We start from the raw sequence: 66,158 nt of genomic DNA on the forward strand, positions 1-66,158 counted from the left end.
CCTGTCAGTCACCAGCGGTGCTTGTTAGAAATGAATCTGGGCCCTGCCCACATCTTTTCCATGAGCTTTGGCAGTGGGACCCAGAGATTTGGCCTCCGAACCCCAAAGCAGGCAAATGCGGAAACCACCGTCTCAGTCTGCAAAGATAATACTCTGTTTTCCTTTACTTCAACTTCTATTTTGGGTCTTCATTCTACTGCTTGCAGACAACATTCCCTTATCCATTTCCAGGTGAACTCCGTCATCCCACGATCCCCTTCTCTTGACTCCACCATTGATCTAAACGGGGAGTCCCTTAGCACCGTGACTTAAGGGGGTTGGCAGGGAGGGTCCTCCCTCTGATATATCCTCCCAGGTCTCCACGTCCATGGATCAGACATGGCCTCATTTCTACCCTCCTGCTGCTTCCTCCAGGACCCAAGAGCCCTTGCCAGCTTTCCAAGTCACACTCCGTGGCCTTGACTCCCCAGGTGTATTCTGGGTTCTGTCCCTCCCATGTTCTCTGGACTTGGCCATTGGGGAAAATGAAGCTCACTCCGAAAACAAGCTCAAACATCTTGGCTGGTCCTCCACTAGCTTCTCTCCAGCTAGTGCGGGGTAGCACGGCCTGTGGGGGTGGGACCTCTGCCTGTTTGTAACTCCTTCCCCATCTTAGACCCAGATACCCAGGTTCAGCTTTTGAACCTAAAAGCGTAGAATTTGGCATCTTTGTTCTCTGGCTAGAAAACAGAGTAGCCTCAGGGCCAAAAAACAAAAGCTATCACCCCACAGTGCCCACATTTGGGCCCCCAGGCAAGCCGCTCTTTTTTCCCTTGTCACAGAGGCTGAGCCAGTGCACAAGGACCCGAGAAGTGGCTCCTCCTTGGAGGCGGGAGGGAGCTGAGACTCTATCTTAGATCTGCTGAGTCCCCGCACCCAACACAAGCTCCGTGTTCACTCACCTCCCCCAGACAGCTGGGAAATGACACCTCTGGTGACAGAACCAGTCCCCCAGGCTTCTGCCAGGAGGGGGTGGGGCGCTGCATAGGGCAGGCTCTCACACCAGAGGCCCTGGGAAGCCTGGGTGGGGGAGGGAAGAAGCTGGCTCTTCTTTGTCTCAGACACCAAGGCCACCCCTCTTCCTCTGCTCCCCTCCCAGGGATGCACTGAGCACCCCTGGCCTGGGACCATGATGCCTCCCCTAAGACACGCCCTCCTTCCCTTTTGAGATCCATCCTGACCCACCCCACAAGATAGGCAGCTCATCTGGCCCCATCTTCTCTCTGAAGGGCCAGGCCTGCTGGGGACGTGTGTGTGCAGCTGCTGTTTAGAGGATCTAAAGAGAGACCAGAGGGGATGAAGGGGGCAAGTATAATCACCTCCTACCATGTTCCAGATCAAGCCACTTAACATATAGGTAGCGCCTACAAATATAACACAGGTGGGGTCCAGAGATAGGACAGGAACTGGCCAAGGTCACACCTAGGAGGCTAATCCACATGTACAGTAGTACCTTGCACCTGGGTACTGCAGGGGCAGCCCTTGCCTACCGTCTCCCCCCTAAAGAAAAACAGAACAAACAGAAAACCCCCAAAGCCCCTTATTGTCCCAGCCTGGGATCAGAGGCTGAGCCCTCCTTCTGTTGCCCGGCAGGGGACGCAGCTCTAGGGCAGAGCTGGGATTTGACCGGTCTGTGGCCACCATGGGAAGCATCCCCATGGGACAGCCTCGTGTCCTCGTCCCTCGGCCTTAACCTTGCCCTATCTCAGTCAAGCACCCCGGGTCTGAGCCCCAGTTGTGAGCAGCGAGCGGCAGCTTGCACGCTTTGCGGTGACTTGCTTGGGGTGGGGGTGGGGTAGACCTGCCTCTTCTTCCACACCCCGCTTCTCAGCGGCCGGGAGCCCCAGACCTCCGCTGAGCCGTGCACCCGGGGGGGCGGGCCGAGGGCACCAGCTCCCGCCGCTCCGTCCACCTCAACAGCAGGGTCCCAGCTACCCGCATTGCCCCGGCGACCTGCACTTGCCCCTTCCCACGCCCCCCCACCCTCCCGCAGCCCATTGCAGACGCTGAAACAAGTCGCCGGCCTTGGGGCCCATGCGGAGGACGAGGCCTTGCGGGGGATGTGGGGTGCGGGCTGGTTTACGGGTTTCGCGGGTGCGGGAGGACGTGGCCTGGGGCTCAGGGGCGCCGTCCGGGCCAGGGGGGCAGAAGTGCGCCTGTGAGTCTGCGGCCCGCCAGGGCAGGTCGGCTGAGGGTGCGGGGAGCCGCAGTGCCGGGGCTCAGGGCTCACGGAGCTGCTGCAGGCGCGGGGCCCCAGCGGTCCGCCGCGCTGCCGGCCGCCCCCCGCCCCCACCGCTCAGCTCCCGACGCACCGCCCGCCGCGCCCCGCCCCCGCCCGCAGTGCCCGGATGTGGGTGACGTGCGGCCGCCATCTTCCCGTCCCGGGTAGCCAGCGCCAGTCGGAGCTAACGCGAGCCGCCGCCGCCGTTGCTGCCGCCGCCGCCGCCGCAGCTGCCGAGTCGCCCGCCCGCCGCCCCCGCCATGTGAGTCGGCCGCCCGCGCCCGCACCGGCTTGCCTGCACCGGCTGCCGCCCTCGGGAGCCGGTCCGGGGAGCGGCGGGGGTTCGGCCGGCGCCCCGAGGCCAGGCCGGCGCCCGTGACTGCGCGCGGGCAGCTGGAGAGAGCCGCGTCCCCGGGCTGGCCGCGCGGGCGGTGGCCGCGGGAGGGAGCGAGCCCCGCGTCCGCCCGCCCCTGGCCCCGCCGCCGCCTATCATTTCGGGTCGACCCCGGACCTTGTCTTTGAGGTCGCCCTTATTTGACAGGCGGGGAAACTGAGGCCCGGGGGGGAGGGGGCCTGACTCAAGGTCACGCAGCGAAGCGGCGGCGGGGCCGGACGGAGTCCAGGGCTCCCATCGGGTGGCTTTCCTCGGGCGAAGGAGAAAGGGAGGGACGGATGGATGGACAGGAGGATGGGCGGAGCCCTGACCGCGGGGTCGGTGGCTCCAGGCCTTGGGTCTTAATCCGTCCCTGCCCCTCAGGTCGGCTACCGCTGCCACCGCCCCCCCTGCCGCCCCGGCTGGGGAGGGGGGCCCCCCTGCGCCCCCTCCAAACCTCACCAGTAACAGGAGACTGCAGCAGACCCAGGCCCAGGTGGATGAGGTGAGTGCGTGGTGGGGGGGGTTGTCCGAGGAAGTGGGAAGGACCCTGAGGGTTGGCAAACCGGTGGGGGGCCCCACCGTGGGTTGGAGGTGATGAGTTTATGAGTTTGGGGACAAAGACATACCCTGCCCCTTCCCTGTTAAGCTTGCATTCGGAGCGGCTCTGGGGTGTTCGTCAGCCTTGATTGCCTGGGGCGGTTCAGTCCCGGCAGGTGTGGTCTGGTGATGGACAGGCTGCTTGAGGCTCAGTACATAGAGGGTGCTGCTCTGACATCCGAGATGCTTGGCTATCAGCATGCCCCTGATGTGTGCTCCTTGCATGTCCCCAGGTGTGCTAGGCATGTTCTCTGTGTGTCCTTGGCATGTTAGCCTGGCAGCATCGGGGTGCATGTTCCGTCTGTGGGTGCATGGTTGAGGAGTGCCCTCATTGCGGCGGCCTTGGCACACCCCCTGCCTCGTGGGCCCCTCCTCCAGGTGGTGGACATCATGAGGGTGAACGTGGACAAGGTCCTGGAGCGGGACCAGAAGCTGTCAGAGCTGGACGACCGTGCAGATGCACTCCAGGCAGGGGCCTCCCAGTTTGAAACCAGTGCAGCCAAGCTCAAGCGCAAATACTGGTGGAAAAACCTCAAGGTAAGGGTGGGGGCGCGTAGGAGGGCTGGTGTGAAAACTGAGGGGTGACTGGGAGTGTCGCCGTCTGGGTCACTGACCCCCTCCCCCTCTCGCCCCCAGATGATGATCATCTTGGGAGTGATTTGCGCCATCATCCTCATCATCATCATCGGTGAGTAGGGCAGGAGTGGCTAGGACCCTTCCTCTGGAGAGGTTTCCCCTTCTAGGTTTTGAAGGTCATTAACCTAGTTTTTACTACTCAGCAAAAAGCATATAGAGCTGCCAGTGCAGCTCTGATTCATCTAGAGCCCCAAATCTTGCTGCTGTTTAGCTTGCACTTTGCCTGGTTCTAGGCAATTTCTGTTAAGGTTTTTGGAAACAGCAAAGCTGGTGGATCCCTACTGCTCCCTTGAGGATCCTTTTTGGGCCTAAACCTAGTCTGGGAACCCTGGAATTGGGGAGTGGGAGAGCAGGCAAGGGCCAGGGGCTTGAGACATGGTTAGGAAGCCAACACCCTACTGTTTGAGAACTTGTGGGCCCGGAGAGCCTAGAGGATGAGAAGTCTGTGGCTCCAAGGCCATACCGTGGAGTTGTAGAGACCGTGGAACCTACCAGTCCAGCCCCTTTGCTTTCCAGATGGAGAACCTAAGGCTGAGAGGGCTGGGGGGTGGGGAGGCTGGGAGCAGGGCCAGCCTGACACACTGCTTTCTCTCTCTTTCTCCCCCCACCCACCTTCTTCCTTCTCTTTCCCTCTCTACAGTTTACTTCAGCTCTTAAACCCCTGAGGAGCCCGCCCTGCCCAGAGAAGGGCCTCTCCCACCTCCCCCCCCATCCCCAGCCGCTCCTCCACCTCTCAGCCATATCTTCCAGCCCCCCTCCCCTGGATCCATGTGTGTGTGTCCCTGTGTGTGTGCCCCCCCCCTGTAAATAGCCAGCTGTTATTTATACATATATAATATTATATATATTTGGTCTGTTTGTAGTTTTATTACTAGAAGATTTTTCCGGTTGTCCTTAACTCCCCGCCCTGAGGTTCCCATCTCTTCTCCTCTTTCCCCTTCCCTCTCTTCCTGACCAGCTCTGAATCCCTCCATTTGCATCTGCTATGCAATAGTTCCTCTTCCTCTCCTTCTTCCCCTGGATTTAGCTGATCCCTTCCTCTCCCCCTGGCCTTCCCTGTACCTCCGCTCCCTACAAAACAAAAAAAAAACAAAACAAAACAAAAAACAAAAAGCAACTGTCCAGGACTCCCCGGGGTGCATCTTCTTTGCGTCTTTGGGAGGCCCTGAGACTGGCCCCACTTGGTCCTAAGAATCCCAAGGTCTTCTGGGAGCTTCCAGCATGTTAATTAGCATTCATTTACATACTGACCTCCCTTTTGGTTGCTCCTCTTTCGTTCCATCGTCCTTTATTCTTTCCACCCATGTTTCTTCTTTTTTACTGAGGAGTTAGTCCCCATGGTCCTTGTATCAGTCTTTCATTTGCATGACATTACTTGCAGGTGGTGGGAGCCTGGGATTTTGGAGAGCCAGGCCCTTCTGGCCCCCAGAATCACCCCCTCCTAGCCCCTCTAGTCTGGTTTGCCTCCCTACTCCCATTTTCCAGACCTTTTGTCCCCTCCTCCCCCTCCCCCCAGCTGGTGTGTAAGTGTCTTGGAGTTCAGTGTGTCATGATGGACCAATAGTTTGCCACTTGGAGTCTCTCCCCACATTCCTGCTCCCCAGTTTTCGTGTGGGGCACTCAACCGACATTCCCATGGGGTCTCCCTCCCTCCCATCCACCTGATCTGCCTCCTCCTCCTCCCACCAGGAGAGTTTGGGGGTGGGCCACAATCTGACTCTTTTGGGAGAGCTGGCTGCCAGTGTGTGGGGGGTCATCACTGCCTTGGGGAGGAGTGGGGCAGGGCAGAGAATCCCCCCAATTCCTGCCTGAAATCTGGCCCTACCCTTGCTGGGGTTTGGATCGAAACTCCCCTCCCCAGTTTGGGGGGGGGGGTGTCGCTCCCATCACTGCCCAGCTCTGCTGACTGCCCCCCTGAATTCAGGGTGGGGTACTAGTCACTGCCAATGTGTGTATGGGACTTGCTGGAAGATGGGGATTCTTGCCCCTCTCCAGGGCAGTTGAGCCCAGGGAGTTGTCTCCTCCTTAGGTGAAGTGATAGAGGAAGGGTCTAATGTCTTTTTCAATGGCACAATTTTAGGGGTCTGAGGGTCCAGTCCCTTAACCTGCTGGAGGGGACCCCCCCAAACTCACTCTTCCCCCCACACTCAAGGTTTCTGTGTGGAGGGGGAGCAGGGAGATCTAAGCTGTGGTGTGAAAGGGTAGGGAGAGATGCTGGGGGTGGGGGTGCTGTGTTCTAGACCCCCCATATTATCCCAGTGTCCCCTGCCCCCCCTTCCCTCCCCCCATGCCCCCAATTCTGTGACGCATCCAGATTGTGAAAATGTACAATAAATGTGTAATGAGTAACCAGCCTGTGTGTGTTCTAAGACCTTTTCTTAACCGGTGGGAAGGGTGTAGGCTCTGCAGGTGAACCAGGAAAGTTGAGAAGATAATTTGGAATTGACTGAGCTTTGCTGGAGGGCCTGACCTTGGGCAGAGCAAAATGTGATTCCCAAAGTGGCCACGCGTGGGCGCCAGGCGCTGATGCGAGGAACCATTCTTGATCCCTGTGTCAGCCTGGTGAACCCTGGGGCTTGGGCCGGGAGGCAAGCTCCTGTCTTTGTTGGATCCCTCTCCAGTCCTTGATTTAATTCCCAGATTCTCTGCAATCGCTCCCATGGTCTTTTACTCCTAGACTGAAGTAGATGGCCGACTTCCTAGAGACGTCTTTTCCCCAAGGTTCCTCTCACAGTGCCAGCATCCCGAAGGGGTTAATAAATAGAGCAAATGGGTTCAGGGACAGCCGGCCGGCCATAGGCTGGCCTGCTAGCCCTGCACCCTGTTGTGGGACTGGTGACTCTAGACCCCGCGCTGAACTCCCGTAGCCCCCTAGCACCCCGACCCCAGTGGCTGCAGCGGCGGGCGGAGTGCTGGATGACTCTGGAACCCCGACTTCCCGGGCTGCGGCGTGAGGGCAGCCTACTTGGTGTTTCCCAACGGCCGGGGATGATTCTACAAAAGGGGCCCAGGTGATTCTCGCAGTTAGGCACGCCATCCTCATAATAACGCCCCCATTTACCGAGGGCTCGCTCCGCTGCTCGCGGGGCTCCTTCATCTACCGAGGGTTCGCCAACGCCCTCGGGCCCGCCCTTTATCGTGTCAGGGGCCTGGGTTTAAATCTTGGCCCCACACGGACTGGAGTGTTAATCCAGACAGATTATGTAACCTCTGGAGCCCAGAGTCCTCTGTGGGGCGGAGCTGTAGTGAGACGGCCTCCGGGCTTGGTCCAGAGAAGGACCCGAGATCGCCATCATCATCATCATCGCGCGGCGCTGAGATCGGAAGGCCGCTCCACCGTTGGGCCGGCCCCTTCCAGCTTCGCGGGGCTTTAGGGACCAAGGGCCGGAGACTCAGCGCGGGCGGGGTGGGGGCGCTCTGGTCACGCCCAGGACAGTTCACCCGGGTCTCGGCACAAAGCTCCCCGGACCAACGCCACCGCCGCTCACAACTGCGCCTGCGTGCGGGTCACACTCGCTGCGCCTGCGTAGACTCCGCAGTCTCTGGTAAAAGAGTGTCGTCAAGGAAAATCCCCAGCTTCCAGGTAAACAAGCTGCCGCGTGAGGCCGCCGGCACGTGTCCTCTACAGCTCCGAGACCTACCAGCCTATGAGGAACTTTGGAGGGCTGGCTGGCATTTACGTCCCGGATCCGGGCAGGTCGGAGGCCGGTGCCACAGCCAATAAGAATCTCCAAAAGTGGATGGAGGCGTGACTTTCGCCCAGACTCCCAATCAACGCGCCGGGGCGGTCCCTCTCGCACGTGGAGCTGTCACTGCGGGTAGACAGACTGACCAATGAGAAGAAGACGGCGGTCTCCGGCGCCAATGGCGGCGGGGCGGGGGCGGGGCGGCCGCACGAGGCGCAGGGCATGGGTCGGGGCCCCCGGGCCAATAAGCTTGAGGGGCGTGGCCGCGCGGCGGGTGGGCGGGCCAGGAGGAGCTGGTCCCGGAGCTGCTGTCCCGCTGGGAAGAAGCTGTGGCCTGTGCGTGCGCGCGGGGGTGAGTGCTCGTGGGTGGGCGGAGACCATCGGAGACCCGTGTGCTCTTCTCCCGAGTGGTGTGTCCTGTCCCGGGCGGTGTTAATGGAGTGGGGCGGGGGGATCATGCGAATACAAGATCGCCGCGGTGGGAGCTCGGAGGGTCGTGGGGAATGGAACCAGGAGGGACGAGGGCGGGAGTCTGCGACATCTGACAGATTCCTTGCTGCCCTAGGTGCCTGGACTCCCACCCCCTGACTGGCCCAGGGGGTCCTGGGAGGGTGGGGCTCGGAAGCTGAGACCCCTGTTCCCGGGGCGGTGTGGGGACGGGGTCCCTGAGAGTGGGTGGGGGACGTTCCAGTGCTGGCTCTCCAATAAATGTGTAGGTTCCTTACACACTTAGAAGTGTGTAGGTTGGGTAGGCTCCTTAAACACTTAGAAGATTCAGGCGTTCTGAGGCTGGGAGGAGGCCCTGACAGGGCAGGTGGGAGGGTACAAAGGGTTGACCTGGCGATTCCAGAAAGCGTGGTGATATGATGTGTGTGACCCTGAGCCAGTGGCATCACGGCTCTGGATGTCTTTTTCGGGTGTAAAGGGAAGGGGTTGAGCCTCGGACCCATCCTTGGGAGTAAAGGTGGAGTAGACTCTGTTCTGAGAGAGACCAGAGGGTTGTGTGGACTCTCTGTGCTCGTGTCTTCCTGAGCCCCTGGACGCCAGGAGGCACCAACCTCTTGGTAGAGCTCTGGTCTTTGTGCAAACACCCTGCCCTGTGGCAAAGTAACCTGGGTGTGGTGGGAGAATGAGCAGGTGGGACCCCTAGGAAATCCCTGGGGCTGGTGCTGCTGGGTTGATCTCAAGGACTTTGTGAGCGTGTACGGACTGAGATGACTGGGGTAGATGTGGGGAGTGCAGACTGGGTGTCTGAGACCAGGCCCAGGGAGAGGATGGATCTGTGTTCCTGGCACCAAACTTAGAATTGGTTGTTTATTTGGCGATCCCCAGTGCTGGGAATCACGGCACAGGTGCCCAAAGGGTAAGATGCCAGAATGACAAGCCACGATGAGATCTCAGATCTGAGCCCTGGGCTCCACTCTTTAAGAGCCGAGAACACCTTGTGAAGCAAATTTAGTAACTTCTGAGCCTTGGTTCTGCGGAACAGGGGTAATACCATCTCCCAGACCTGTTCTGGGGATTAAATAATATATATGTGGTGCTTATCGCAATACCTGGGTCATAGTTTAATATTTTTTGTTTTGCTTTTAGCTTAAAAAAAATAAGTGGCTATAGGATCTCAAAACAACAGTGACAGAAATGCTGTGGCTGGGAACTATTTTCACATTCTCAAGCTTTTCTGCAAGTTTCGGTGACTCTCTCTTTTCCCTCTTCCCGGGCCTTCTGGTTGTGAGGCACCAGTCCAAACCCTCATTCCACCCTTTCATCCGGCTCCCAGGATCCAGGCCCCCGGCAGGGCCGCCTGCTCTGTCCCAGTTCGATTTCCTCATCCCACACCCATTCTTCTCCCTGCCCCTCCTCCCTCTCTGTGCTGCCATAGGAACAAGAGATTCCAGCTCCGAGGGGGCCTCTGGGAAGGAGCAAAGGTGCGTGTTCTCTCGCAGAACCTGGGCCTCCAGCGTCCCCGCCCCCAGCTCTTTGGGACTGGGCCAGCAGATGTGTATAGTTTCGGAGACGGGGGAAGCCAGTGCCAGGAGCAGGAACAAACCGAGGGGAGGGAGGATGTGAGTCTGGAGAAGAGAGCCTGGCTCAGGGGCGGAGGCGGGGGACCCCTTCCTCCTAATCCTCTCTCCAGGAATCCCTGGCTTTGGGACAGGACGGCTGTCTTTGGCTGGGGGAGGCGCCCAGGCTGGGTGCATGTCCTGGGCCACCAGCCAAGAGTACACGATGTTCCCAAGTGCGCTGGCCGCCGCCCTCTCGGGCTGGCCGCCTCCCAAACCGCTGCCTCTCCAGCCTCCCTGTCCCACATTCCCCGGCTGCCTTGCTCCGCCCTCTTCCTCCGCTTTGACGTCACCGCTCCCTCCCGCCCCCTCGCCTCCATTGACGGCAGCAGGGCCTGGTTACTGTGGGGACTGTGAGGCAGGACAGCCGGGGGCCTTGAGCGCAGGTGGGGGCCGCAGGAGCGCTCGACCCCTTTGCCTGTGCAAAACACAGACCTGGGTGGGAGTGGGAGAGCACGGACTGCCCTTGTCAGCGGAGATCGCACCTAGACCCCAGAGGAGAACTGGGGGAGGAAGAAAAGCCCCGTTTCTGGAGGAGAGTGGTCTGAAAATTGAGACAAGGGACCGGGCCACCGTCTATTGAGTTGGGGGGACATTTCCAAAGAGACGAGACTGAGAATCCAGGCTCCTGAATCCTTTGTTTCCTGTGTTTTCTTGCTTTGTTGTTTGTTTGTTTGTTTTTTTCCGGGTTATTTTATGACATCCCTGTGCCCCAGCTTTTTTCCACAGAGCCCCCCCCCCCCCCCCGCCCCTCCGCGGGGAACACCGTTGTTTAGGAAAGCTTAGGCCACGTGACAGGGAGGGAGTGTACGCACAGCTGATTATGTCAGCTTGGGGGCCTCTGCGCTGGCCACGTTAACGGGGAGCCCTGAGAGGAACTACTCACAGCGGTCTTGGATGGAGGGGTCTGTGTCGCTGCAGTCCCCCACCCCCCAGCTCAGCCTGGCACCGGATTTCCCCAAATTAGGACTCAGTGTTCTGCTCCCCTCCCCTTTATAAAAAGCATAGTTTCCAGCACCTTCTCCATTGCTGAGGCTCCTTCCCCTCCCTGATCTCTCCTTAACTACAATCACCGTACGTATTGATCTCCCACGGTGTGTCAGGCTCTGTCCTGGGGACTGGGGAATGCAGTGAGGTGACAGACGAGGTCCTCCGCTCTCTCTCATCCCAGGGCTGGGGATATGACGCTCTTGCCACCGGATCTGTGTCTCGCCAGGGTCCCAGTCGATCTCTTCCCTCAGCCACCCCCTTTGTTCCCCCTGTAGCCCTGGCTTCCGGGCCCCCACTTTTGGGGCGCCCCTAACTGTGGGCGGCTGCATCTTCAGGAGCGCAGCAGCGCTAGTCACCACGTAGGCTTCCCGGAGACCTTTTCTCTGATTGGGTACAGAAGCACCTGGCATTGTTTCCCTTTACAGCCCTTTCTGGCCCTGGCTGCCGCTTCTGTTGTTTGTTTCCTCCCCTGCACTCCTCCCCCTGTCACGCGGGGACCCTCAGTTGCCATCCTCCTGGCTGTCCACAGGGTTTGAAGTGTCAGAGGAAGGGGCTGGATAAAATGGCGTTATTGTAATGACAGGGCTGGGAAGAGGATCCCAGGAGAAGCCAGGCTGGGTTTCTGTGTGCCCCCTTCCTCCCAGGGACCAGCCATCTCATCCAGCCTGGCCCACCCCCCAAGGGTCTGCATTCTTCTCCCCCACCTCCGGCAAGGCCAAGGTGTCCTGTTCTGTAGGGCCGGACGGTCCAGGAAGTAGACCTCTCTTAAGCACCAACCGTGGCCATACATTTTCCCCGAAGAATGGCAGCTTATCGCCCCTCCCCGCCCTCCCATTATCCACTGTGCAACTGTCCTGCGCCCGCTGGCTGCGTGGTGGTGTCTGGGGCCCTTCAGCCCAGCGCCAGCACCCAGGTCCACGTGCGCCCGTGTGTGTGACACAGCCCTGACCTCAGTAGGGGCCAGTAGCCAATCAGGCGCCAGGACGGGATCCCCAGCCAATCGGGGGCGGGGCCTGCGGCTCCGCCGGCAGGAGGCCAATGAGGGGCAGTGTCTGGCATTATGCAACCCGCCTCCTGGCCCCGCGAAGCTTCCACTCTGCTGAGCGTTGCAACCGCGGCGGGCAGGCGACCGGAGGGCGCTCGCGCGACCAGGTAGGCATCTCCAGGGCCACCCGGGGACCGGTCTCCCGCTCCAAGTCGGACTTCCAGCCCGAGGCGCTGCTTTCGGCCCTGGCGCTCGGACGGCACACGGGTAATCCGCCTCCTTTGCCGCTGTCCACCCCCTCTCGGCCGTAGAGAACAGAGATGTTGCTCGAAGCCCTGCAGCGGCTGTCCGCACTCCTGATCCGCTTACCTTACCTCCGGCCCGGACCTCTCCTCGCAGCTACCCCGGCCCCACGCCCGACCCTCGGCAGACATGTCCCCGCCTCCTTTCGTGTCCCTCGGGGGTCCCTGGTTTTGCCCCGACCCCAGGACCCCTCCGTGCTTTCCGCGCTCCCCGCACTCCCCCCTCTAATCCCTGGCCCCGCGCCGGCCGTGATGTAAGCCTGGTTCAGACTGGAACATCCCGTTCCCGGCGCTAGTTCCTGCTGTTGGCCACAGCCTTCCTTTTTCTACTGGCGCTCAGAAAATGCTCCGGGGGTTGGGGGTGTGGTTGGACGAGGAGCAGGGGAAGAACTCTGCGCCGCCGGTCGTGTGTCCCTTGCTCGCAGCTGAGTGTGTCCGCTTCGGATGGGGGCGGGGTGGGATTGAGAAAAGTAGAGGACGGAGGAGAGAGGATTCCCGAGTCCCTGACAATGGCAGGTGCCGGCTTGGCACTTGGGAGTCGGGAGAGGGTGCCGGGGCCGGAGAAGGACAGGCTGTGTCGTCTTGACCAGAATGACTGGGATCCAGGCGACCGCCAGGTTGGGGAGCTTTTGCGCGGAGGGCGGTGGCGGTTGTGTTACACCCTGGGGAGCAAGGCCAGCCCCTGGAAACCCGATGGGCGGCCCTTCTTCATGTGGTCTCCGGGCCCTCCGGGGCCTGAGAGTGTATTAGAGGTGGGCGACCCGCGGCCGCGCCCGCCCGTGTGGGAGTGGGTCGATTCCCGGCTCCGTCGGGAAATGGGGGAGGGGTCGCCCCTCCCGGCCTCCTGTGGTCCCTCCAGCAACCGCTGAGCTCAGCTGCTGACGTCGGTTTCCCTGGCGACCGCGGCGGCGGCGGAAGCGCGTGGTGGGGCCGCGCATGTCCGCGCGCATGTGCAGCGGGGGTGGCACCGCCCCCGGATAAAATTAGCCCGACGGCCTAAATATAGGCGGCGACAGGCATGCCCCCCGCTCCGAGGCCTTGCAACCCGCAGTCCCCGGCGGAGAGGGGGCCCGATGGGAATTTGGGGACGGGAAGCGTCCGGACTTGGGTTCTGGTCGACTACTCAGTCCAGTTTTCCCCGGCCACGCTGGCAGGGGACATGGAGGAAGGCCCGGGAGAGGCCCCTTCCTGCCCGCAGTCCCTCTACCGGGATAGGAGACAGAACTTGCCCAGGCTCCCCGTCCGAAGCCTGGGTCTGAGGGGTGTGGGGTCAGACAGGGGAGGTCTGAGTGAAGGCGGCAGGTGCTGTGAAGTTAACAGCGCATCTTTCTCCAAGTCCTCCTCCTCTGATCTGCCTGTCCAGGTGCTGCTCGTGATCGAACTTCTCAATCCGCAGAGGCTTGGATCTCCCTCACTCCCGCAGCCAGGCCGGCGGGCCCCCTCGTGCGCTCGTGGTGGCCTCTCCACCTTCCGTGTTTTTCTCCTGCCCTCCCCATGGCCCAGACATGAGTGGCCCCCTAGAAGGGGCTGATGGGGGAGGGGACCCCGGGCCGGGGGAATCCTTTTGCCCGGGCGGGGCCCCATCCCCTGGGCCTCCGCAGCACCGGTCTTGCCCTGGTCCCAGCTTGGCCGATGACACAGATGCCAACAGCAATGGCTCCAGCGGTAATGAATCCAATGGGCCCGAGTCCCGGGGGGCATCTCAGCGGAGCTCACACAGCTCCTCGTCTGGCAACGGCAAGGACTCGGCCCTGCTGGAGACCACTGAGAGCAGCAAGAGGTGTGTATGGGTGTGTGTTGCCGGGTCCCGGAGTCATCTTAGGAGCGGGCTGAGCTAGACGACAGGCCCGTGCTTTCGGCCACTTTCTCACCTTGGGCCTGTTGCTTCTTCCCCAGCACGAACTCTCAGAGTCCGTCCCCGCCCAGCAGTTCCATTGCCTACAGCCTCCTGAGTGCCAGCTCCGAGCAGGACAACCCGTCTACCAGTGGCTGCAGGTTCGTGGGGTTGAGGGTCAGAGGAGAAGCCTGGCCATGGTGGTGGGGGGGTGCCTAGGCCACCATCTGGGGCTCATGGCTCTCTCCGCTCCCTCCCCGTGGACCCTGCAGCAGCGAACAGTCAGCCCGGGCGAGGACCCAGAAGGAACTCATGACGGCTCTGCGGGAGCTCAAGCTTCGGCTGCCCCCCGAGCGCCGGGGCAAGGGCCGCTCTGGGACGCTGGCCACGCTCCAGTACGCTCTGGCCTGTGTGAAGCAGGTGCAGGGTGAGTGGCGCTTCTGGGGACGGCGCGGCAGGCCCTGGGCTGCGGCTGGGAGCGGGCGGTCCGCTCATGAACTCCCGCACGGCCTTCACCCTGCAGCCAACCAGGAGTACTACCGGCAGTGGGGCCTGGAGGAGGGCGAGCCCTGTGCCCTGGACATGTCCACCTACACGCTGGAGGAGCTGGAGCACATCACATCCGAGTACACGCTGCGCAATCAGGTCCGCTGCCGCCGCGCCTCCCCAGCCTGGGCACCCCCACCCCCCATGAGCGCGGCTCCTAAATCGACTTTTGTCTCCGCTTCCCTGCCTAGGACACCTTCTCCGTGGCGGTCTCCTTCCTGACAGGCCGCATCGTCTACATTTCGGAGCAGGCGGGGGTCTTGCTGCGCTGTAAACGGGACGTGTTCCGGGGGGCCCGCTTCTCGGAGCTGCTGGCTCCCCAGGATGTAGGCGTCTTCTATGGCTCCACGGCCCCGTCTCGCCTGCCCACCTGGGGTGCTGGGACCTCGGCAGGTGAGGTCCCGGAGTGCTGGCCGGGGAGGGACAAGGGACCCGAGCTTCTCCTCGCTGCGTTCTTCTTGGCCCCGGGTGAGGTGGGGGAGCTCTTCTTAGTGCTTTTCTGGTCTGTTCCAGGTTCAGGCGCCAAAGACTTCACCCAAGAGAAGTCTGTCTTCTGCCGCATCAGGTGGGTGGGGGAGGTGGGAGCCGCCCCCCTCCCACCTTCTGCTTTGGTGTGTGGGTCGTGACCTTGAAGTGAAGGGTGGGGGGCTCTCTACTGAGTCACTAATGCTTCTTTCTGTCTCTTGCTAGAGGAGGTCCTGACCGGGACTCAGGGCCTCGGTACCAGCCATTCCGCCTCACGCCCTATGTGACCAAGATCCGGGTGTCCGATGGGGCCCCAGCACAGCCGTGCTGCCTGCTCATCGCAGAGCGCATCCACTCCGGTTACGAAGGTGTGTACGCCACGGGCCTGGCCTGGTAGGAGGGAAGGAGGAAGGATGACTTCTCTAGGCTCTGGGAGAGGCAGGACGTGAGTCTGGGAGGCGTATCTCAGCTTTGGGAATTTTGGAACTGAGAGGGCAGGTGAGGATGAAGGTTTGAGGGGCACCTGCGTGGCTCAGTCCATTAAGCGTCTGCCTTCGGCTCAGGTCATGATCCCAGGGTCCTGGGATGGAGCCCACATGGGGCTCCTTGCTCACAGGGAGCCTGCTTCCCCTCTCCTGCGCCCACTATTTGTGCTTTCTGCCCTACAAGTAAATAAAATCCTCAAAAGAAAAAAAGGATGAGGGTTTGACCCTGTTTTTAGAGGGAGCATTGGATAAGCACCCTGAGCTAGGATTGGGATAAGGAAACTGCTTCAGTTCTCAGACTAGATGGCCCTGGGCAGAGCCGTGGGGAGGATTACCAGCCAGCTTGGGCTCGAGGCAGCCCAGAGCCCAGAGAAGCTGGACCATTCTGGGGAAAACCCAATGGCCACTCTCCTTGTGCCTCAGCTCCCCGGATCCCCCCAGACAAGAGGATCTTCACCACTCGGCACACACCCAGCTGCCTCTTCCAGGATGTGGACGAAAGGTGAGCTCAGGACCTGGAGGAAAGTGGGATGGCCGGGGCCAAGGCCACGGCCTCTCTGATGCCCCTCCCCCTTTCAGGGCCGCCCCGCTGCTGGGCTACCTCCCCCAGGACCTCCTGGGGGCCCCCGTGCTCCTGTTCTTACATCCTGAGGACCGACCCCTCATGCTGGCCATCCACAAGAAGAGTGAGTCTCTTTTTTCCCACTCTGCCTTCTCGGCCGTCTGCAGGCTTCTCGTGGTTCTATCTCTCGGGGCCTCAGTCCCTCGGATCTCCAGGGAGTGGCCCTCTGCTTTGCCCTTATCTCCCTCCTGCTGACCCTCCCCTCATTGCCCACACTCCTTCAGTCTTGCAGTTGGCCGGCCAGCCCTTTGACCACTCCCCGATCCGCTTCTGCGCCCGGAATGGAGAGTATGTCACCATGGACACCAGCTGGGCGGGCTTCGTGCATCCCTGGAGCCGCAAGGTGGCCTTTGTTTTGGGCCGCCACAAAGTACGCACGTAAGTGGGCCCTGGCCCAGAGCTGGCTTTGTGGGTGGGGTCTGTGCGGGCCGGGGGCAGGTCTCAGCTTCCCATCACCCACCCTGCAGGGCACCCCTGAATGAGGACGTGTTCACGCCGCCGGCCCCCAGCCCGGCTCTGTCTCTGGACTCAGACATCCAGGAGCTCTCGGACCAGATCCACCGGCTGCTGTTACAGGTGACTGTGGAGGGGAGGGGCGTGGCGGTGAGGCCGGGGTGGGGAGCAGGGCTGAGACCTCTAACCCTTCCTCCTCCCGCCTCAGCCCGTGCACAGCCCCAGTCCCACGGGGCTCTGTGGAGTGGGCCCCGTCGCTTCCCCGGGCCCTCTCCTCAGCCCTGGCTCCTCCAGTGACAGCAACGGGGGTGACGCCGAGGGACCTGGGCCTCCTGCGCCAGTGAGTGTCCGTGTTCCACTCCCCCCCACCCTGCCGGGTGTCCCCCGGGTGCTGCCAGAGTTAGGGTGGGCAGGTCCGGAGGGGCTGAGCCCCATTCCTCTGCCTTTTCCTTCCCCTCCCGCTCTTACCGGGCATCCACACCTGCCCGCTGGTACCTCTCGGTGCTCTGTGCTCTGCCCCGACACTGGCCGCACGCCCCCAGCGCTGGCCTGCTTTGTCCCGCAGGTGACGTTCCAGCAGATCTGTAAGGACGTGCACCTGGTGAAGCACCAGGGACAGCAGCTTTTCATTGAGTCCCGCGCTCGGCCTCCTGCCCGGCCCCGCCTCCCTGGTCAGTGGGTGAGGGTGTGGGTGAGGACTGAGACCTGGGGGTCCCCTGACTTTCGCCCCAACCCAGGGGAGCTCGTCTCTCCCTTTTCTCTCTTTGGTCCAGCTACAGGCACATTCAAGGCCAAGACCCTTTCCTGCCAGTCGCCAGACCCGGAGCTGGAAATGGTCCCTGCTCCCCTCCAGGCCCCACTCGCCTTGACCCCTGAGGAGGCCGAGAGGAAAGATGCGTCCACTTGTTCCTACCAGCAGATCAACTGCCTGGACAGCATCCTCCGGTAAGGCCGCCTGGGACCTGCTCCCGCTTGGGCCCTGCCCCCCACCCACCCTCCCTCGCCCCCCCCCCCAGCCCAGGCTTTGCCCTCATGTGGTCTGGTCCCCTGCCAGGTACCTGGAGAGCTGCAACATCCCCAGCACGACCAAGCGGAAGTGTGCCTCCTCGTCGTCCTGCACCGCCTCCTCAGCCTCCGACGACGACAAGCAGAGGACGGGGCCAGTCCCTCTGGGGGCCAAGAAAGGTGGAGACCTGGCACGCGTCCTGCCCCGGCTGCCCCGTCCAGGCCCGCTGGCCCCGTGTCTCTGCACTTCTGCCTTCGGGGGCCCCCGCCTTACTCTGCCCTGGCCCCCTCCCAGCCTTCAGATTTGCAGCTTCCCCCTCCTGTCAGTCCCCCGGCCCCATTTCCTCCAAGGGCCTCCTGGTCGTAACCGGCACCGTCTCTCTGCGCAGATCCAACTCCGACTGTGCTGTCCCGGGAGGGGGCCGGCCCGCAGAAGGAGCCCGTGGTAGGAGGCGCCCTGAGCCCGCTCGCCCTGGCCAATAAGGCGGAGAGCGTGGTGTCTGTCACCAGCCAGTGTAGCTTCAGCTCCACCATCGTCCATGTGGGAGACAAGAAGCCCCCGGAGTCGGGTATGGGCGTGGAGACAGGGTTCCACTTGGGGGCTCGGCCGGAGCGCCCTCCTACCTGCCTGTTCCTTCCCCATCTGGTCCCTCACGGAGAGAAGGAGGCCCCCAGCCTAGCTCGGGGCTGCTGCCTCTTTCTGTCTGTCGCTGCCAGCCTTCGCTGCCTTGTTCTTTCCCAGTCTCGTGTCGGTTTGCCGAGGGTGTGGGGCTCAAGCCCGAGGCACCGACCCCAGAGTGTCTGAGGGCTAGGACTGTTGAAAACCCCCGAAAGGGCTTTGGGCTTCATCCTGGAGCATGCATGAGGGGAGAGTGAGGGGTGAGGTTCTCTTCCGAGGAGAGTCCTAGGGCGTCATCCTAGGGTGCTGTCACTGGAGGGGACTCAGTGTCCTTTCTCACCCGGGGGACTGCTTTGCACGGAGAAGAGGGTCCAGAACCGGTGCTCAGCGGGGAGGTCAGGAATGCACCCCGGGCCCGGGCTTGGCCGTGGGGCAGAGGCCAGGGGTTGGCTGGGCTGCTGGAGGGGGAGGGTGCAGGGTGGCTGTGGGGATCCCCGAGGTGATTCCAATGACCTTTTCCCCCTGTGTCTCCTTTCTCAGACATCATCATGATGGAGGACCTGCCTGGCCTGGCTCCATGCCCAGCCCCCAGCCCAGCCCCCAGCCCCACGGTAGCCCCCGACCCCGCCCCAGACGCCTACCGCCCGGTGGGCCTGACCAAGGCCGTACTGTCCCTGCACACACAGAAGGAGGAGCAGGCCTTCCTCAGCCGCTTCCGAGACCTCAGCCGACTGCGGACGCTCGATGGCTCCTCCCCGGCCCCCCTGGCCCCTGGCGAGCGAGGTAGCCACCCGGGACGTCCCTAAGCCTTGTCGTCTGCCCAGTCCAGGACCAGACTGTCGGGGTGGGGGGTGGTGGCGCAGAGGGGTCTTGAGGGAAAGGTTCCTGCTCCAGGGACCCAGACTGGGGTGGTCTCCCCGACCAGGGACGTGTGTAGGGACAGGCCCCTGGCTAGCCTCCTCACACTGGGTGGGGGTTCCGGGCGGCAGCCAGAGGAGGGCAGCCTGGGGACTGGCACTGAGACAGGCAGGCGGAGGCGCTCTGCTCCAGGGAAGCTGCTTGGAGCCCAGCTTGGGGCAGGGGCACAAGTTCGGCCGCTTCCAACCGAGGTGTCGCCGTTTAAGAGACCCGTGTAGACTCCTGGCCAGACAGGGGCCTGGTGAGCCGGGCCAGGTCCTGCCGGGGCCGGGGGGGCTTCGGGGGCAGGGTGTCAGCCCTCCAGGTGCCTGAGAGAGGCTCCCTGCAGGCGGACGCAGGACTCAGGACTGGGCTCTCCCACCCACCTCATCGCTCGAGCTAGGCCGAGCGCGGCCTCGACTGGCAGGAGGAGCGCCCAGGCTGGCGTTGCTGTGGGAGTTTGGCGGAGGGACCGGAGCCGCCTGCCCCCGCGTCCACGGACCCACCCTGCTTCCTCCCATTGACCACCGGGCCTCTGCCTTCCGTGCGCCCCCAGCTCCGCCCCACTTGTAACTTTTTCCCATTCTGGCTCCTTTTGCAATAAACCCCCCATGGCCCTGCCTCCTGTGATTCTTCCCTGCAGGTCCCCTCTCCTCCCCAGAGACCCCTCTTGATCTGGGGAGCCCAGAGGCCGAGCTCTCTCCGGGGCCTTCCCCTGCCCTCTTCTGGCTCAGAGTGGCAGGGTTGGGGGGGCAGGGACGCTCACCCCCAGATCGAGGCCCTCACTAACCCGGGTCTCTCCCCACAGGCTGCCACCACGGCCCTGCACCCCACGTTCGCCGACACCACTGCCGCTCCAAAGCCAAGCGCTCCCGCCACCACCAGACCCCCCGGGCCGAAGCGCCCTGTTGTGGCTCCCACCCACCGCCTGGGTCACCTTCGGCCCCCTGGCCCCCCCCACCAGCCACTACTCCCTTCCCAGCTATGGTCCAGTCCTACCCTCTCCCAGTGTTCTCCACACGAGGAGGCCCCCAGCCTCTCCCCTCTGCCCCCACAGCTGGGCCCCCTGCAGCTTTCCCTGCCCCGCTGGTGACGCCCATGGTAGCCTTGGTGCTCCCTAACTACCTGTTCCCCACCCCGTCCAGCTATCCCTATGGGGTAGCCCAGAGCCCGGCCGAAGGGCCTCCCACCCCCGCCTCCCACTCCCCTTCTCCATCCCTGCCCCCGCCGCCCCCCAGCCCTCCTCGCCGGCCGGACTCTCCGCTGTTCAACTCCCGCTGCAGCTCCCCGCTCCAGCTCAATCTACTACAGCTCGAGGAGCCCCCGCGTGGTGAAGGGGGCGCTGTTGCAGGGGGCCCTGGGAATAGTGCTGGGCCCCCGCCCTCCTGCGAGGAGGCCACTGAGCCAGAGGCCAGACTGGTGAGCACCGACCCCCGCCAACCACCGCATCCTCTTACCAGGCCCCACACAGCCCCCTTCCCCCACTCCTCTTCCTCCTCGGGCCCCTCCCTGTCCCCAGCCCATCTGGGTGCAGCAGATGGTGGCACAGGGTGGGAGACCCCAGCTGAATTTCTGAACGAGGCAGAAACCCGCCGCCTCCTCCGTGGAGTGGGGACCGTCCCGTCTGTCTGACAGGCGGCGAGGACATCCCCGTAACTTCTGAGAGCGCATCAGCCTCCTAGAAAGGGCCCGGTGTCGTGCCCCTGTCTTCCGCAGCTGTCTCCTCTCTGCTCCCGGCCCGCGCTGTCCTGGAGCGGGGACAGAGAGCCCTGGGGTTGGGTGTGTCCCCCCCAGCCACTGGAAGTAGTAGCAGGAGGCCTGGGCGTCAGATCCCTTAATCTGGTCCTGTTCCCCTCCCTGCCCCCTCCGGCAGGCCGCCGAGGTGACCGAGTCCTCCAACCAGGACGCGCTGTCGGGCTCCAGTGACCTGCTGGAGCTCCTGCTGCAGGACTCCCGCTCCGGCACGGGCTCCGCCGCCTCCGGCTCCCTGGGCTCCGGCCTGGGCTCGGGCTCTGGCTCCGGCTCCCACGAGGGAGGCAGCACCTCGGCCAGCATCACACGTGAGTGCCCCCCCCCCACCCCCCAAACACCTCCACCCCAGGGCAGGACAGGGACAGGGGTGTTGGCAGGTCAGGTGCCCCCTTCTCTGAGCACTCTGGGCCCCTAGGCTGCAGACGTAGCCTTGAGGGAGGGCTTGGGAGGCCCTGGGGTGGGGGCACCGGCCTGACTCTGGTGGCTGGGCACCCCCCACCGCCCCCCCCCGCTTCACAGGCAGTAGTCAGAGCAGCCACACGAGCAAATACTTCGGCAGCATCGACTCTTCTGAGGCCGAAGCCGGGGCTGCCCAGGCCAGGGCTGAGCCCGGGGACCAGGTCATTAAGTACGTGCTCCAGGATCCCATCTGGCTGCTCATGGCCAACGCTGACCAGCATGTCATGATGACCTACCAGGTGCCGTCCAGGTGAGGAGGCTCAGAGCGGCGCCCCCCCCCCGCCCCCCGCCCCCGCCGGAGCAGTGCTGGTCCGCCTGCATTTCCCCAGGAACTTGGGGTTTTCTTTTCCCGGCTGGCTCTGCCCTGCCCTGCCCACCCTCTCCCCTGCCCCCGGGAGGCCAACGTCAGTTCCGGGGGCGGGAATAAGCTTTCGTGGACTCAGAAGTCTCAACCCCCAAAGCCCCAGTTGAAAAGAGGAGCAGGAGACCCTGGGTGGGGAGAACGGCAGCCTCCTGGGCTCTGGCCCTGGCTCCCGCTCCCAGCCTCTGCCATCGGAACCCCTTCCCCGGGCAGGGACGTGGCCTCTGTGCTGAAGCAGGACCGGGAGCGGCTCCGGGCCATGCAGAAGCAGCAGCCTCGGTTCTCAGAGGACCAGCGCAGGGAGCTGGGGGCCGTGCACTCCTGGGTCCGGAAGGGTCAGCTGCCTCGGGCCCTCGATGTGATGGTAAGAGGCCGTCTGGGCCAGGGGGGAGAAGGGAAGGTGAAGGCTGGGGCCGATCCCCTCCTTGTCCTTGGGTGGTTAATGCTGAAGGAGGTTCATTGCACTGTTTGCTGCTGGGTTGGATAGTGTTTAACCACACAAGTCGTTATTGTCTGGGCCAATCCTAGGCCGAGCGACTTTGCGACTGTCTCCTAGTGGGTCTAGGTACCGGGTACAGTACACTTTCCTATCTCGTTGGCCGGCGTGCATCTGTGTGGGCGAGTGTTTCTTTGGGAGGACACTTTGGGAAGTACTCCTCGGCTGGGGGACAGGGGTGGCAAGTCAGCAGGGAGCACCTTGCCCGACTCATGCCCTTTCTCCCTCCAAGGCCTGTGTGGATTGCGGCAGTAGCACCCAAGACCCTCGCCAGGTCGATGACCCCCTCTTCTCCGAACTGGATGGACTGGGACTGGAGCCTATGGAGGAGGGCGGAGGCGAGGGTGCGGGTGGGGGTGGGGAGGGTGAGGGCGGAGAAGAGGCCCAGGCTGGAGCTGGCGCCAGGGTCTCCAGCTCTCAGGACCTGGCCATGGAGGAGGAGGAACAAGGTGGGAGCTCATCCAGTCCAGCCTTACCTGCCACAGAAAATGGCACCAGCTAGACCACGTTTGGGGGCCCCCTGCGGCAGTGCATGAGAAGCTTCCTCCTCCCGTGTTCCACCTCTCAGAACTCTGGCTGGACCGACCAATAGGAAACTGCCCCAGCTTCTCCCTCTGAGGGGGCGGGACCCCCATCAGCAGCCCAGGATCCAGGGGCTGCCTCCAGCTTCTGGGGGGTACAGAGGAGGGGAGAGTCGTCAGCCCAGCCCAGAGAAGCCTCATCTCCCAGCTCTGGTGAGGAGCCCTTCCTTCCGCTGGATGAGGATGCTGACGCGCTGCTCAAGTGGTCTCCGAGTCCGGTCCCTGCGGGTTGGGGCTGCGCTCACTCACTGGGGGAGACCGCCCTCTCTCCCACCTCCTCCCTAAAGGGGACAGGGAGGGCCCAAGCAGGACCCAGCGGTCCGAACCCCTAGCTGCTTCAGGGTGGGGGAGGTTGGTGGACCATGGAGTCCCTGGTGCTGCCCCTCAGGTGGGACCCAGGTGTTCTCAGCTGTACCCTCTACCGATGGCATTTGTGTTTTTGATATTGTGTCTTGTCATTTTTTAATACAAAGGAAAAAGAAAACAGGACTGTGTGGAATGAAATGTGGGGGTTGGGGGCAGCAAGCTCGTTGTGGGGAGGTGTGGCCCCCCCCTGCCAGGGAGGCTGTAGTGAGCGTGAGCGACCCCTCCCCTGGCGCCCCCCAGCCCTCTGCTCTGCCACACCCTGTCCGGCGGAGGGGCCCGCCTAACTGTCCACCTAACTGCGACCCTGCGCCCCCCCAATCACCTTGCGTCAGCTGGGTGTGTCGCAGGAAGGGGGTGGCAGCTGGTGCGCCCGCCCCGCCTGTGGGGGCCCCGAAGCAGGTGAGGGTGTTTAGCTGCTCGGTCACCCTGTCACCACCACGCAGAAGGCCAGTCCAAGGGGGCGGCGGGACTTGAGGTCACGAACTCATCCACGGTCGAGTCGGGCCCCCGAGATGTGGGAGACGGGAGGGGCGGAACGTTAAGCCACGGGCTCGGGACCTGGAAAAGGAGAGGGAAACCTTGGAACCCACGTCACGGAGGACCCACGGCAATCGTCGTCCTGCGGGTCTCACCTACTGACTCCCCCGAGTGCCTGATCTACCTTCAGACTGAAAACGCTTCCCGGCGGCGCCGTGGCTTAGCTGGTTAAAGCGCCTGTCTAGTAAACAGGAGATCCTGGGTTCGAATCCCAGCGGTGCCTGGCCCCGCGCGAGGTGGTATATTATTGCTGCGAGGGCGACGCGCTGCCAGCCTTCCGAAGCCCCGCCCGGGGCCCCCTTCGCAAGATTCTTATTCCTCCCCGGCCAATCGCACTGGGAGCTCTCCCCTCCCGCGCACTTTTAGTGGAAATTCGCAGGCTGACTCCCGCTTCGCTTTCGGGAACCGGGGTGACGCGGGCATCCCTTGCGTTCGAGGACGTGGGACCCTGGCCCTGGGCTCGGGCTCATTTTGCTCCGGCGGCGCTAGGCGGTGGTCGGGGAAGCAGTACGCGAGCACCGCGGCTTCCGCAGCGCCGCGGACAGCCGCAGGGGGAGGCGCACGCGCACAGACGTCCCGAGGCCGGGGGGCGGGGCCGGCGGGAGGCGGGCCCGTTGATAGGCAGCTATAGTGGCGCAGGCCCCAAGCCGCACGCGGCTGTGATGGCCGAGTGGTTAAGGCGTTGGACTCGAAATCCAATGGGGTCTCCCCGCGCAGGTTCGAATCCTGCTCACAGCGTGTGTACTTTTGGGAATGCGCGCTACCGTAGCCTTCGGAGGAGAAAGCCATTCGTTTTCGTTGTGCTTTCTTCCCTTAGGGAAGATACCGCATTTATTCTCCGGGCCTTGGCCACCCGCGACCAACGCGCGAGCGCCCCCTCGCGGGCCTTACGCTCCGGCCTGCGCCTCCTCCCACGGGTGTGTCCTGTGAAAGTCCCTGAACTACTAATTTGAATCCTTCACGTCCCCAAACCCGGGTGGCAGTCGTCTTACATCCCCCCTCGTCCTTCCCCCTTGCAAGTCCCCCATACGACTGTTTCATCTCTTCTTTCGCTCCAAACCACGAGTCCCTTCTTCCTCCCTCGGCCTGCCTTCCTGGTTCACTGAGAAAATAAGGCATTCTGGAGAGATTTCCCCATCCATATCGCTGTCTCACCTGCCTACCTACCTGCATGCCTGCCTGTCTCTGGTTACATGCTCCTCCCTTCCCTCAATGGTGTAGATGAACCTTCCTTCCACCCAACCAAGGCCAAGCCCTGCGCTCACCAGATCTCCCATTCCCCCGGCCCGCAAGGGCTCAAGGACATTGCTCTCCGTCCTGTACCATCAGTTTTCCTCTCTAGCTGGAGCACTCCCCTCACCCTGCACACATTCTGAAACGTATTCCGATTTGGAACAAGCAGGACAACAAAAGCTCTCCTGACACCACACGCACCCCTCTCAGCTCCCACTCCGTCTCTCTGACCCCCTCTTCCGCAAAACACGTTATCATTTACCTACTCTTCGCCAATTCCATCTTCCCATTCTCCTTTGAACCCTCTCCAGTCAAGTGCCTCCCAACCCCATTGGTCCAAGATGCTCTTGTTAAGGTTACCAAATGGCCATGCATTGCTAAACCCATTGATCACTACTTACCCATGTTTACCCTTCCCTTAGAAGCGCTCTCTTCACTTGCGCTCTGAGACTCCCTAACTCTTCTGATTTTCCGTCTACATCATTAGCAGCTTATGCACAGTCTTCTTTGCTGGCTGATCGCCTTCTAGATCTATAAATGTCAGCATGTTCCCACCGTTCAGTTTTCCAACCTCTTCTCTATCTGTACTCACGCCCTTAGTGAGCTCTTTAAATATCAACTAATAATACATCAGTGTATGCAAAATGTTAATCTCCAGCTCCACAACTCTTTCCTGAATTACAGATGTATATATGCTATTATCTACTTATTGTTTCTGCCTGGATATCTAATATCATTTTCGATTGTGATATCTAATCACCAACAAAATGGCCAAACCAACTCCTGGCTTCCCCCGAAATGAGCTTCACCTGTAGACCTTCTGTCTCAGAAAGTTCCATTTCTTCAGTTGGTCAGACTAAAAACCTTAGGATCATCCTCGATTCTCTCTCTTTCTCACACACACGCTCCACATCGAATCAGTTAGCAAGTTCTTATTTAAAACATGTTAAAAACTCGGCTCCTTGTCACCATGTCACCACTTCGCTCTGGTCTAAGCCACCCACATCTCTTACTGAAATTATTACAACAGCCCCCTGATTATTTCCTTACTTCCTTTCTTTTCCTTGTTCCTTTGCAGTCTACTCTGAACACATTGGGCATAGATAAGATTCTGTCATAAATAAGATTCTGTCATTCCTCTCTTTAAAATCTCCCAATAGGATAACAATATGAAGTCATGATTTTCAACGTGTGTACATGTAGCAATAAATGTATGCTATAGTGACATATAAACATACATTCATAAACACAAACAAGCACAAATATATACCTATATATTTCCTAGTCTTTCCACTGAGAAAGCCTAGAAGGAATGATACACAAATAGCAATAAGCACACTAAGGACCAGATCTTGGTTACTAAATACCATTCTGCTCTAGATGCTTGGGTGGCTCAGTGGGTCAAGCCACTGCCTTCTACCTGGGTCGTGATCCCAGGGTGCTGGGATCAAGTTCCGCATCAGGCTCCTTGGGGAACCTGCTTCTTCCTCTCCCTCTACTCCTCCTGCTCTCTCTCTGTCAGATAAGTGAATAAAATCTTTAAATAAATAAATAAATATCATTTTCCTCTAAAATAAACCAGGGCTCCTACAGACAAAGGCTGATTCCACGGCATCAGTTAGGGAATTACAAGATGCTCTTGGAACATTTTGTTACACAGGAACTTGGTGTTCAAAGAATTTGGGGTCTCTATTGAAAAAAAAAAAAAGACATAGCAGAGAGGGGTTACAGCTAAAGGAGTCCCCGGTGGCTAAATCTGGGACAAACTGAACATTAAAATCAGTAGTGATTATGATGGATTATAATTCCTTGACTCAGGTAAAACTCCAAAGTTCATAGCAGTATATATAAGTAAAATGGGAAGGAAGGGGAGGGCTTTTTTTTTTTTTTTTACAGTAAACTGGCAACTAATAAATATTGATTTAGAAATCGTCAATGAATACAAAAGTAGAGAGTGAAACTCAATGGGGCTGTAAGTAGCAAAGTCTCAGGGTATGTTCCTACAAGTTATATATTAATTACTCCTCGGAGCGGGGAATAACGTTACAGTGCACAGCCCTGGCCAACCCCATCTAACCAAGTGACCAAAGTCAGTATCTCAGTGCCGAGGCAAACTGACCCCGTGTCTTCTGATGCGTCAACACGGAAAACGGAGAGGGACCTGGAGTCACTTCCATGGTGATGTCCCTGCCAAGAAGACATACTCTGAATAACTTGATTCTAACCGTGAAGAAACATCTGACCCACCAGACAACGGTCTGAACTCTTCAAAACTGTGAATATCAACAGCGAAGCTTCTTCCAGTCCAATGAGATGGAAGGGACCTGGCCCTGAAACGCGACCACATGATCCTGGACTGGGACCTGCGACAGGATAAAAAAGCTCCGAGGACATCCCTGAAATCTTGAGGAAATTTGAATATGGACTGAGGGATGAAATAATGGTATTATATTAATTTTCATATCCCGATAGTGATAATATTGATAACTGTACAGGTGTGTTGACAGTGTTAGAAATGGAACAAGACAAAAAAAGCTAGTTGTGGGGGTTGGGGGGGAGAGCCCTCCAATGCACCCTCATCTCCCTCAGAAATGGGTGATTCCTAACAAAGTCTGGGGAACGCCTGTAGGGTCCCAGGGGACCAGGCCCCGCCCCCCCCTTCTCTCTCTGATCTCAGTTCCGGGGCTACCTTCACTCCGGCCCGGCCAACCTCGTCCCAGGCCTGCCATGTGCTCCTTTGACAAACCAGGCATGGCGTCCCTCAAGACTTTCCTGCCAGCCGATCTCTGCCTGGAGAGCTCTTCCCCCAGGCACTCCGGCCGCTCTCCCCTCCTAAATTTCACCTTCTCAGTCCTCTGCTCATACCCTCTGCAGTTAAGGTTCCCACTCTCCACTCCTTTGCTGGCTTTTCTCCAAAGCACTGAACCTCCACCTCACAAATCCGTTTTGCATAATGTTCCTGTGACTGTTTCCCCGACAGGAACGTCTGGCCTGTCAGGGTGGGGATTATCCCGTTTTGTTTTGGGCTCTTGGGTGATTTCGATCCTGATTCTTCCCTTGCCCCCCACCCCCCAACCCCAGGGCCTGGTCCTCCTACTTCCCAACCCCCAACCCCCCAGGACCCAACCCTCCAGGAACTCCCCCTACCCAGGACCCAGGGGGGGTCCCAGGAAGCCAGCCTCCCCTTTGAAGAACAAAGAGGAAGGAGCCGAACCTTGGAACCCAGGCCTGGGGAGACATCCTAGCGGGGGAGGGGAAGCGCAGCTGTGCTGTCTCAGTTCCTGGCCCCGCCTCCCGCCTCCCTGGGGGCCCAGCGCGTGTGGGGCACGAGCTCCCCTCCCCCAAGCCCAGATGCTGTCACTGTCCGGATGGCGGTGGCCAGGAAGAGGCGGGAGGCCCAGACACCCATACACACACCATGGACAGCGGACCCACAGTCAGGCCCTTAGGGACAGAGGCCTGCAAGCCACACAGAGACCCCCACCCCAAACCCTCAGAAATCCTGGGCATCCGCCTGGAGGGTGGCCTCTCCCCCTCGTATCTGCAGGGGGAGCCACAGCTGGAGAGAATTGTGCAGCCGGGACCATGGGGCTCAGGTTTTGAGGGTCTGATATGTCTATAATTTGGCAGGGGGCTTTTAAAGACAATAATACAAAAATAATGGAAAATAGTACTTTTGCACCGAGATCACAACAACTCACAAACTGAAAACATAGACAGATGCTACCAATGTCACCAAGTCCGGAAAAACAGCTTCTTTGCATTCATGTGCTACTTTCCACAGAGTAGCTACTGGTTCTATGTCCAACCTTGCTCTCCTCCACCATCCACGTACTTACAGTGACAAGAGCCACACGACGCGTTCATACGGTGTGTGCCGTGGCTTTGTGCCTTCACGGCACAAGGCCTGGTGATGGACACAGGCGATGGGAGGTTCCTGGAACTCGTTCCCACACCGGGGTAGCCAGGCGAACCCACTATACGTGGAAGTCCCGGGGAACCACTTTGACGTAGCCCACGAAGCTGGACATTTTATATCTCTCCAAGTCACCTTTCCCGTAACTGGATCCTGAAACGGCGACAGCCACCGCAGCCCCAGAGGGAAAGAGTGCCAGGCGGGCAGAGTGGACAGAGACAACGGTCTTCGCCGTTTACAGCTAAAACATCTTATTTTTGCCAGTTTTATAGAAGGACATGGCCATGTGAACACGTTTTCTAGGGCCTTCCCCGCCTCCCCCCACGGAAGCCCGTGTAAGGGGGGGTCCTGAAGTATGAAATGAATTAATTTCATGGAGAATTGGCCTCTGCACTTGAAACTTTGGATCCCACATTTCAAATGGACTTAACCTGCCAAGAAATCCCACTCCTCTGGCCTACGAGGCTTCGAGGCTTTTCCTGCTCTCCCAAATGAACGTTTCCCACCTTCTTCCTCCTCAAAGGACTTTATGAGCACTCTCCCCTCCAGCAGTGAGCTGGGCTCTTTCTTTGAGGAAATGAGAGCAACCAGGAGAACCCGTCTCACCCATTCCACACCCCAACTGACCCACACCCTCTGACTCCCCCATCTCCCTGTAGGCGAGGAGCCTTCCCTGATACCTGAGGCTGATTTCTCTACCAGGCACAGGAGTTTACCGTCCTGCCCGTGCCCTCCTCCCTGCCCTCCTTCCTTGGGCTACTCCCTTCATCCTCCAGGATGGCCCCTGTCCCTGGGTGCCACACACTATTCTGCTAACCATTCGTGGCAGAACTTGCTGGAGACATCTACGGTTGCTGTCTCCAGGCCTTCACCCCCATTCTTCAGTCAGCCCCCTAGTGGGACTACGCCCAGGCTCCCCTCCCCCCAAGTCATCTGTGATGTCCAAGATGTTAAGCTCTCACTCTCGTCCTTATCTGACCTCCCAGCAGCTTAGCTAGAACAGGTGGCTCCCTCCTTTATACACTTGCTGTTCCTGGCTTCCCAATTTTCTGTCCCAGGGACTCCGGCCTGGGACAAGCTCCCACTCCTTTGGCTTTTCTGCTGCCTTCCCCATCTGTTTAGATTCCTTTGCCAATTCCCCTCCTCCTCCTCCTCCTCCTCCTCCTCCTCCTCCTCCTCCTCCCCACCACCACCACTAGCCTCTAAGTGATGGGGGGAGGGGAGGTGTCCACAGCTCCTTGCTCAGCCCCTCTCTTTTCTCCCCACATTCTCTCCCTGGGTGCTCTAGTCTCTTAGCATTAAACCCATCTATCTCCCAGTGACCCACCCACACTATCCCCTACCTCTGACCCCCAGCTTCATATATCCTTGGCCTCCCTGTGGCTTCTGCTTGGATGTCTAAGGGGATCTCAACTAAGCTAACTAGAGAGTAATGTTTGGTCTCTCTCTCCAAACTTTTCCCAAAGCTCCACTCGCCCGGCATTTGCCCATTTGCCGTCGCAGTAAAAGGCACCATCATCCAGCCTGTTACTTAAACCAAAAACCAAGAAGTAACCCGTTCCCTTCTGTCTTCACTGCCTGCACCTCATACAGGCCAACATCAATGTCTTCTTGCCTAGAAGGCTGTTCAGCAACCCAAATGATCTCCCACACAGCACCCAAAGGGGTCATTTAAAAGAGAAGTCCGTGAATATGACTTTGCCCATTAAAACCCCCCACTTGCTTTCCCTTGCACTTAAGAATAGAATCCAAAGTCCTTGCTGAGTTTCTAAAGCCCTGTGTGATGGGGCCCCATCTCTCCCTCTTATCTCTGCTTCACTCCAAATCCTTCCTGCCAGGGACATCGGTGCTCCTTCTCTAGTTCCCACAAGCAAAGTGCATTCCTGCCCCAGAGCCTTTGCACTTGCTGTGTCTGTCATCTGCTTCTTTCTGCGGGATCTGCTGGGCTGAAATATCTCCTCTTCCTAGAGGCTGTCTCTGACCACCCAGCCATTACTCTGGCCATTACTCTGGCCCCTGCGGTAGCCAGCCCCCACCCCTCCCCCCCCAGCCCAATAACTATATTATATAATTTTCTGCGTTCTTCGTTATTTTATTTTCTGTACTCCCCTCCCCCCATAATGTAGGTTCAGGAGAGCCCAGACCCAGTGCACCCTCAGGGCCTACCCAATACTTGGCACCCGGGAGGCACTCCACAAATACCGATTGAGTAACTGGGCGGCCGCGCTCGCAGACAGATGCCCAGACTGTTGTACAGTTTCCTGCTGGGAGCCACGGTCGCGGCTGCGAGCAGCCGAGAGAGCATCCCGCGTCACTGACACAATCCAGAGACAGGAACCCCCAGGTGAACCAGACAGGCTGAAACGGACAGAGGACAGGAAGCCGAGACCGAGCAGGCCCAGGGCGAGCTCGGGAGAGAGACCCCGAGGCCCGGGCCCCAGGAGTCCGGGCAGCCGCGGAGCCCAGCGGAGAGAGCGGCGGCGAGCCGGGGGCGGGGTGGGGGGCCGGGGTCGCCCCCGCCCCATCTCCTCCTCCGTCCCCCCTCCCGCCCCGCTCCCAAGGGGCCGCAGCAGCTGGCCCGGGCGCCCGGCCGCCCGCCGGCCCGACGCGTGCGGGATCAAAGCGGCCGGGAAGGGGCGGGCGGGGAGGCGGCGGGGAGCCGGGAGGTGCGAGCGAGCTTCCCAGGGGCCGGCAGCAGCGTGGGAGCGCAGAGTGCCGGGAGGGGACAGAGACCCGGAGAGACCACGAGAGATCAGAGACCGGGCGCGCCGGAAACGAGCCGCGCGGGCGGCAGCGGCCGGAGCTAGAGACGCGCGGACGCAGGTGCAGACCCCGCGAGACGGCGCGGCGTTGCCGGGACACCCGGCGAGAGACGCCGCCGCCGAGCGCGCCGCGGGGAGGGCTGCGGCCGGGGACGCCGGCGGCACCGAAAGGCCGGGCGCCACGGACGTGGAAGGAGCAAGCGCGCTTCGGCGAGAACAGAAGGCAGGAGAGAGCGAGCGCGGGAGAGAAGGGCCAGAAGAGCCGGGACTTGCGGAGCGCCGGGCGGGAAGGCCCCGCCCCTCCCCCGCGGAGGGTGGGAGGACCCCCGGGGCAGGGATCCGAGCGGCGGGTCCGTTCTCAGGGTCACGCCTGCGGAGGTGCGGGGCCGGGGGACGGAGGTCGGGGCTTGGAAGGCAGCAGGACCCCCGGGCTGGGAGGACGGGGCTCGGAGGCAGGACCTTGGGAATCCTGATCGGGACCCAGAGCCTCCAACTCTGCCATAGGGTAAAATTAGAGTATTAATATTTGCTAGAAATATTAGAGATGCTTCTCATGCATTGTGTCAGACTTCTCCCTTATCTGGGGACAAGAGGGAGGGGGAAAAAAAAAAACAAAAACCGCAAAAGAAAACCAAGGCTGTGCATTGGCCGGGAATCGAACCCGGGCCTCCCGCGTGGCAGGCGAGAATTCTACCACTGAACCACCAATGCAAGCGATTGCTTTAGGGGACTCTACGGGAGCTTGGAAGAGGTGGAGGCGGCGGTGCTCAGACCGAAGGTGCCGGCCGGGCGCGGCGGAGGAGTGGCCCCGGGTAGCTGACGGGGGTGGAGCGCCAGGCCAGCCTTCCTCCCACCCGGATCCGGCCGCCCGGCCATAAAGTCGCCCCATATGGCCAGGGGCGGCCCCACACCCGGGTGCGAACAGCCCGGGCCCCCGAGCCTCGCGTGCAGGTGAGAAAAACTCAGCCCGAGCGCAGGTTCCCAAGGAGGGGGGCGAGGAGGGCTGCTGGGGAACACATCTGCGCTCCCATTTGGCCCAGGTAGGGGGAGGTGGGATAGACGGAGGCCCCGATCCCAGATGGGAGCGCCCTCCCCAAGGTCTGTGTCTGTCCCGGTTCGGGCTTCGGCGAGGCAGGCTCCGAGAAAAAAAAAAAAAAAAAAAAAAACCAGAACAAAACCCCAAGGTGTGGAGAGGCCCTGGGAGGGCGGGAGGGCCTCGTCGGCCTCTGACTCCGCAGCTTATCCTCCGACTGGGTCTGCAACCTTGTCTTTGCGCGTCCTTGTCCGGAGCAGTCCGGTTGACCCGCGAGAATCTCTGATTTTATTTTCTCAGACACTTTCTCCGGAAGCCTCCGAGTGCTCACGCACCATTCTGCAGAGGGTCGTGTTCTTGGCTTGAGGTGGGTGTTGATGATCGCTTTTTGTATCTCTTTCTTGTCTCTTTAAGAAAACTGCCTGCTCCCTGCTGCCCGATCCGCAGGAGGGGTCCCCAGGAGCAAGCGGCATGAGAATGACTTATGTCAGGCGTCCTGGAGACCACACGCCAGAACCTCCTATAATTAGTTTTGAATCAAATACTTCTAAGTGGGAAGGTCTCTCCACCCGTACTCCCTCTTTCTTGAGGGTCGGGCTCTTCCCCAGTCCAGCCATCGGGCACTGCGACCCTCTTCCCAGTGTCTATTTCACTCTGCTCTATTGTAGCACTTGATCACACACCGGCTTTTGCACTTGGTCCTGTAAGGAATAAGCTGGGCCTCTGGTGCTTCGGTCAGCTCCGCCCACCCAAGCCTAGACCAGGGTGCGCAGTGTTGGGGGAATCGAATAAAGTTCACTAAGATCGCACAGGGAGGCTCGTTCGCCTCCGGGCAGGGCCCCAGAACGCTCAGGTCGCTCCCTTACTCAAGTAGGAGGTGGATTTTGGGGGAAGGTGTATAAGGTCCAGTCTACGAGCTGAGGGATGCTGACTTTTATTTCAGAGTCGTGGGGGAACAGAGAACCCCCAAGAAAGCTGCGATTGGTGGTGTGGTGGTGGTGGGGACTCTGAACTTCATTCCTGAGGCCTGTCCCAAATCACTTCACCTCCCTCTCCCCCTAATAACCTCCTCCTTTCAGCTGGGTTCCGCCTCCTTATACAGCCTTAAGGGTCCTTAAACCAGCCGGTGCTGCATTGGCCCCTCATTTCCCACACTCCCAGGCCAGTTCCACTCCTTCCCCTCCCCCCTTGCGCTCCTCCCCTTTCCGGGAGCCTCGTGCCCCGGGCCGCGCGGGGAGGGACCTGGGTGCAGAAGGGGGCGGGTCCGGGTCCTACACCGCCCCCCCCCCCCCATCCCAGGAGCCCGCGAGATATAAGGAGCCTGGAGGGCAGAGGCTCGATCCACACCAGGGTCCGGAGGAGCGATGGTCACTCGGGATCGAGCGGAGAATAGGGACGGCCCCAAGGTGAGAGGCGGGAGGGAAGGGAGCAGAGGTCCCTGGTCCGGTCCGGGGACCCCGTCCCTGAGACCCTGGGTGAGGAAAGAGGCTGGAGTCGCAGGGTTGGAAGGGGGAGAGGTGCATGGGGAACCCAGGGCGCCGGGAGCTGGGAATGAAACTGCATAGTATGAAGAAGGGGACGGGGTCAGAGCAGGGGCTGCGTGGGCAGCAGAAGTAAAGGTCTTGGGTTTGGGTAATGGGACGCAGCACCTTGCGGCTTGCAGGGCGTGGGGATCCGGGAATTTGAGTGAAATAAGCGAGGCGAGCACAGAGCTAAGGGAGGCGGGTGGAAACAAAAAGCGGAGAGGCGAGGCACTTGCTCCGCGCGCGTCGTGATCCAGAGCGGGCCCGGTGCAGCCTTAGAGAGAAGGCCCGGAAGGCACTGGTTCCAGAGGCCTGAGACCGGGTGGAAGCTTTTAGAAGCAGTGGAGAAAGCTGACTGCATAGACGGGTTAGAGGGAGAAGAGGAGGCGCGGTCGCCCTGGGTATCTCCCTTTCTACACTCAGGGCCGGAACTCAGAGCCCGGCACCTTGCGGGCCACGTGTCTGGGCGCAAAGAGGGCCCGCAAAGTTCTCCACTGAGACAGAGAGACTGCACGAGACGGAGACGTAGAGAGAAAAGAGGAGGAGAAGGAGAGACACAGAGGGGAGGAGGGAGGCCAAGACTGAGAGAGGAGAATGCAGAAGACCCGGGAGAGAGAGGAGGCGAGCTACAGACATTGACCCTGCGGGCGCTGGGAGGGAGGGGGAGCGGAGAGGGATCCGAAGGGCCCGGCCGGAGGCTTTCGCTGGGGTGTCGGGGAAGGAGTGGGCTTGGGACTCTCCCAGTGGCGGGATCCGCACGCCCGCGCGGCCGCGCTGAGTCTCGGTCCGGTCGGCCCGCTCTCCCTTTCCTGGTGGTCGCAGATGCTGAAGCCGCTGGTGGAGAAGCGGCGCCGGGACCGCATCAACCGCAGCCTGGAAGAGCTCAGGCTGCTGCTGCTGGAGCGGACCCGGGACCAGGTCAGTCCTTCCGCCGTCCCCGGACCGTCCCCAGCGTCCCGTCCTCGCGTCCCAGGGCTTCCTTCTGGGGTGGGGACACATGCTGCACTGGCGACCCAGGCCCCAAGGCATCCTGACCCGATCCCCGCCCTTGGAATCCCATCCCAGAGCCCCCTCTTGCTCTCAGAACGCGATCTTCATGGCCACCCCTCGGGTCTGTAAGTTTCACACCTGGCCCTGTAAATTTCACTCCCAGGGTCGGTCAGTTTTCAACCTCTGGGTCTGCAAACGCCCCCCCCCCCCGCGCCCAACCCCCTCAGAACAGCAGGCAGGGTGGTTAATTTCAGTCCCCGGGTTTGCTGTTTCAAACCCCCTCCTCGCCCTGGGGGTTGGTTTCCTGCCCTCGGGTCGGACGGTGTAGTCTCACGGTTTCCCGGGTCCATTCTCGGTCATCGCCACTCCGCATTCGGTCGCGCGCTCCGTGGGCAGCGCGCACACGCGATCGGGGGCACCCCCAGCTCCCGCATCCCCCCTCCCTTCTTCCCCCTGCCACTTCCCCCTCTCTCCCCACCCCTCTCTGTCTTTGCGCCCTCCCCCGCCCGTCTGTAGAACCTCCGCAACCCGAAGCTGGAGAAAGCAGAGATACTGGAGTTCGCCGTGGGCTACTTGAGGGAGCGAAGCCGGGTGGAGCCCCCGGGTACAGCGCGGGGGTGGGGCAGCGGAGGGCGGGAGGGGGGATTCAGCGAGGCCGGGGCCGGGGTAGCTGGGGCGGACCCTGCGATGGACGGTGGGCTTGGGAGTGGTAGGCTCTGCTCCGAGGCGAGGTTAATAACTCCCGCGCGTGTCTGTCTCTGTGTCTCCCTCATTTTCTCCCTCTGTCCGTCCATCTGGCTTCCTGTCTCTGTCTGTGCGGCTGTCGCGCCTCGGTATCTCTGCGCCCCGCCCCTTCCCTCACCCCTGCTGGGCCCCTGCCCTGCCCGCCCGCGCTCCCGCCGGCCGCACCCGCCGCCGCGGCTCCAGGGGTTCCCCGGTCCCCAGCCCAGGACGCCGAGGCGCTCGCCAGCTGCTACCTGTCCGGCTTCCGCGAGTGCCTGCTTCGCCTGGCGGCCTTCGCGCACGACGCCAGCCCGGCCGCCCGCGCCCAGCTCTTCTCCGCGCTGCACGGCTACCTGCGCCCCAAGCCGCCCCGGCCGGAACCGGTAGATCCGAGGCCCCAAGCGCCGCGCCCACCGCTGGACCCCGCCGCCCCGGCGCCCGGCCCCGCGCTGCACCAGCGCCCCCCAGTGCACCAGGGCCCCCGTAGCCCGCGCTGCGCCTGGTCCCCGTCCCCCTGCTCGCCCCGCGCCGGGGATTGCGGCGCGCCGGCGCCCCTCACCGGACTGCTGCCGCCGCCGCCGCCGCACAGACAAGACGGGGCGCCCAAGGCCCCGCCGCCCCCGCCGCCCGCTTTCTGGAGACCTTGGCCCTGAGCTTTGGGGGGTGGGGTGGGGCGGGGGCTGGGGGTGAGGTAGAGACTCCAGCCCGAGGGCAGCAGAGGGACCCGGGCGTCGGGGCGAGCAGGTGTTGGGGAGGGCGGCGGGGCGCGCGGGCGAGCGCGCGGGTGAGATGTGGTCTATATTAGAGTATCTATATAAATATATATTTCCCCGGTTCCTGTCCCTTTTCCCTGCCCCCCTTGCGTCTAGGATTGTACCCTCTCTGCCCCCGGCCCAGCCCCAGTCCCTTCCCGAGTCCCTAGTGCATGGAATAAAGTGGTTATTAAATCCCCGTGTGTCCCCGAGCCAGGGGCCTGCCTTTATGTCGGCGTCCACGCCCACTTTTCTTCTGTCTCCCTTTCCTTCTGTCTCCCGCCCCTCCCAGTCCTGCTCTCCACGGCCCAAGCCCCGGGGCAGACAGGTAAGTAAAGAAGAGAGCAGAGCGGAGACTGAGGTTGGAGCTGAAACAGGTGGAAAACACTGAAATAGGGAAGGGGGAGAAGGGATGGGAACCTTTAAGGAAAAATCAGATAAAAAGGGAAGGAAAAAAAAAATATTGAAATAAAATCGACTCTGGTGGGATTCGAACCCACAACCTTTGAATCGCTCTTTCGTCACTAGAAGTCCAATGCGCTATCCATTGCGCCACAGAGCCACCTGGCGGGCGGCGGCGTCTGACGGCTTACGGGTACTAGCATGGGCGAGGGGCGGGGAGGGAGAGGGGTGTGAGGGAATTGGGCGGGGCATGCCAGCATCGCGTGGTTGGGACCTCGCAGGCCTGCCGGGGAGAGGTAGCGGGCCAGAAGCTCGAGAGCCAAGTGGCAGTGCGGGCGCGCTCGGGTGGAAGAGACAGGGAGCGAGAGCAACCGAACAGGGGCGAGCGAGTACATGGCTCCGGCTGCACGCTTGGGGGGTGCTTCCCGCCCAGGCGCACCCCGCCCCCAGATGCGGCCCCACCCACGAAAATAAACTTGTTTCGCTGCAAATATCCGTGTGTCTCACTTTCCTCCTCTCTGTCCGTTTCGCCGTTCGCTGCTCCTGGGTCTGCTGTTTCCGAAGAAGGCCCAACCCAGGGTCTGTCTTAGCACAGCCACCGCAGGCCTGTCTCGCCCCTCTAGTCTCTTAGGAGGACCGCGGGGAGAACTCGCTTCCACGCGGGTAGCGTGGCCGAGCGGTCTAAGGCGCTGGATTTAGGCTCCAGTCTCTTCGGAGGCGTGGGTTCGAATCCCACCGCTGCCAAGATGGAGTTTTTCTGGTGGCCTCCGCACCCTAGAACTCAAGACAGTCCGCCCCTTCCCCCGCGGGGTGTATGCTCCTTGTTTTTACGAAGACTGCGTGCAGGGTCGCTCCAGCCCCTCCCTGGTCTTCGGGTACAGCCTGGGTGGTGCTAGGCAGGACCTGGTGGGAACTGCCCGAGAGACCTTCGGTTCTTCATAAGGTGTCCTGAAGTTCCGTTCTTGTCTCTCAAAACTAGCGCCACTTGCTCTATCTGTAAGTGCTGACCGTGTGCTCTGCTGGTGTGCAGGAGGCTCCGATTACTCACTCTGGGAAGCCCAAAGGACACCGCCTTCTTTCCCTTTCCTTCTCAGACCCTCTCCGGGGACAAGGGACGCTCATACACGAGGCTGGTAAATAACAGCGCCCAAATGGTACCGAGTAGAGGTAAAAACGAAAGGTTCCACCGAGATTTGAACTCGGATCGCTGGATTCAGAGTCCAGAGTGCTAACCATTACACCATGGAACCCATTCCTGCGAAAGGTTTTTCTGGAAGTGTATATATTACTGAAGTTCTTGTTCTGCGGATCCCCGCCCCCCATTCTGCCATTCCCAGAAGACAAAAGAAAACAAAAACACCTGCCCCGACCGATGGGCACCTCCCTGGAGCACCTGAAATACGAACTGAGATGCGCGGTGACGTGTAAAATACACACATACTTAGAAGACACAGTACTTACTGAAAAGAACATTGTTAACATTTCATTAACAATTAAAAAATACTGATTACGGGTTAACATGGTAAAATTTCATGGGGTTAAATAAAATGTTATTAAAATTAATCTCACCTGGCTCATTCTCGAAGGTGCCTACTTGAACGTTTAAATTCGCAGGAAACATCTCTACTTTCCTTCCACTCTCACCGTTCTACTTTCTGAAAACTAAAAATCCCTGCCAGGATTACTATCATTTCTATTTTAAAATCATGTAACAGCACTTTTGCTATCTTTTCCCCCCCTTCCTTGGTTTTGTTTAAAGGAATACAGATATCGCGCCTACTCTTTAAAATATGGGGGGAAAAAAAAGCAGACGCCCGAACAGGGACTTGAACCCTGGACCCTCAGATTAAAAGTCTGATGCTCTACCGACTGAGCTATCCGGGCTCTAGCGAGAAAGTTCCGCTCCTGCCTATAAGAACTATTAATCCGCGGAAGTCCCGGCTCCCGGAAACCGAGGCCGACCGCACGCACGAGCACAGCGCCCCCGGCGCGCACCAGGAAAGAGCCGGAGCAGCCCAGCGGCTGCAGCCGGCGCTCCACCCGCCTCTCTCGAGCACGGTCCCGCTCCGGGTTGGGCGGCTGAGGCCGGAGCGCCGCGGAGGCTGGGCGCTGCGGTGCCGGGACTGGCCGCGCGGGGTCGCTGCCGGCTGCGGGCCTCCCCTGCCGAGCGGTTTGTCCGCGGCTCGGGTGACCCAGTTCCTGGGCATCGCGCGCCGCCCCGGCCGCACCCCCCCACCCCCGGGGCACTTGGCCCCCGCCCTGCAGGCGGCGGGCGGGCCTCCAGCGGAACCGAGGCCGCGCGGGGCCTTCAGACGCCGTGAGCCCACTTTGGTCCCCTGGCCGGCCCCATCCCGACGGAGGGACCGAGATCGGACGTGAGGCGGAGCGGGGACCAGGGGACCGGGCGTGGGGACGGCAGTGCGCAGTGGGGAGCGACAGGGGAGCTGTGCCTGGCTCCTCTGCAGGGGTGATTCGCCTCGGTGTGGCCGCGGTCACCTGGGACTTACGCCGACTATGGCTCCCTCGCGAGGACTGATTCACACGGACGATTCACAAGTAGGGAATGCGGGTGCCCCAGGCCCAAGCCTGGCTGAGAGGCGGAAGGGGTCTCGGGGCAGGTTGGGGAGTGGGCGGACCAGGGCCCCAGGGTAGCAGCGGGCCCCTGACCGAGAGCAGGGCAGTGTCCCAGTCACACAGGTGTCACCAGCTCCTCGTCTCCCTCTCAGCCCCCGGTCCCTCCCTGCCCAGTGGGGCTCGGGCTCCTGATACCCATCTGGGTGAGTCCCGTCCTGCCAGCCAGAGAGACCGGCTGTGCCAGAGGCAGGCAAACAACTATTAGGGTGGGGAGAGGGAGCCCGCAGCGAGCTGGGGCAGCGACCGCGAGCTTTGGGCGAGAGAAGCCAGCGAGCCCCAGAGCATCCAAGAGAGAGCGGGGCTTTCCCTGGGAAGCCTCCCTGCCCCCTGCCTAGCCCCCTCCTCAGGGGCTCCGCAGCCGGACAGCTCAGCCCCGCCTGGCTCGCGGCTCCCCTGCTCCGACGCGGACTGCCTGCTGCTGTGGCCACCGCTGCCGGGACATCCCTCCTTCCTCCCCACCATGGCCGTGTACCGCGTGTGTGTGACCACGGGTCCCTACCTGATGGCTGGCACGCTGGACAACATCTCTGTCACCCTGGTGGGCACTTGTGGAGAGAGCCCCAAACAGCTGCTGGATCGCCTGGGCAGGGACTTCGCCCCTGGATCTGTAAGTGCGAGAGAGGGAGGAGGGACCCCTGAGGCCCCGTGAGCAGGGGACCCTGAAGGAGGGGAGGGTCATTCCCCCAGGTCATTCCTCCAACCCTGCAGAACTCAGGCGCTGATGTCCTCACCATCCTATTCTGGTCTCTGACTTTCCTGGGGAGCCCATCCATTCTACCCAGGCAGGGCTGTGAAGAAGGAAGGGGGTGGTGGTGCTGGGGGTCAGGAGAACTCTACCTGCTTCCCAGCTCTTCCCATCATCCCAGGTGGGCTGAGGGCAAGTCGCTTACCCTCTGTGAGTTGGGGGTTTCCTCTTCTCTGGAGGGGATCTGCTTGCCTCCGCCAGGCCCCACGATGCCAAGGAGGCTGCTGAGATCCAGGATCCACTCTGCTCAGTCGCCCTGCCTCTGGCAGCTGTGGCCGCTTCTGCTTGGATAAAGGGTGCCTTTTCCTAATTCATGCAAAGGCCCTGCCTGGCTTAGCGGCCCCCGGTTTATATGCCAGAGCAAGCGCGGATGCATGCCAGTAGGTCTAAAAATGTCCCCCACCGTTCCTCCCCTCTCACCTGCTGGCTTCTTGGTCCCCCCAGGTACAGAAATACAAGGTGCGCTGCTCCGCGGACCTGGGCGAGCTCTTGCTGCTGCGTCTGCACAAGGAGCGCTATGCCTTCTTCCCCAAGGACTCCTGGTACTGCAGCTGCCTCTGTGTCACGGCCCCCGACGGCACCCGTTCCCACTTCCCCTGCTATCAGTGGATTGAGGGCTATTGTACCATAGAGCTGCGACCAGGAACAGGTGGGCGGGAGGCAGGAGGCGGGAGGTGGGGGCTGGCCTGGGCTGCAGGAGGCATCTGTGGGGGTCGGGGGTGGGGGTCTCCCAGAGCCCATGCTGCAAGGACGGGGGTGGGGGGGTGGGGGGGTGGGGTTAGGGTTAGGGTAACTGGAACCCAGAGCTCCCAAGTCGACGCTTTCTGAACAAAATTGAGCCTCTAGAGCCCTGGAATTTCAGCAGGGAATTTCTAGGCAGTGTATGCCCCTCTGGGGATGCAAAGACTAGATAGACACACACTCTTAGCTGCTCAGATGACTTACAGACACAGACATAAATGCAAACATACAGAGCCCCGGGTTGCTTTTGGCCGACTCCCTCTGCGCTCCCCCAGAGTGAATTTCTCCTGCGCCCAGAGCAGACTTGAGCTGAGAGCAGAGTCACTGGGTGTCGGCAGGTGCAGAAGCTGGAAAGGCCTCGCTGATGACTACTATTGGCTTTTCCGGTGTGGACGACGTGCTCTTAGGATTCGCCCTTGCATCTGGGGGGGCCTTTCAAGGATGCCGAGCTCGAGCTACTTCAGCCTCTGGACCCCCACCCCCGTTCTCTTGAGCCATCTGATCCCAAGAGGCATGGCCAGGACTGGTCCAAGTGTTGACACGAGTGTTGACAAGTGTTGACATCTTAGGGATGAGAGGTGAAATCTCGGCCCCTAGCATTTCCATCTGTCCACTGCTTCCCAAAATATATTCCTGCATCAGTCATTTGTCAAGAGCATGGCTTGGGCACAGTGTCAGAGCACCACGCTAGGTGCCGGGAATACACAAAGTGACTAAAATGTAATTTCTGCCCCCCAAGAGTCCTGGGAAGGAGGCAAACATACAATTAGGATGATCGTTATACTTTTGGGGTGAGGTTTCCTTGAGTCCCTTCTGCTGATGAATGCGTGGAGAACATGGGGTATCCCTGTCACTGAGGGGTTGGGTTCAAGGTCAGGGCATTCAGACAAGCTTTGCTGGAGAAGATGTTGTTTGAAAAGACACGTGTATGATGAGTACTTTTCATTCCCCACAGCAAAAACCATTTGTCAGGACTCCCTTCCCCTCCTTCTGGACCACAGGAGACGGGAACTCCAGGGCCGACAGGAATGCTACCGGTGAGGGTGGCCTAATTTGACTTCTTTCCCCACCTTTATGCCGATCTCAGCCTCCATCAGAGTCACTAACTCTGACCTCAGATCCCACCTTGGGGGCCCAACACCAATCAGGACCCTCGTGTAACCCTAACTTTCATCTGAGCTTGATCCGGAATCCAGACCCAGAACACCAGTACCAACAACTGTCCCAATAGCATCAGTGAATTCAGACTCATCCCCCTCCCCCAGCTGTCCTTGATGGCCCCCGGATGTCAGACATGACCCTGGCCTTGACTGGTCTCAGTCCAGCCTCAGCCTCAGCGTCCCTCCCAAACCAGCCATGATCTTAACCTCAACGCAGACCTCGCTCTGAACCGGTCTGGATGTTTGCGTTGTCCTAAAATGCTACCCCCACCTAAAGCCTAGTGCCTTCAGGGAGAAAATTCTAATTCTTCATCACCTACCCAGAAAGTGGGTGGTTTCTAGGAGGTTTTTTTTTTTAAGACTTTATTTATTTGACAGAGAGAGACACAGCAAGAGAGAGAGAGAGAGCACAAGCAGGGGGTGGTGGTGGGAGAGGGAGAAGCAGGTTCCCCCTGAGCCCAAAGTGGGACTCAATCCCAGGACCCCAGGATCAGGACCTGAGCCAAAGGCAGATGCCCAATGACTGAGCCACCCACGCACCCAGTTTCTGGGAGTTTTAATTTAAAAAGCTGAAGTCTATGTTTACCCTAAGTTTGACTAGCCACCCCTGACCTCTTTCCCCTGGAAGCTGGAAAGTTTACGCCCCTGGCTTCCCCGGGATGATAGACGTCAGCAGCTTTGAGGAGATGGAAACAGACAAGAAGTTTGCCTTGACCAAGATGACACCTCGAGCAGACCAAGGGGACAGGTGAGGGGGGACCCACGCTGGGGAAGAAGATAGAGGGACATGAATCGAAGGCTGGGATGATGGGGCCTGGATAGCCGGGAAAGAGGACTGTGGCGGAAATCCAAGAGTGAGGGGCGGAATGGGCAGGGGTTGGAGGGTGACCCCGAGGGTCTGGCAGGGATGTGGCTTCAAGCGGACAGAGTGGGGCAGGAGTCCGGAGCCAGGGGAGGATCCAGGGAAGGAATGAAGGGGCGTGGGCTTCAGGTCCGTCCGACTGGTGTCTGTCTTTCTGTCTCCCCACCACGCTCCACAGCAGTGGGAATCGGTACCTGCCTGGCTTCCCCATGAAGATTGACTTCCCGTCCCTGATGCACATGGAGCCCAACATTCGCTACTCGGCCACCAAGACAGTCTCCCTGATCTTCAACGCCATCCCCGCGTGAGGCCACTGCCCTCCCCGCACTCCTGTCACTCTCCCTCCTGCCTCCACCCTGCTGGGCATATCCACAGCTGTTTCTCTCGCCGCTCCCCCCCCCCCCCCGCCCGCCCCTGTCCCTGGCCTCTCTCTCTGTCCCCTGCCTCCGCCCTCCATTCCAGTCTTCCCCCTCTGTTCCCAGTCTCCCCCACTCCATCCCGGTCTCCCCCTCTCTGTCCCCAGTCTCCTTCTCTCTCCATTCTCTGACTCCCCATCACCTCCTCTTTGCTCATTTGTCACCCCTGCTCTTTCCAGTCCTCAAATCTATGAAAGGAATGAGCCCCTTCTCAGTGTAGAGCTTGGTCCCGGGCCCTGTAGGTGGGACCGTGTTGAACAGGACAGGGAGACCAGGTCCTAAAGCTTTAAGGAAGTGAAGTCAGACCACCTCGTGTCCAGATCCCAGAACCCACACCTTCCAGCTGGGTGACCTTGATCTTCACGTGCCTCTAAATCACGTCCTCCTTTGTAAAATGGCAGTAACACCCTTGCCTGCCTCGTAGGTCTGGGGGAGAGGAAGTGAGATGACACCCAGCCCAAAACATCTCTCAGTGGATGCGACTGAGTGTTAGGATGTCGCCTTCCACCATGAGGAGCTTAGCGTCCCTAGGGAGATGTGTGGCACAGCTGATCAGGAACCAGAGGGGCCGTTAGCAGCTGGAGCCCACAGCTGCGGCTCCAAGTGTGACTTCTGGAGGGGGTGCCGTAGACCCTCGCGTCCAGCGTCAGCCTGGGGCCAGCAGGGGCCAGCAGGTGGCTCCCGGGAAGGCAGGTGGGACTGAGGCGGGCTTTTGGCCATGGAGAGGAGAGGTGAGCAGAGAGAGGGCGAATCCTGGGCAAAGTCAGGTTCGTTTGGCCAGAGGGCAAAGAGGCTAGGCTGGCCATCTGTGCAGGGACTGCCTTAGAAGGCCCAGAGGAGGCTGGGGCAAGGGGCTGGGGCTTCTGTGCCTGATTCATTGGGAGAAGGACCAATGGGAAGAGGGCAGAGGTGGAGTGAGCAGGGAGCTGGGGAGTTTGGGCTGGAGCGCAAGGTGGTCGCAGGTGGCTCGGGCCTCAGGCCTGGGCAGGGCCTCAGGACCAGGGTCACCTGAGCTGGTCCCCAGATGGACATGTGGATCTAGGCAAGGGAAGGCCTGGGAGACCGCTAGGACAGCCTGCGTGGGGCTCAGAGGAGGGCCTGTGGGCAGAGGGGGTAGGCATTTGGCAGCGACTGGGGATCCGTGGAGGGCAGGGGTGGTAGCTGGGTCTCCGTGTGGGACAATGGCACCAGGCCCTTGGAAAAGGAAGATACTTTCTTCCTCCTTTACTGCCTCTTTGCTTTCTGCCTTTTTTTTTTTTTTTTTAAGATTACTTATTTTTTGACACACAGAGAGAGAGATCACAAGTAGGCAGAGAGGGCAGGCAGAGAAAGAGGGGGAAGCAGGCTCCCTGCTGAGCAGAGAGCCCGATGCGGGGCTTGATCCCAGGACCCTGAGATCATGACCTGAGCCGAAGGCAGAGGCTTCACAGACTGAGCCCCCCAGGCGCCCCTCCTCGCTCTCTGCTTCAACACTGAGCTCCCACTCGGTGTTTCCCCTCTTTGGGGCCTTATAGAGCAGGTACTTGGCAAATGCTGTGGACCGAGAGCAGCTCGGGGGACACTCCGGAAGTCATCCCTGGGCTTGTGAGGTCATTGCACCCACACCCTTTGGGCACCTGAGCACGCGTACCCTGCCTCCCTCCCCCACCGCTTGCCACAAACCCACCTGGTAGGCGGTGCGTTTCCTTCCATTTGACTCGGTGCAGTCGGTGAGTGATTATTATGAATCAGTATGTCAGGCCGGGCCAGTCCTGGCCCCAAGGGGCCCACGGTGCCGTGTGTAATCGAGGGTGGCTGGAGGACGTGGATTTACTGTGTCACGCAGGGAGGGAGGAGCGTTTTTGTGGAAGTTACACACCGGGTATACACGGCGTCCGGCTGTGTTCCGTGGCTTGTGTTTTGTTCACAGGACACACAAGGCACACAAGACTGTCTTGGCTAGGTTTGATCGAAGGTGGAGAGGAAGGCCCAACTCCGAAAAATTCAAACAGTACAGACACCCACAAAGTGAAAAGTGCATGGTCCCCCCGCCCCCCCAGTCTGGTGTGCAAAGTACACCTCCAGTTATGATGTGTCGCAAGAAGGCTGTGGTTGGTTGGGACCGCTGGTGGCAGGCGTCCTGGTCCATGACTAGATGGAAGCTTGGAGAAAGGCCAAGGCTCCACTGAAGACTGGCTGGGTTCACATATGGACTCACCCCTGCAGGCCCTCAATGGGCCACTAGACTTTTCTCGAGGGTGCAATGTTAGGCACCTCTGATCAGGACATTGACCTGGTCGGGTCCCTCCGGGCCTCTAGGCTGGGGGGCACAGTGCCCCAGGCAGCCCCAGACCCCACGGTCGCTTCCCCTCCCCCGCAGGTCCTTGGGCATGAAGCTCCGCGGGCTGTTGGACCGCAAGGGCTCCTGGAAGAAGCTGGATGACATCCGGAATATCTTCTGGTGCCACAAGACGGTCATTTCGGGTGCGCAGAGGCAGGCAGATGTCCGTCCTCCCCCCCCACCCCGTGCTCGGAGCCCTCCGCCCCATCCTGGGAAGGGGACCTCTTTCAGCCCTCTCACGGAGACGGTGGGATCGCAGGACCCGGGGCTCCTGGTTTCCTGGGCGACCACCTCACAGATTCCCCTTAGGAGTTCATGCCACTCCCCTTCCTCTAAGAGGGGGCAGGAATAGGGGAGTGAGACCCAGAAATACTCTCCCTGTCCGGAGACGGTTGGGGTTGGATCTTGGGAAGCGGTTTCCGGACCAAGCTGCCCCCTCTCTTGCCCCCCAGAGTACGTTACAGAGCACTGGTGCGAGGACCCCTTCTTCGGGTACCAGTACCTGAACGGCGTCAACCCCGTCATGCTTCACTGCCTCTCCAGTTTGCCCAGCAAGCTGCCCGTCACCAATGACATGGTGGCCCCCTTGCTGGGACCCGACACCTGCCTGCGGACAGAACTAGAGGTGGGTGAGGTGCCCTTATGGACAAGGGATGGGCGTGGAGGGGAGCGGTGGGATGGCTGTGTCCTTAGCCCGCCCTGCGCCTTTGAGTTGGAGCAGATGGGGAGGGGGGATGGGCATGGCTGGGAGCCTGAGGGGAGGCTTGGGGGATGGTACGCGTGAGCGGGAGGGCATGGAAGAGAAGACCCTGCCTGTGTTCCGGGGCCTCTAAGATCCACAGTGCTGGGACTTAAAGAAAGCGATTTCAGGACAGGGAGGGGGAAGGCAGTACCACTGGATACAAGAGAACAGTCACGGAGACCAGGAGCTCCGAGGGCGTGGGGGGAGATGATCGTCAGTCTCTCCGGGGCAGCCAAGCCCTCGGGCAGCCTCTAGGAGGCTGGAGATGGGGCGGTCGGTTCTCAGTGTGTGGTCATTTTCCTGTTGTGGGATTTACTGACAGGGTCACTGAGTTGAGAGAGCAGGAAGGACCAGGTATGGGGGGGCTGGGAGAGGACGCCAGCTTCCCCGGGTGGGAAGTGCCGCACCAGGGACTCAGCTGGACCTCATTCCGGACATTCTGGGGAGGGCGGGGTACCGACCTCTGGCCAGGAGCGCAGGCACCCAGCATTACTGAGGCCCCGGCTGGGGTGGGAGTGGGCGGAGGACAGAGAGGGCAGCGCAGCGCGGGTCGGAGGGCGCTGTGACCCTCTGTGTGCCTTCCCCAGAGGGGGAACATTTTCCTAGCCGACTACTGGATCCTGGCCGACGCCCCCGTCCACTGCCTCAACGGCCGCCCCCAGTACGTGGCCGCCCCGCTCTGCCTGCTGTGGCTCAACCCGCAGGGGGCGCTGGTGCCCCTGGCCATCCAGGTGAGAGCCGGGGCTGGAGGCCGGGGCGGGATGCGGAGGCGGGCTCAGGAGCACGCTAGCAGTCTTGAGCCTCACCCCCTTATTATTCTGGGGCGCAGCTCAGCCAGACCCCCGGGCCGTACAGCCCCATCTTTCTGCCCACTGACTCTTACTGGGACTGGCTGCTGGCCAAGACGTGGGTGCGCAACTCCGAGTTCCTGGTGCACGAGAACAACACGCACTTTCTGTGCACGCATCTGCTGTGCGAGGCCTTCGCCATGGCCACACTGCGCCAGCTGCCGCTCTGCCATCCGATCTACAAGGTCTGTGGGACCCCCCTCCCCCCGGGCGGGGGCCGGAGCGGGCGGGCCGGTTCGGCCTGCTCCCCTGACCTTCGGCTCCTGTGCGCTCATCCCGCCCGCAGCTCCTGCTCCCCCACACTCGCTACACGCTGCAGGTGAACACCATCGCGCGGGCCACGCTGCTCAACCCCGAGGGCCTCGTGGACAAGGTGCGGCCTCCGCCCCCCCGCCCCCGCCCCCGCCCCCGCGCCCCCCGCCCCCGCCCCCGCGCCCCCCGCCTCTGAAGCCCCGCCCCGAGGACGCTTTGCCCCGCCCACAAGACTCTTCGGCCCCCCAATCCCGCCTCCTCGTCAACGCCAGCCCCATCCCACAAGCCCCGCCTCCCCCCTCGGGTTCCCCCACTTGCCCCGCCCACGAACCCGGCCCACCTCTCAGGCCTCCCGGAGTCTCCCCGAGGTGGGCAGGGCAGCGCCCCTGGATCGCTCTCCCGCGGCCCCTGAGCCGGCGTCAGGGCTTTCTTTCAGTTACCCGATACCTACGGAATTTCTCCCCTGCACGTAGTAGGGCGGCCACTTCCTCGGCGCGCGTCGGGGAAACCCCCGTGGGGGGGTTTGATCCGTCGTCTTGGACTTGATTAACACCCCCTGGGCTGAGTCCCCAGCATCGTCTTGTCCCCAAGTCCCCAAGCCAGGCTGTGTTGCGTGTTCTCAGGTCACCTCGGTGGGGAGACAAGGCCTCCTCTACCTCATAAGCACCGCTCTGGCTCACTTCACCTACACCGATTTCTGCCTTCCGGACAGCGCGCGGGCCCGCGGCGTCCTGGCCATCCCCAACTACCACTACCGGGACGACGGCCTGAGGATCTGGGCGGCCATTGAGAGGTGCGGGCTGCGGGCCCGGGACCCTGTAGCCAGTCTTGCCGCACCAGGGCCTCCTAGCCCGGGGTGGGGGCGGGGCAGTGTGGACCCCTGTTCTCATGCAGGCTGGAGCGTTTGGGGCTGGGGGTCGTGGGTGCTTCAGGTCCCCCGCAGGGAGCTCCCCCAGGGCGAGAGTTGGGGTTGGGGTCCTCGATGAAATGACTACTGACTTGGGAGGGGCTGGGTTGTGTATGAACACGGCAGCAGAGAAAGGAGAGAACAGGGTGTCCAGAGGAACTTGGGGGGGGGGCAGGTGCAACAGTGAGGTGTGGACCGGGGCCCCCAGGCTCTCCACAGTGCACTCCCCACTCCCAGACCCGTGGGTGGGAAGGAGGCCCAGAGCACCCATGGCTCAGGAGTCCCCAAACCTGGGCCTTCGGGTTCCCTCTGGATCTGGGGGCTCCCACTGGACTGAGGCAGGGTCTTGGTGGACACTGACTGTCTGGCTCTCCCCAGCCCGAGTGGCACTGGGCTTTGGGTTCCTGGCCAGGCCCCTGCCCAAGGTCTCCCCGGTGGCACCAGCTTCTCTTTCCTGCAGCTTTGTCTCAGAAATCGTGGGCTACTATTACCCCAGCAATGCGTCTGTGCAGCAAGACTCGGAGCTGCAGGCCTGGGTTGGCGAGATCTTTGCTCGGGCGTTCCTGGGCCGGGAAAGCTCAGGTATCCCATCCCCCACCCACCAGCTCCCAAAGACCCGGTGTTCCCTCTGGCCTCACCTGTTACCTGCTTCTTATTTAGGGACAAGCCTTTGAAGTGCATCCTATTATTAGCCCCGCTGAACAGATGAGGAACAGCCATAGAGAAGGCTTCGCAGATATGGGCAGAGGCAGGATCTGGAGCTGGGTCTCATGGTCTCCAAAGTCCTTGCTCACGGCCACTGCTCTGTGACCCTCTGGTTCTTCCTCGACCTTTTCTTGAGCCTGTCCATTCACTGCTGCCTGCGGAGCTAGGTGGATGTGTCCCATCACGTGCTAGGAGCTATCTCCAGCCTCAGAGTTGGAGGATTCTGGAACCTTCTCTCGTCCTTCCTCATGCTTGTCCCACCAGGTGGCCCCTCTAGCCACCAGCCTCTTTCATTTCTTTTGGTCTCATGGAGTGACATGGTCCTGCTGCCACCTGGTTCTTCCCTACTAACACCTAACACCTGGCACTAACTTCCCCCCTTCTTCTGACACTGCCCGAGAGGCTTTTGAGACCCACCGAAACGACACCAACGGCCCCCTCTTCCGCCTCCTTTGCTTAACCTCAGCAGACCATCCTCCCTTCCTTAACGTCTTCCCTTAGCCCCAGGGAGGAGACATCCTCTGAGCCTCCCACTTCCTCCCAGGTCTCTGCCGCGCCCCCATCCCAGCTATGGCTTGTCCCAACTGGGTCTGTCTCCTCTCTACCCTCCCGTAATGGAGTGACCCCTTCTCCCATGGCTCCTCTGCTGCTGATTCCAGACTTGGAAAGTCCCCTGCCCCCATTCCTTGAAGAATTTTCCATTTCGCTGCTGTCTCATTGTCACCCTTGAGATCAGCACACAAAAACTACCAGCTACAGGTTCTGAGACTTCTTTTTTCCCTTTAAACAACAAATTTTAAACATAGAGTAGAGAGTATAACGTAACGAACACCCACTTGTCCACCGCCCAGATTCAACAAGCACTCATTTGATTAATCTCTTGCTTTTGTTTATTGCTGAAAGTCTTTTATTTTTTTTTTAAAGATTTTATTTGTTTATTGACAGAGAGAGAGAGAGAGAGAGAGATCACAAGTAGGCAGAGAGGCAGGCAGAGAAAAGGGGAAGCAGGCTCCCTGCTGAGCAGAGAGCCCAATGCAGGGCTCAATCCCAGGACCCTGAGATCATGACCCAAGCCAAAAGCAGAGGCTTAACCCACTGAGCCAGCCAGGCGCCCCTGCTGAAGTCTTTTAAATTACACCCATTTCCTATTTTACTCCAAATCAATTGGCAACTCAAAAAAAAATGTTTTTCTACAGAACCACAATACTGTTATCACGCTCGACAAAATTGACGATAAAATCCAATATGGACCCATAGAGGGAGACGCAGACTCCCCCATTGAGCAGGAAGTCCCACATGGGGCTCCATCCCAGGAGCCTGAGATCATGACCTGAGCCAAAGGCAGAGGCCCAACCCACTGAGCCACCCAGGTGCCCCCCCCTTTGGATCTTTAAAGGAGGAACCGCCCCTTGCTTTGCAAGCCCACTGTAAACCCTGGGCTGACCTGATCCTGACGGCTTCCTCCCCTAGCCCAGAGCATTTTTTTTTTTTTCCTCTTTGGGGCTGTTTCTTATTTAAGACCTGGGGCAGCCAGGGGTCTAATTATTGCTGGCTGACTCCCCTATCTTCTTTATTCAACCTGTCTCTGACTCAGCACCTCAGAGCATTCTCCGCATGGACGAACACCTGCAAGCTAATCGGAGTTCAAGGCGAGGCACACTCATTAATTAACTTCAGTCAATGCGACTTTTGCTTCCATTTTCACGGGGAGCAACTTAACGACAGGAGCTACAGCAAAATTCCCACAGAGGGCCTGACTTCCTTTGCCTTTTAATCTCAGCCCTCCCAGGTTAGACTATCTACCGCAAAGAGAACATCCAGAAAATTCTCCCGGACTCGCAGTCAGATGCCTGGTCTTTCCCCCACCGCTCTGCATCCCGACTGCAAACTCTGAAACCATCTTTGGCTTCCACTCTGTCTTCCTGTTTGCCTAAACCCAGTTGGGTGACCAATTCCTCTTGTCCTCCATCCCGTTCCCCATAGTGTGGCAGCTGCTTCTCTATAGGGCTCACCATTCCCAGCCTCTTGTTGCCCGCCCATCCGGTCTGTGGGGCCACCGCCCTGACAGTCCTCCGAAATTGTCCCCAGAAACTGCGTGGCCTGGCCCATGCGGCGGCCTCGCCTCGGATAAGGACCCTCCCTGCCCCTTTGCCTTGCTGATGCCTCATTTCTTCCAGCTCTGCCTTCTTACCTTCTCAGGCATTCACTCCTGTCAACCAATAATTACGGGGCCCCCAGTATTAAGTATTGTTCCCGCGGCCGGGGTTCAGCAGTGAACATGACAGACGGAACTCCTGGCCTTCACCGAGCTTCCCATTCTGGCAGGGAGATTCGGAGAATCAACAAACAAATATGTCAGGGGATGGGCTAGGAGCGCTCAGGAAAAGGAAACAGCACGTTGAGGTAGAGGGAGTTATTTCGGCTAGGTGGTCCCGGAAGGCCTCTCGGAGGCGGTGACATTTGAGCAGAGAGCTGAAGGAAGTGAGAATGCTAGTTCTGCAAATAACTGGTTTTTGCAAGGGGCTGACGCGATCGGATGTATGATTCTAAGGATTGTCGCTCTGGCTGTCGGGGGCAAGCGTGGAAGCAGGTGGGTTCGTGCAGGGGCGACGTGATGGAGACCGGGAAGTGGTGAGTCGGGATTGGCTTCTGGAAGTATTGCCCGATATGCATGGTGTGAGATAGAAAGAGGAAAGAGCACACAGGTTGTGGTCCGAGCGACTGGATAGAGCCCCCAGAATGGGACCACGGTGGGCAGGACGGGTCTGGGGAGTGTGCAGGGGAGGGGGCCAAGCATCAGGGTTTGCAGGTGAGCTGTCTGAGAGACGGCACAGATACCGATCTTGGAGCATCAGGGGGCAGCCGCAATTATGCCCACGGCTTCATCTAGAAATCAGGGGCCAGGCGGAGCAGGAGGTGTGAATTTGGGAGTCATTGGCCCGTGGGAAGCAGTCAAAGCCATTGATTTGGATGAGAGCAGTGATGTAGAGAGGAGAGGATTCAGAGCTGAGCCTGAAAATACCTTCTTCCTCTGTCATCTTTTTCCCATCCAGAGCTCACCCACTCTTCTCTTCCTGCAGGGACGCCTCCCCTAAGCGCTTCAGCTCCAGGGTCTGTTTCTGCCCTGCCTGGGCTCTCCTCGGAGAGCGGAGCCCTGGCCTTGGAGCCCTCTTCTGTTTCCATCACTGTGAACTTATGAGTAACACACTCTGGTCACCTGCCTTTGTCGCTAAGCCCAGCTGTTGTGACATTCTGCCATTGGGTGCTTGGACAAATCTTGGTGAACTGGGTAGAATTAGATCATTAAGTGCTGGGGTGCCTGGTGGTTCATCTGTTGGGCATCCGGCTCTTGGTTTCAACTCAGGTCATGATCTTGGGGTTCCTGGGATCAAGCCCCATGTCAGGCTCCACGCTCGGTGGGAAGATTCTCTCTCCCTCTCCCTCTGCCCCTATCCCCATTCTCATTCTCTCAAATAACTAAATAAATAAATCTTAAAAGATCATTAAGTGTTATCAGGGGCTGCAGATAGACGTGGGAGAAGATGCCGATTGGCTGTCAGCTTGAACTTGGCTCCTTCCTAGTGAGCTCTGCTGGCTGGGCATTTCGTGGTCCGAACCCAGAAGCCAGCCCCTATCCTGACCCCCTTCAGAGACCGCAACCCTTGGTGATGACCGACCATCCCTAACCTCAGCCCAGCCCTAATCTTAGTCAAAAGACAATAGCGACCAAATACTCAGCCCTCTAGTCCTCACTCTCCCCTTGCGGTGAGCCCCAGCCCCAAGCTGCCCCTAGGAATCTTGTCCCCTCCCTCCACACCCTTTTCCCTTCCTCCCACACCTAGGCTTCCCGCGCAGACTGTGCACTCCAGGAGAGCTGGTGAAGTTCCTCACTGCCATCATCTTCAACTGCTCCGCCCAGCACGCCGCTGTCAACAGTGGGCAGGTGAGCTGGCAGGGGGCAGGCTTGGGGGCACTGGGCTATGCCAGGCTGGGCTCAGCCCTGGACATGAGGCCAGAGTTGGGGTTGAGAGCGTGGGTGGGTCAGGGTTGGGGTGGGTTTACGATTGCAGCTGAGGTTGGGTGGTGACTGGGTGGAGTGGAGGAGTGAAGGGTCAGTGTCTGATGAGGTCTGGGTGGAGTGGGGTTCAGGCTTGTAATGGTGATTCCAGCTCGTGTTTTGTTGGGAAGAAAACCTACAGGGCCTGTCCTGGTAAGGACACAGCCAAGGGGAGTATCAGGCGGCACTGGGTGGCATGCCAGCTCTTTGGGTTCTGCTCCTTCCTTGGTGATTCACTCCACCTAGTCCAGGAACACTGGGTGGGGAGTGACAAGGGGTGAGCTCCTACCCCACTTCTGGAATTTTCTACCCTGCACCCCCTCCCCCTTCCCTTTCCTCCATCCCTTCATTTCTCAACTGCGAGACGTGGGATGGTAGGAGCAGGATCAGGATGATGAAGGAGCTGGTTCTCCCCCTCTGGCCAGCTGACTCAACTGGGGTGGGGTCTCTACAGCATGACTTTGGGGCCTGGATGCCCAATACCCCATCATCCATGAGACAGCCTCCACCCCAGACCAAAGGCACTGCCACCCTGAAGAGTTACCTAGACACTCTCCCAGAAGTGAATGTCACCTGTAACAACCTTCTCCTCTTCTGGTTGGTCAGCCAGGAGCCCAAAGACCAGGTGTGTATGGGGGATGGGATGGGATGGGGGTGGAGATTTACAGGGCCTGGGCAGTGGAAGTGGTGGTAACTGTTCCAGGGGGGCTTGGGGACTGAGTGCTGTCATTTATGCCCATTGCTGAGCTTGTCTTGGATTCCTTGGTTTCTTTAGGAAATGATAGTTGGTCCCCAAAGACATACATTGAAACAAATATCAGTTTAGTGGCTGGGGCACAATGTCTATCAAATTCGCCAGTTTACCAACTCACCCACCCATCTGTCTGTCCATCCATCCATCCATCCATCCATCCACCCACCCCCATCCACGTATCCATCCATCCAATCATTTTTCCTTCTATCCATCCATTTATCTATCCATCCACCCATCCATCCACTCACCCATCCACCTATCCATCCATGCATTCATCCAACCATCCATCCATCCATCCACCCACCCATCCACCTATCCATCCATCCATCCAATCATCTTTCCTTCCATCCATCCATTTATCTATCCATCCATCCATCCATCCACTCACCCATCCACCTATCCATCCATCCATCCATCCAATCATCTTTCCTTCCATCCATCCATTTATCTATCCATCCGTCCATCCATCCAACCAACCATCCATCCATCCATCCATCCAATCATCTTTCCTTCCATCCATCCATTTATCTATCCATCCATCCATCCATCCACTCACCCATCCACCTATCCATCCATCCATGCAACCATCCATCCATCCATCCATCTATCCATCTACCCACCCATCCACCTATCCATCCATCCATCCAATCATCTTTCCTTCCATCCATCCATTTATCTCTCCATCTGTCCATCCATCCACCCACCCATCCACCTATTATTCATCCATCCAATCATCTTTCCTTCCATCCATCCATTTATCTATCCATCCATCCATCCATCCACTCACCCATCCACCTATCCATCCATCCGTCCATCCAACCATCCATCCATCCATCCATCATTCCATCCATCCATCCTTCCACCCACTTCTTCATCCACCAACCATTCATCCATTAGCTGCTCATCCATTCATCTAAATATTCACCACATGTTATTTTGGGGACTCCTTACATGTCAAGATGGCACCAGGCACCAGGCATATAAAGCTGAATGAGACCTTCCTGCCTTCTGGAATCCAACAGTCTAATTGAGGAGATACACAGGGACATGAAAAAGGGCATCACAGTGTTGTAGGAATCACTTATGTACGAACGTGTACTTCATGAGCATTTGCAATGTGTCAGACACTGGTGGGCAGATATGAACCCTATCCTCATGAGCTTAGTCTCGTAATAGAGGTGAGAATGGGGACTTGTGGAACCCGACTGAGTCTGGGCAAACCCAGGAAGGCTTCTTGGAGGAAATGACGTCAAAGCCGAAACCTGCAGGTCAAGTAAGAGCTTGGCAGACAAAGGAAGGGCAGGGTTAGTTTCTTGGCAGGAGGAAGGACACAACCAAGTGAAATGAAGTGAAGGTGAGTCCGTTGGTGTGTTGGTAGGATTGCAAATGGCTCCGTGCGGGCACAGTACTCATTCAGAGGAGAACGGGGAACCATTGAAGAGCTTTAAGCCCCCCGGGGTGACATGGCTGAATCTGTGTTTCAGCAAGAGCGTCTCTGTGGCTGTGTGGATGGTTGAGGGGGCAGTTCTAGGCAGGAGCAGGCAAGGAGGCTGTCAGGTCGGCTTCGTCAGGAGAGCAGCTCCTTGATCGCCAATTACCAATATTTCTATTCACATGTGGAGTCATCTGTCCCGCCTCTGCCCTCTTGGTCTTGTTCACAAGCCCTCTGACGTCACAGGAATGTCATTTCTCATGCTTGACTCCTTTCGATGTAGATGTGTGTTATCTTCCTAACAAGTTTTAATTACCATCTCATGGCCTGGGAATGCCAGGAACCTGTCCCTGGATCCTGCTCCTTTCTGGTCCCATTTCTCAAGGACGTGGAGAGGTTCTTTTTTTTTTATTATTATAAAGAAAAACACTCTTTTTTTTAAAGATTTTATTTATTTATTTGACAGACAAAGAGATCACAAGTAGGCAGAGAGGCAGGCAGAGAGAGAGGAGGAAGCAGGCTCCCTGCTGAGCAGAGAGCCTGATGCAGGACTCGATCCCAGGACCCCGAGATCATGACCTGAGCCGAAGGCAGAGGCTTTAACGCACTGAGCCACCCAGGCACCCCAACACTCTGGTTTTTGTTTTGTTTTGGTTTTTGTCTACTTGCAGAATATTACTATTCCCAATACTTTCACTCACTCCTTCCAGCCACTGAATGTGTGTGGGACCAGCAGGTGTCAGATAATTTAACTCCCTTCTGACACACTCTTTGCAGAGAGTGTCAGGTCCCATGGGTTCAGACTCAGTCCCACAAGATGCCAACCCCCTCTGATGCCAACCATACGCCTAGGTGCTTCTGACCCACCAGCTAAAAATCAACCCCCCCACCCCTAGCCCCAGGTTTGGTCATTTGCTGTACCAGCTCACAGAACTCAGGGAAAACAGTTTACCTATTAGATTACTGGTTTATTATAAAAGGACATAGCTCCGAACAGCCAGAGATGCGGTGTGCAAGGTGTGTGGGAGTGGGTGCAGGGCTGATTGGCACCCCCCTCCCCCCCAGCTTCCCCGCCCTCCCTATACCTCCCTGTGTGCACCAGCCGGGAAGCTCTCCAGTCCCCTGCTGCTAGGGTTTTTCTGTCTCCTTATTACCTAGGTGCCATTGATTGAATCATTGGCCACTGAGGATCAAGTCAACCTCTAGCCTCTCTCTCCTCCCGGGAGGTTGGGGGTTGGAGATGAAAGTTCCAACCCTCTAATCACAAGGCTGCTTTCCTGGCAACCGCCCCCATCCTTAGGGGCTTTCCAGAAGGTCACCAAAAGAAATGTAAACCCAGGTGTGGTTGAAAGGGCCTTATTATGATAACAAGATAATTTTAACACTCAAACGCTTACAAAATTATAAGGGTTTTAGGAGCTCTGTGCCAGGAATGGGAGGAAGACCAAATGTATGTTCCTTTTTTTTTTTTTTTTAAGATTTTTATTTAGTTATTTGACAGAGAGAAAGCGAGAGAGGAACACAAGCAGGGGCAGTGGGAGAGGGAGAAGCAGGCTGCCCTCCGAGCAGGGAGCCCAACGTGGGTCTCAATCCCAGAACCCTGGGATCATGACCTGAGCTGAAGGCAGACACTAATGACTGCCCCCCAAATGTACATTCCTTACTGTAAACCGCAATATCACAGTGGTGAGGCATGATAGGCAAGAGGTTGAGGGTGGAGGGCTCCCTCCTAGAAGCCAGTGGGGGGTGTAACCTAGAAAATTGCAACAATAGCAAAAACAACAATAACAGTAGCTATTGCTTCTTGGGGGATCCAGCATGTCTCAGTCATTAAATCAGATGCCTTATGTATGCTATTTTAAAATACAAAGTAAGTAAGGAGCTTTGTTTAAAATGCTTAGTACAGTGCCTAACATATAGGTGTTCCATAGATGATAGTTCCTTTTTTTTTTGATTAAAAAATTTTTTTTAAAGATTTTATTTATTTTTCGAGAGTGATCTGAACATCAGGCAGAGGTTCAAGAAGCAGGCTCCCTGATGAGCAGAGAGCCTGATGTAGGACTCGGTTCTGGGACCCTGGGATCATGACCTGAGCCCAAGGTAGTCCGTTAACCGACTGACCCACCCAGATATCCCCCATCACCCATTTAAAAAAAAATTTTTTTAAAGATTTTATTTATTTATTTGGCAGAGATCACAAGTAGGCAGAGAGACAGGCAGAGAGAGATAAAGGGGGAAGCAGGCTCCTCTTTAAGCAGAGAGCCCAATGCGGGGCTCAGTCTCAGTACCAGGGCTCTATCCCAGGACCCTGGAATCATGACCCGAGCCGAAGGCAGAGGCTTTATCCACCCCGGCGCCTCCTTTAAAAAAAAAAAAAACTTTAAGTAAACTCTACCCCCCCATGTGGGGCTCCAACTCACAACCCTGGGATCAAGAGTCACATGTTCCACCAGTGGAACTGGGCAGGCACCCCAAATGGTAGTTGCATTTTACAGGGAAGAAAATTAAGCAAGTTGGTTCAGAGACACTAAGTACCTTGCACAAGGTCACAGAGCTAGTATGCAGGCTTTTAACCCAGCCTGTCATGTTCCTGCGTTCTGTTGTTTGGACAGCTACACTATCATTTTATTTATTTATTTGAGAGAGAGATCACAAGGAGGCAGAGAGGCAGGCAGCGGGGGTGGGGGGAGCACGCTCCCCACTGAGCAGAGAGCCTGATGCAGGGCTTGATCCCAGGACCTTGAGATCATGACCCGAGCCGAAGGCAGAGGCTTAACCCACTGAGCCACCCAGGTGCCCCTACACTGTTGTTTTAGAAGTTAGATGTCAATCCGGTAAATAAGACATAAAACTGATTCTTTGAAAAGACCAATAAAATAAAGAAACCACAGACAATCCCAATCAAGAGAGACGAGAGATGAGAGAGAGACCAATGTACAACATTTGGGAGGAGTTTAAAGGCAAACAGCCAATAATTGAGAAGGCTGAAGAAATTAAAAGAAAACACAACTTGCAGTTTTGGAAATCAAGGTGAAAGAGATGATTTTCTAGGAAAATGATAAAGAAAAATTGACACCAGAAGAGATGAAAACCACACACAAACGGAAAAGGGTGTAAAAGGTCTGATTCCCCTTCTTGCAAAGGGGGATTCCACTCAACCTTCAAGGACCAAGTCATTCCTAAATCACTCAAACTTCTTGAAAGTATAGGAAAAAAGTGGACACTCCCCGAATCATGTTACTGGGACCCTTGATACCTGCAGCTGGACAAGGTGATGCTGTTAAGAAGGCAAGTGGGTCTCCGGTAGAAAGTCCCAGTCCCAGATCCACACTTCCCCCGATGTGACCCTGGATGTGTCATCAGGTCTCTCCAAGCCTCAGTTTCTTTATCTGTGAAGTGGGAATGATAAATGCACCTGCCTAACAGGATTGTTGCGCTGTCATGATAGTCCATGTCAGGGCCTCGCAACGTGTTAGCTGTAATTAAGAAAATGAAATTATAAACGTGTTCCACTTAGCTGCAAAGATCTTAAAAATACATCATTAGCCAATGAAGGCCAATACTACATAGTGAGACAATAATATGCCACACTGAGGTCTCGTTTATTCTAGGAATGAGAGGAATGAGAGGTCGGTTCACCCTGATGAAATCTAACGAAGTAATTTATTACATCAATAAAGTAACACCATATAATCATCTCAATACGTGAAAGAAACATTTGGGAAGGGACAGTCATTACTGATGGACACTCAGTGTAAAGTGAAACTCCCATACCACCTTTTAGTTAAGATTTTATTTATTCGCTAGAGAGAGAGCACACAAGCAGGGGGAGCGGAAGAGGGAGAAGTAAGCTCTCTGCCGAGCAGGGAGCCCGATGCGGGGCTCGATCCCAGGACTGGGATCATGACCTGAGCTGAAGGCAGATGCTTAAAGACTGAGCCCCCCAGCGCCCCTGGAGGGGACCCTTAAAGATGTCTGGTCCAAGGCGTGCACTTCCCGGTGCAGAAATGGTCTCAGAGCGGGACTGTCAGGCAGAGGGCTACCAGCAGAGGGAGCACTAGCCTCGGGCTGACCATTCCCGCCAGCTCACCGCCCCCGCCCCTCCCGGAGTTGTAGGGTGTCGGGTCTGCTCTGAGCAGCTCCGCGGAGTGGGGAAAGTGGCTTGGATGGTCTGAGTGTGCAGTGGCTGTTCTGGTGAAGCCCGTGGAGCCACCGTGACTGTGCGGTGGCCAACGTGGTCCTTCACTCTCCTTCATCTCATCCCCAATGTCCTCCTGACCGCCCCCCCCCCTCGTTTTTTTTGTTTTGTTTTTTTTTTTTTTCCAGCGGCCCCTGGGCACCTACCCGGACGAGCACTTCACGGAGGAGGCCCCTCGGCGGAGCATTGCCGCCTTCCAGAACCGCCTGGCCCAGATCTCGCGGGAGATCCGGGAGCGGAACCAGGGGCTGGAGCTGCCCTACGCCTACCTGGACCCTCCCCTCATCGAGAACAGCGTGTCCATCTGACCCCCTCCTCCCTCTGCCCTGGAAGAAAGGCTCCAGCGCCAGCACAGGTGGAGGGCCGGCTTGTCAGGGTCCTCTCGTTCTGGCTCAGCTGGACTTTCGCTGCACCTGGGGTCTTTTCCACCCAGGGTGGCGCTAGCCTCCTACAGGTGGGCCCTGAGCAGCGAGGGACCCGCACAGCAGCGTCCAGGGTGAGAAGACGCTGCCCAAGGTCGAGAGCACAGCAGGTCCTTCCAGAGAAAGGCAGCCCATCATCCCGTGCTCTACTTGGGGCAGGCTCCCAACTTCCTTCTCCTGTGGGAACCTTCCTCCTCCCATTGGGAACCCCACAGGGACTCTGAGCTCCCCCTTCCTGTGCCCCCCTGTCCTCAAACTCTTCTTCCTCTTACCTTCCGGCTTTCCTCCAAACCTAGGACCAACCAGTCTAACTTCCCTCTCTGGAGGAACCTGGAAAACGGGCAAGAAAAGATGTATGGCCTGGGTCTGCTCTGGGGTCCCCGGTGACCCCACCAGCATCTTTAAGGGGAGGGTTAGGATTAAAGCTCAGCTTCCATGGACCTCTAGCTGCAGGCCAGGGAGTCTGGGTGTGTGTGGGGACCCCCCCTCCAGCCCTTGTCCTGTCCCCTCCCTGCTGTTTTCCTGTCCTTGAGCCCAATGAATTTAATAAAGTCCAACATATTTGGCTCCCATTTCATTTTTGGTTTGGGGTGTGTGGGGGGGTGGGTGGGACAGGGTGGGAGGAGGAGGGGGCAGCAGCGGGTTCTTGGACAGTCTGTTTCGGAGACAGAGGCCTCCCAGCTCCACCCAGCGCCTAGCCAGTCCCCGCCTTCCTGCCTTCATCTCCCAGAGTGTGTCACCCATCCGGAGGCGAGGGGATATCCAGACTCACCGGGCCGATAGGAAAAAAGCAGGTGCTTTGCAAACCCTGAGAATCCAGCTTCTGGGTGTGGGAGTTATTAGCGCTGCCCCTAGGATCTGGTTACTTTTCTGGACGCGGGGAAGACTTAGTCTCCGGGCCCCTGCTGGTTGGGTGGAGTCAGGATGAGCTCTGGTCAACCAGCTCCATGGGGAAGGGATCCGCGGGATGTGGGTCCTCTCCGGCCCGGGGCACTTAGTCACTTGCGTGAGACCCTCTAGAGCTCCCGTCTCTCTGCCTCTGCTGTTCTAGAAGCCTACGTGGAGACGGCGTAGCCATCAGCTGCTGTCTCGGAGGGACCAGGACAGAGCTCCCCTGCTGACCTGGGCTGGGCGAGGGGCTGAGCGAGAAACACTTTCCTGGGTCCCACCGCTGATTTTGGATGATTTGTGGTTGCAGGATTACCGATGCAGATAGCAGTCTGGGGAGTCTGATGTCCTCCCTTGCAGCTCCGAAGCCCTTAGAAATAGAATCCTGGGGCGCCTGGGGGGCTCAGTCAGTGAAGCCTCTGCCTTCGGATCAGGTCATGATCCTGGGATCCTAGGATTGAAGCCCACATCGGGCTCCTTGCTCGGCAGGGAGCCTGCTTCTCCCTCTCCCTCTGCCTCTCCCCCTGGCTCATGCTCTCTCTCTCAAATAAATAAAATCTTAAGAGAAAGAAAGAAAGGAAGGAAGAAAAAAAGAAAGAAAGAAAGAAAGAAAGAAAGAAGAGATCTGTGCAGCTCTCGGCTCAGTCATGGGTAACTTCTCTCTCCACAGCCATCCAATGACCCCTTCCCTGTGTCCCGTTTCCCCTGACTTTGGATCCGGCCCCTTTACCTCCTCTGCCTCCGAGTCATATTCTGTGCCTGACAAACCCTGGTCATGGCCTCTCTCTGGCCACAGTCGCTGTGTCTTTGGCCAGGGACCCAGGAACGGTACCTCCATCCCTCCAGCGCTGGTGGTAGGGGAATCCATCCCACGGCTTTTCTGTTGCCGCAACTGGTGATCCAGAGAGTCCCCTGGGCAAGGGCTTTGCTAGGCTGTAGAGTCTCCCAGCCCTGCACCAGACCACCGCCTGGCTCATTCTCCCGTTTAGTGGGGATCTTCCAGCTGCCTTGACCTTGGACTCCAGGGTTGAGGATGACCGGAGGTGCTGGCTGAGCCCCATGAGAACCCAGGGACCGAACTTCCTCTCCTGAATGGTCATCCTTGGCCCTTGTTGTGCCAAAACCCCGGAGCAGCCACGGTCCTACAGATCCTGACAACAACACTCCCATCCCTTTCCCCATCCCCTTCAGGCCCAAGAATCCTTTCCCCACCACCGTTCAGCCAAACCCCTTCTCCGGTGGCTTCTGGGGAGAGGGGACGAGGGCTGGGGGTGGAGAAGGACAGTCTGGGGCCATGCCACACGCAGGTGGGGTTTCACTTCCTGCCCCTGTGATCCCCGGAGGAGCAGCCCCGTGCCAGACTACAGGAGCAGGGATGCTCAGGAATGTCTCACCTGCAGGTTCCGACCTGAGAATTTAGCCAAATCCCCAGACTGTGTACACCTTAGAACGCGATCAAAGGCGGGGCGCCTGGGTGGCTCCGTGGGGTAAGCGTCTGCCTTTGGTTCAGGGAATGATCCTGGGGTGCTGGGATTGAGCCCCGTGTGGAGCTCCCTGCTCAGTGGGGAGCCTGCTTCTCCCTCTCCCTCTGCCCCTCCCCTCAAATAAAGAAATAAAACCTAAAAAAAAAAAAAAAAGATCAAAGGACTAAGATCTAGCCAGAGGCACCCCTGTGTGGCCGGGACGGTGGCAGAGGCTGGATGGAAGCACGCCAGCCTCTCTTCCCAGCTGGTGTTGAGCAAGTCCTCAACCTCAGTGGCCCCAATGTGGCAGATGAACGGGAGGGACAAGTAGACCTGGAAAGTCCCTTCCAGTGCTGGCATTCTAGGATCCGCTTGCCTCAAGCCTCCCCTGTCCTAGATGCCATTCCCTGTTCGGTCAGGAGCTGGGGAGACAGACGGCAAGCCCAGGAACAAATGGATCCTTCCAGAGCCCGCAGGTGGGGCTGGGAGATGCAACAGGGCGCCGGGTTAGCAGGACTGGGGGTGCGGTGACACTGAGGTCTGGTGGTCAGAGAGAGCCACTCGGGGCAGGTGCTGGCTAGTTGAGACTGGGATCAGAGCAAACCACTAGAGACAGCCCAGTGGGGTGGTGGGGGAGGTGGGGGGGGAGGGGGCGGCAGAGATGTTACAGACCACGTGCTCAAGGAACAGAGGGCCAGAGTTGCTGGGATAAGGTGACAGAGAGGTGGATGGACGTTGGTCACACGCAATCCTGACGTCCACACTGCATGCTTGGATTTGATTCTAAGGGCAGCACCCTGTGACCCGCTGGCGAGTTTTAAGCAGGAGAGTGACCCCATTTGATTTTTTTCTGCCCTGGGGGGCGGGGCCCCAGGGGTTGCTCTCCCCGCCTTGCAGGGCTTGGGGTGGGGCAAACAGGGGGACTCAGCTTCCTGTGTGGGTGGCCCTTGCGAGCCAACCCAGCGAGCTCCTGTCCTTCCCAGGGACCTCCCTGGCTCCCCCGTCCGGCCCTGGTCCAGGAGAACCAGTTTTTCAGCCCAGTGAGCACCTACCCAGAGGCACGCATCCACGTTTGGGCCATACGTGGGGAGCGCCCCATCTTCATTCTCGTGTCTAGTCTCATCCACGTGCTCAGCCACATTCGTATCCCGTCCCCCACCGTCCTCACCTCCATCCGTTTCCTTCAGGGACTGAATGCCCACTCCAGACCCTTGTCCTGATCAAACCCGGGGCCGCTGTGCTCTTGCTTTTGGGGGACAAACGGATTGGCCGGAGGGAGACCTATTGATCGTGGGTTATGATTTCAGGAGGCAGCTTTTGGGGGATGGAGGTGGATCCCCACCATTTGGGGTGACACCCAAACACTTCTACACCATCATCTCCCTGTCCTGCTCCCCCAAATTCCCCTTTCGCTTTACCTTGCAGGGGCCCTGCCTCCTCCCCACATCCCACTGTGTGAATTTTGCCGCTGGATCACAAGGTTCAGGAGGGGCCTCTCACCCCCACTGCGCGGGGGACTCTGTGTCCCAGAGGGGCCTGGAAATGCGGCTTCCCAAACCCCTGAGCTTCAATCCCCAAGCCACCCCGCCCTGCTCCAAGATTAGCAGCCCCCTGGGGGCACAGTCTCGAGGAAAGGGGAGTGGCTGCAAGGTCTGCTAGGTCGAGGCAGGGAGAACTTGGCTTGGAATTTGCATCTTAAGATGCAAATTTGCAGCATCAGGCTCCTAGCATCCCCCAAGAGTCATCTGGGTGGCTGAGAGGAGCCCAGGAGGGCAGGCCTGACCTGCCTGACAGCTCCTGGTCCTCAGCCCAGGGCAGCTCTGTGCCACACAGATGAGACAGCCCTGCCAGTCACCCACAGTCATACACAAGCACGACTATCCCCAGCCTTCTTCCCCATCCCATCTCCATCCCCTTAATCAGTTCCTCTCCCCCACCCCCACCCCATCTGGTGTTTACCCCAATCTAGCTCTCCTTTCCAGTCTCCCCCTAATCCAGCCCCATCCCTGGTGCGCTTCTCAGCCCTGGCCTCCTCACCCTCATCACACCAGCCTGCCTACCATTAAGAATCATGTTTCAAGGGCACCTGGGTGGCTCAGTGGGTTGGGCCGCTGCCTTCGGCTCCGGGGCGTGGTCTCGGGGTCCTGGGATCGAGTCCCACGTCTGGCTCTCTGCTCGGCGGGGAGCCTGCTTCCCTTCCTCTCTCTCTGCCTGCCTCTCTTGTGATTTCTCTCTGTCAGATAAATAAATAAAATCTTTAAAAAAAAAATAAGAATCACATTTCAAGAGTCTCCCAGGTGCTGGGTACTGAGCCGGGAGGTGGGGAGACAACCCAACCAAACTAAGGACTGTCTAATCCAGCGGGGAGGGTGGGCATCAGTCAAAGATGTTAGCTGCGGTGCCGTGGAACCATTAGTAGTGAAATCTGGCCTTCCTTGATGAAGCCCTTATCCAGCTAACATCAGAAAGAAGAGAAAACTTGACCCAGTCCAAGTGGTAGTGTGGGACAGCATGTGCAAAGGCCCTGTGGTTGCGAGGGGGATTGACCTCACTTTCTTCACGCCTTTATTCAAAAGTCCCCTTGTTGAAGGGCACTTCCCTGACCCCTCTCTATCTAAAGTTTGCTCCCTTATGCTTTATAATTTCCTTCCCTGCTTCTCCTCAGTACTCGATCACCAACAGAATATTTTACTTACTTCATTAGTAAGCTGTATTGTCTTCCTAGAATGGAAGCTCCAGGAGGAAGGGTGGTGATTTGCTTTGGGACAAGACCTAGGAGACAGGCCACTGGAGCTACATGAATGGATGACGTCATTATCGGAAAGGTCAGAAGGAGCAGCCGCCAGGCCTCAGCTGGGGTTGGATGGCATGGGGGTGACAGGAGCACATTTGGGTCTTAAAAAGGTCATTTCAGTCCCTTCCTCTGATCATAGCCCTGTCCCTAAGCTCAACCTGAATTGCAACCTCCTCTCCATTCCTCACCCAATCCGGAACCTTCTGGAATCTTCTCTCCATCTCAGAATCCCAGCCTTCTTTGACATTAACTTGGCCCCGGGCAAGTGTGACCTTCCCTCAATGGTGACAGAAGGGTGACACGTCAGAGGGAACCTGGGTTGGAGCTTCCTGGTTGGTGGGAGCTGCTCCTGGGAGGCAGAAGAAAAGAGTGGGCGGGAATGTGACTCTCCCCTCACTGTCCCTGAGAGTAAACCTCCCACCCTCTCTCCTAACCTAGCCCCAGTCCCAATACCTTCCTAAAGTCAGCTCTACCCTGGGGCCCCCGCCAGTCCTGGTGGCTCCTGGAAACCAGCCCCCAATCCCAACTCCCTTCCCCCTCCAGATTCTCCGCAGAGTGTAATGTCCAAACTGTTAACAGAAAGATTGTTTCCTTCTCTCCCCGCTAAGCTCCCGCAGAGCTTACTGCTGTGCGAGGATTTCATTTGTTCTCCACATCTGCAGGGCCTAGGACAGTGCCGGGACACAGGTGTGCTCCCCAGACACCTCCTGGGGGGATGCAGGCCGGAAGGAATGAATGATTTAGTTCCGGACAAACCCAGTTCTATTAGAGCCCAACCTTGAGCCCCATCCTCTTCCTCGTTCGTTGTTTTTTGGGGGGGAGGGGGGTGGGGCGAGCCTGAGTACTTTGTAAACTTGAGGGATAGCACAGAACAAAATGCATCAATTCCCTTCCGTAGGACGTTCCAGCTCGCCACGCGGCTCGCCCCCTCGCAGGTGCTCCTCAGCCGCCATCGCCGAGCTTTCCTAGGAACTGCCTGGTTTCGTCTGTTCTCGAACTTCCAATCGCTGGAACGATAGAGCGTGCACTTTTCCCTTCCGGCTTCTTTCATCGTCCATATCGTCCACGTCGCGGTTTGGGCCTTTTTTTTTTTAAATTGCCGGGTAGAATT

At 58.9% G+C, this 66,158-nt stretch overlaps 4 protein-coding genes and 7 non-coding genes across 18 annotated transcripts; 7 read left to right on the top strand and 4 right to left on the bottom strand.

The window, feature by feature from the left end:
• The first annotated feature begins 2,375 nt into the window (after nucleotides 1-2,375).
• On the top strand, nucleotides 2,376-6,222 carry VAMP2 (vesicle associated membrane protein 2). The gene is made up of 5 exons (XM_045986496.1): nucleotides 2,376-2,522; nucleotides 3,018-3,138; nucleotides 3,612-3,770; nucleotides 3,870-3,921; nucleotides 4,510-6,222. Coding segments are annotated over exons 1-5 (351 nt in total). The 5' UTR covers nucleotides 2,376-2,520; the 3' UTR covers nucleotides 4,527-6,222.
• Nucleotides 6,223-7,158: 936 nt separating this feature from the next.
• On the top strand, nucleotides 7,159-22,631 carry PER1 (period circadian regulator 1). 7 transcript variants are annotated; one of them, XM_045984660.1, is made up of 24 exons: nucleotides 7,159-7,452; nucleotides 13,259-13,675; nucleotides 13,792-13,890; nucleotides 14,002-14,156; nucleotides 14,253-14,374; nucleotides 14,467-14,668; nucleotides 14,789-14,840; nucleotides 14,966-15,108; nucleotides 15,649-15,727; nucleotides 15,805-15,911; nucleotides 16,072-16,225; nucleotides 16,315-16,423; nucleotides 16,509-16,640; nucleotides 16,866-16,971; nucleotides 17,074-17,245; nucleotides 17,355-17,485; nucleotides 17,695-17,874; nucleotides 18,465-18,707; nucleotides 19,171-19,365; nucleotides 19,630-20,240; nucleotides 20,695-20,881; nucleotides 21,093-21,282; nucleotides 21,607-21,757; nucleotides 22,122-22,631. In XM_045984660.1, exons 2-24 carry the CDS (start codon nucleotides 13,401-13,403, stop codon nucleotides 22,389-22,391), a joined length of 4,065 nt encoding a protein of 1,354 aa, XP_045840616.1. In that variant the 5' UTR covers nucleotides 7,159-7,452; nucleotides 13,259-13,400; the 3' UTR covers nucleotides 22,392-22,631. The 7 variants fall into 7 exon arrangements, with proteins under 7 accessions (XP_045840616.1, XP_045840618.1, XP_045840613.1 ...); XM_045984662.1 differs by lacking the exon at nucleotides 7,159-7,452 and adding an exon at nucleotides 7,751-7,907 and having other exon boundaries at nucleotides 20,698-20,881; XM_045984657.1 differs by lacking the exon at nucleotides 7,159-7,452 and adding an exon at nucleotides 7,753-7,907.
• Nucleotides 22,632-23,522: 891 nt separating this feature from the next.
• On the top strand, nucleotides 23,523-23,596 carry TRNAT-AGU. Its single transcript has one exon. It is a non-coding gene; the product is annotated as a tRNA-Thr (tRNA).
• Nucleotides 23,597-24,029: 433 nt separating this feature from the next.
• On the top strand, nucleotides 24,030-24,111 carry TRNAS-CGA. The gene has a single exon. It is a non-coding gene; the product is annotated as a tRNA-Ser (tRNA).
• Nucleotides 24,112-31,283: 7,172 nt separating this feature from the next.
• HES7 (hes family bHLH transcription factor 7) lies at nucleotides 31,284-36,504 on the top strand. 2 transcript variants are annotated; one of them, XM_045983890.1, is made up of 6 exons: nucleotides 31,284-31,662; nucleotides 32,011-32,235; nucleotides 32,618-32,684; nucleotides 34,663-34,758; nucleotides 35,347-35,434; nucleotides 35,758-36,504. In XM_045983890.1, exons 2-6 carry the CDS (start codon nucleotides 32,174-32,176, stop codon nucleotides 36,204-36,206), a joined length of 762 nt encoding a protein of 253 aa, XP_045839846.1. In that variant the 5' UTR covers nucleotides 31,284-31,662; nucleotides 32,011-32,173; the 3' UTR covers nucleotides 36,207-36,504. The 2 variants fall into 2 exon arrangements, with proteins under 2 accessions (XP_045839846.1, XP_045839847.1); XM_045983891.1 differs by lacking the exon at nucleotides 32,618-32,684 and adding an exon at nucleotides 32,732-33,723 and having other exon boundaries at nucleotides 31,289-31,662.
• On the bottom strand, nucleotides 31,925-31,995 carry TRNAG-GCC. The gene has a single exon. It is a non-coding gene; the product is annotated as a tRNA-Gly (tRNA).
• A 276-nt stretch (nucleotides 36,505-36,780) lies between the features above and the next one.
• Nucleotides 36,781-36,867, bottom strand: TRNAR-UCU. The gene is given in 2 exon segments: nucleotides 36,781-36,816; nucleotides 36,831-36,867. It is a non-coding gene; the product is annotated as a tRNA-Arg (tRNA).
• Nucleotides 36,868-37,369: 502 nt separating this feature from the next.
• On the top strand, nucleotides 37,370-37,451 carry TRNAL-UAG. Its single transcript has one exon. It is a non-coding gene; the product is annotated as a tRNA-Leu (tRNA).
• A 434-nt stretch (nucleotides 37,452-37,885) lies between these two features.
• Nucleotides 37,886-37,957, bottom strand: TRNAQ-CUG. The gene has a single exon. It is a non-coding gene; the product is annotated as a tRNA-Gln (tRNA).
• A 561-nt stretch (nucleotides 37,958-38,518) lies between these two features.
• TRNAK-UUU lies at nucleotides 38,519-38,591 on the bottom strand. The gene has a single exon. It is a non-coding gene; the product is annotated as a tRNA-Lys (tRNA).
• A 756-nt stretch (nucleotides 38,592-39,347) lies between these two features.
• Nucleotides 39,348-60,454, top strand: ALOXE3 (arachidonate lipoxygenase 3). Its single transcript, XM_045986590.1, has 15 exons — nucleotides 39,348-39,948; nucleotides 40,531-40,735; nucleotides 41,783-41,864; nucleotides 42,616-42,735; nucleotides 43,028-43,153; nucleotides 45,625-45,728; nucleotides 46,038-46,210; nucleotides 46,915-47,058; nucleotides 47,157-47,360; nucleotides 47,462-47,548; nucleotides 48,051-48,220; nucleotides 48,795-48,916; nucleotides 52,882-52,982; nucleotides 53,551-53,721; nucleotides 59,609-60,454. The coding sequence occupies exons 1-15, from the start codon at nucleotides 39,802-39,804 to the stop codon at nucleotides 59,786-59,788; spliced, it is 2,136 nt and encodes a 711-aa protein (XP_045842546.1). The 5' UTR covers nucleotides 39,348-39,801; the 3' UTR covers nucleotides 59,789-60,454.
• The last annotated feature ends 5,704 nt before the right edge of the window (nucleotides 60,455-66,158 follow it).

The sequence above is a fragment of the Meles meles genome, chromosome 18, assembly GCF_922984935.1.
Source record: "Meles meles chromosome 18, mMelMel3.1 paternal haplotype, whole genome shotgun sequence".
Taxonomy (NCBI): domain Eukaryota; kingdom Metazoa; phylum Chordata; class Mammalia; order Carnivora; family Mustelidae; genus Meles; species Meles meles.

Bases quoted from the DNA above. Each gene is read 5' to 3' on its own strand.
- VAMP2 (XM_045986496.1), top strand. The intron at 3,139-3,611 runs GTGAGTGCGTGG...CCCCTCCTCCAG, and splicing joins CCCAGGCCCAGGTGGATGAG to GTGGTGGACATCATGAGGGT. The intron at 3,771-3,869 runs GTAAGGGTGGGG...TCTCGCCCCCAG, and splicing joins ACTGGTGGAAAAACCTCAAG to ATGATGATCATCTTGGGAGT.
- PER1 (XM_045984660.1), top strand. From the start codon at position 13,401: ATGAGTGGCCCCCTAGAAGGGGCTGATGGGGGAGGGGACCCCGGGCCG. The intron at 15,728-15,804 runs GTGAGCTCAGGA...TCCCCCTTTCAG, and splicing joins TTCCAGGATGTGGACGAAAG to GGCCGCCCCGCTGCTGGGCT. The intron at 20,882-21,092 runs GTGAGTGCCCCC...CCCGCTTCACAG, and splicing joins CACCTCGGCCAGCATCACAC to GCAGTAGTCAGAGCAGCCAC.
- HES7 (XM_045983890.1), top strand. From the start codon at position 32,174: ATGGCCAGGGGCGGCCCCACACCCGGGTGCGAACAGCCCGGGCCCCCG. The intron at 34,759-35,346 runs GTCAGTCCTTCC...GCCCGTCTGTAG, and splicing joins TGGAGCGGACCCGGGACCAG to AACCTCCGCAACCCGAAGCT. The intron at 35,435-35,757 runs GTACAGCGCGGG...CCGCGGCTCCAG, and splicing joins AAGCCGGGTGGAGCCCCCGG to GGGTTCCCCGGTCCCCAGCC.
- ALOXE3 (XM_045986590.1), top strand. From the start codon at position 39,802: ATGGCCGTGTACCGCGTGTGTGTGACCACGGGTCCCTACCTGATGGCT. The intron at 43,154-45,624 runs GTGAGGCCACTG...CCTCCCCCGCAG, and splicing joins ATCTTCAACGCCATCCCCGC to GTCCTTGGGCATGAAGCTCC. The intron at 47,549-48,050 runs GTGCGGCCTCCG...GCGTGTTCTCAG, and splicing joins CCGAGGGCCTCGTGGACAAG to GTCACCTCGGTGGGGAGACA.